General features: G+C 38.3%; 3 protein-coding genes and 1 pseudogene across 3 annotated transcripts; 3 read left to right on the forward strand and 1 right to left on the reverse strand.

The window, feature by feature from the left end:
* The first annotated feature begins 3,424 nt into the window (after positions 1-3,424).
* On the forward strand, positions 3,425-4,332 carry LOC140502216 (olfactory receptor 1f45-like; annotated as a pseudogene).
* Positions 4,333-14,376: 10,044 nt separating this feature from the next.
* On the forward strand, positions 14,377-15,318 carry LOC140498148 (olfactory receptor 1f45-like). Its single transcript, XM_072599435.1, has one exon. The coding sequence runs from the start codon at positions 14,377-14,379 to the stop codon at positions 15,316-15,318; it is 942 nt and encodes a 313-aa protein (XP_072455536.1).
* A 12,191-nt stretch (positions 15,319-27,509) lies between these two features.
* On the reverse strand, positions 27,510-28,489 carry LOC140498149 (olfactory receptor 1f45-like). The gene has a single exon (XM_072599436.1). The coding sequence runs from the start codon at positions 28,487-28,489 to the stop codon at positions 27,545-27,547; it is 945 nt and encodes a 314-aa protein (XP_072455537.1). The 3' UTR covers positions 27,510-27,544.
* Positions 28,490-55,881: 27,392 nt separating this feature from the next.
* On the forward strand, positions 55,882-59,814 carry LOC140499588 (olfactory receptor 1f45-like). Its single transcript, XM_072601211.1, has 2 exons — positions 55,882-56,059; positions 58,598-59,814. The coding sequence occupies exon 2, from the start codon at positions 58,602-58,604 to the stop codon at positions 59,541-59,543; it is 942 nt and encodes a 313-aa protein (XP_072457312.1). The 5' UTR covers positions 55,882-56,059; positions 58,598-58,601; the 3' UTR covers positions 59,544-59,814.
* The last annotated feature ends 12,275 nt before the right edge of the window (positions 59,815-72,089 follow it).

Consider the following 72,089-nt stretch of genomic DNA (forward strand, 5'->3'; position numbering starts at 1 on the left):
ACACTGTCTGGTATCAGATGCATTGACCCAATTCACACCTAAAGTACGGATTTTAGCTTTGAGATCTCATCAAATCAAAACTCAACTTTTCCCTGCAGCCTGCCTGAGGTTCATTTTCCCTTATCTTTCTTTTTCACATTCAAAAACTGTCCAGGTGTTAAGAATGAGGGATTCCTGTCCAAACAAAACAACAATATTTAGTAATTTTCTTCTTATATTTCCCTTTATATTTTGGTGTGTCATCACAATTGTTAAATCTATTCCTCAAGAGGCTATCTTCTACCTTTAAAAGTCCCCTTCCCATGGCTCAAGAGATCTTGTCTCCAAAAAAGCTCACCCGATCTTCATATGAGAAGTCCGGGGGGGGGGGGGTGGGGCTGGAATTTCCAGCTAAACCCTTCTCTGCCAGTCACCCAGGGGTGCTCACAAGATCTTGCTGACCTGACTTGTATGCACAACTCACGTGACCAATATTCTGGCTGGTCTTCCTGGCCCAATTAATCAGCCCTATCTTCCCTCCTGAGTCTCTTTATCTTCCTCTTTATTTAGTTTTTGCCTCCTCAGGAGTGTTCCTCTCCTTGAGCAGTTACTGATCAGAGTCAGATCTTGCAAATCAATTTCAAGGACCTCCGAGAAAACCTTGGTTGGGCCTGGTCCCCATTAATCATCTGGGAGACCCCTCATGAAGGGGAATAATCCTGTGACAAATCCCCAAACTGTCTGGGACACAGCAACCCTTACTCAAATTAAACTCAGAGGCTTCTCAAGGTAGGAAGAAAAAAGGAATTTATTACAATCTCATGAGAAGAGGCACTTCCCCCAAGACCATGGGTGGTGTCAGCAAGAGAGTGCACTTGAGCAGAGCATAGCACAACATTATATAGTCCTAATATGGAAGCCCACCAGCCTCTCTAAGTGCAGGAATCTACCCCAGAGACAAAGAACACAGAAAGGATCGTTGCTCACCAATGAGGGCTTTTGTTACCAAATATGGAATTTAATGGAAGAATGCTGATGTGGCATGACCAGAACTTGGGTGGTTCCCCCCAATCCTTGAGTGGGATGGCAAGACCCCTACTCAAATTGACTACTCAGAGACATTTCAAAGTATAAACAGAAAGTCCTTTATTAGGTTCTTGCAAGAAGGGAACTTCACCTTCTCCCAAACAGATTGGGGGAGGGGAAGTACTTTACAGAAGCAGATGCAAGGTTATATAGCAGAAAACCACAAAACCCCCCCTTACCCTTCTGGTCAAGAGCCTGAGCAAGCAGTCTTATTTTCAGAAATAAGGAAACGGGTTAAGTGAAATGGGGAGAGGGGTGATAGGCAGTATCACAACTTCAAGTTTCCCCATATTATATGAATTTTGATAAATTGAAACTCAGGCCTTATGTCTGCTTTACTTTAGACTTAGGTCCCTGAGAAGTCTTCATTGACTTATCACATTCAATCTTGAAGGATTTTATTTGCCTAAAGGGGATACTTAGTTATTTTAGCTTTGGCAGGAAGGGTGGATGTTTTGGGGAATTCATGCCTGAGGGATCTTCACTTAACCTGATTTCACTCAGCCAAGAAAATCACAAAAAATAGTCATAAAGAATCAAACATGGCTGAAAAATTACTAAATGGAACAAAAAACCTCATTGATGAGAAAGGTTTCTCTACCAAAGCAGCTCAGCACCTTCCCTGAAACCTAAATGTTAGACAATTGCTTAGAGGGCTGAAAGATTGAATGTTCTTCCTAGGATTGTGTGTTCATCCTTCCTTGCTGAAGAAGACCACACCATCAGAGAAATAAAACATGACTTGCATTTGACTTTGTTTGGAGTGAGGGAGGGCTGTGCATGTCACCAACCTCACTTCTCCTCCAGATCCATCTGAATGCGGTGACCAGGTATTCATCGGGATGACTGGAGATGACCCAGGATGAGGAAATTGGGGTTAAATGATTTGCCCAAGGTCACATAGCTAGTGAGTGTCAAGTGTCTGAGGTTAGATTTGAACTCAGGTCCTCCTGACTCCTGCACTGGTGTTCTATCCACTGCACCACCTAGCTGCCCTTCCTAGGATTGCATACCCAGTAAATAACAAGAATGAGTTTTGTGTACTCATCTTGCTGGCTCCTAGGACAGCTCTTTATTCCCTTTATCTCATAAAAGAGAAGCACAACAAGACAGTGCCCTGCTAATTGACATGTGATAATAGGACAAAATGAGACACTTGTAGGAAAATCAACAATTAAGAAAAGGAGATTTAATTAGTCATAGCATTTGAAAAATATTTAACATGAATAGGCATGGAAGACACCCCAAGTTCATTCATCAAAGCTAAACTCCCTGGACTGAGTAGACCCTAGCTGTCCACCAAACAAAAATTAGTGAGCACCTAGAGCTCCTCATGATGATTTTTATTTTCAGAGGACCAGAAAGCAATGTCAGTTGCTTGAGTCTTTAATGTTCTGAATCAATCAAGTTCAAAGGATGTTTTGTATACCTTTTAAGGAAAAAATCAGACTAACTTCCATGGAAGGAGTGGTTAGAATATTGCTCCCACCACACAAAGATGAAAAGAAGAAACTGGAAATGTGTAGACTGAAGAAGAAAAGACCAATGAAGAATATCATAAATGGCTTCTAGTTTTTGAAGGCTTGTCACAAGGAAAAGAGTTCAGGCTTATTCTACTTTGCATTACAAGTCAGAACTAAAAGCAATTGCTGTAATCTTCAAAGCAAAGGATTTTGTACTGAATAGTCTTGCTTCAGTTATCAGTCATTGGGATTGACTGTTTGCTTGAGGTGACAAAGCGAGATGGCAGAAGATCATAGGATAATAGACTTTGTGCTTAAAGAGACTGTAGAGGTGATTTGGTTCAAACTTTTTGTTTTACAGATCAACAAATTGAGGACAAGAAAGGATAAATGATTTGACCATGTCCACACAGAGAAGTACTGATGGAACCAGATTCAAAATTAGGTCATCTGTCTCCAAATCCAATACTGTTCCTGCCCATAAATTTTTTAAACTCAGATGAGGTAAACGTACATCCACTGTCAGGAATCAATCAGTCTAATAAAAAGCAATTATTAAATTCCGTTTTTATGTTCCAGGTACTGTACTAGACTCTGAGAATATAAAGCCAAAAATTTGATGTTACCTGCCTTCTGGGAACTTATACTCTGCTGGGAGAAAAGAGGTAAGGGTCAGCTACCCTTTTGTAGGTATTAAATAGATACAATATATAAAAATACAATATGTTAATTTAATACATGGTTTTAAAAAATGAATTAAAATTTCTCTCATCCTTGAGACCATTAATGTTTTGAATCTTTAGGTTCCTGTTTCATCTCTTACTCCATGAGAACCAGGGAAAGAAGAAATCAGTCTGGAGTCTATGAGTTCATTTCCCTGGGTCTTTCAGACCAGCATGAGCACCCAGACACTCCTGTTCTCCTTGTTTCTTCTTATGTGCCTGATTACAGGTCTAGGGAATATGCTCATCCTTCTGGCCATTAAGACCAGTTCATGCCTCCATACCCTCATGTACTTCTTCCTTAGCAACTTGTCCCTGGTCCACATCTGCTTCACCTCCACTACCATTCCCAAGATGCTGGCAAATAATGTATCTGGAAACAAAACCATTCCTTATGCTGGGTGCCTAACATAGGTATACTTCATTTGCTTTGTGGGGGTAGATAGTATCCTTCTCATTTCCGTAGCCTATGACCGCTATGTGGCTATCTATGCCCCACTACATTATTTCATGATCGTGGCCCCAAAGGTCTGTACCCTTCTGATAGTAGTGTCCTGGTTTGGGGCCTATGCTCTTACTCTGACACTTACTGTCCTACTGATCCATCTTTCATTCTGTGCCCAGAGTGAAATCCCCAATTGATTCTGTGACCTCAGTCTCCTGCTAAAGTTGATCTACTCAGACACCTTCATCAATGACCTGATGGTCAACACAGTGGGTTCACTAAAAATTATCATCCCCTTCATTGGCATCCTTATCCCCCACACCCAAATTTTTGTGACTGTCCTGAAGATCTCATCTACTGTGAGTATGAGGAAAGCTTTTCTCCACCTGTCTCCCACCTCACTGTGGTCTCTCTGTTCTATGGGACAATAACTGAAGTGTACTTCAGCCCGGCATCCATCCACACAGTCCAACAGGATACAGCAGCAGCTGTGATGTACTCTGTGGTCACTCCTATGCTGAACCCATTCATCTACATCCTAAGGAACAAAGACATGAAAGGAACCCTGAGAATGCTTCTCACCAGGAAAGCAGGCCTCTCTTTGTCACTAGGAAAAATCCTCCATAACCAGGTTTGATTTATACCAGGAATGTAGGGATGGTTCAATATTAGGAAACCTATCAAACCTATAAAAATGATATTAATGAAAAAAATAAAAATTATGAAATTAATAGATACAAGAAAGTACTAGAAAGTATAGGAATAAATGGAGCATTTGGTAAAATAAATCTGTATAAAACCAAGACCAACATAATCTGTAATAGGGATAAGCTAGACATTTATCAAGGATAAGACAGAAATGTCCATTATCCCCATTACTATTCAATATAGTGCTAGAAATGCTAGCTGTGGGAATAAGACCCACTTACAAAAACAATAAATTGAAGGGTAAATAAGAGAAATTGCTTGCTCAGGCTCATTGCTGCCATTGTGTTGAGAAAAACTTTCCCCCAGACTTTATCTTAAACTTCCTGATACTGTTGGCTTGAAGCATGTAAGTCACATATCCTGCTGAAGTTTGTAACATCAGGTTTGAAACATAAACTTTAGTTCTAATTTCCAGGAGGACTTTACCCATTATAAGAGGAGACCACAGAAACATAAGGAAGGTCCAAATAAGATGTCTGCAGGGGCAGATTGATAGAAATGTGCATGGTTGGTGTTTCTTTTATATTTCTTGGACTCTATTTTGTAACCTAGGATCCATCTTCTAATTTTGACCCTGTATTAACTTGCTAGCTACCTCAATGAATAACCATACCTCGGCCTCTCCTGACTTTTTAACCTGATATACTACTATCTCCTACCCTGTTCCTTAGCATAAGGCCATCTCTGTCAATAAGGTCCAAGGTTACCCCATTTCTTGACATAACATAATCACCATCATGATGGTCCAAGATGAAAATACTGGGCTATTCAATTACATTGCCCTTGAAGATACGCCCCACCAATATGCATGTGGGTGGTTGGTTTTGGGTTTGCTTATTTTTATTTTATAAAGTTCATTTTTTTTTAGTTCCAAGCTCTCTCTTTCTCCAGCCTCTCCCTCACCCATTTGAAGGGAGTCTCTTAAATTCTTGTTTCATTTTCTTTCCACATGTGATATTTAATAGATCCAGGGAAGGGGAAATCAGCCAGTAGTTTCCAAGTTTGTCCTCTTCAACCTTTCATAACAGCCACAGCAGAAGAGGTTCCTGTTCTTCTTTCTGCTTATGTACCTAGTGACAGGGTGCATCAGTAAGCACCTCAACCTACACAGCAGGGCCTGCTAAGACAAGTTCTTAGAACTGCCTTCATAAAAGGAAAGGCACCTTTTGAGGGTTAACAATCATTTTGATCAAGCACATGCGTCATTTCTTTGACCAAGTAAGTATATCATTCACCTAATTCAGGTGAGTTAACACCCCGAACTTCAAAGAAAATACAGAGAAATCAAAAGATCAACCAACATGACTTGGTCTTCCTGACAGTTATTCAACAGATAGTTACAGCTGTCTGACCATACTTACCAAAGAAGGAAGCACGACATCTGGCTATTCAAAGCAGGGTGGTTCCTTTAGCAGCTTCCCAGAGTCTTCATTTGGCACTCAAACCTTCTTGCAAAAACTAAACCCCAAAGTAATGAATCAACTCCAGAGTGTTTATACCTTTTTTTAGAGCCAGAGGGCATCACAACATTTTGACCCAGTGACTTAGTAGAAAAAAACAAAAGGAACTTGAGGCCTTCCAACAAAACAACTCCCTTAATCAAACTTCCCACTAATGGCAAGCCCATCAATGGATGAGAAATTCTTTAATCACATTATTCAATCAGAGGTACTTTTAGGAAAAGAAAAACAGCAAAAGACCCTAATTTGATTGCCATCAGACAGGGCTAGGGAAACTGTCCATCATACTGACAATCAAAATTAACTCCCACCTTCACACATTCATGCACTTCTCCCTCATAAGCTTGTCCCTGGTCAGTATCTGCTTCACATCCATAATCACTCTTAAGATGCAGTTTTATTATACATCTGGGAAAAAAACAATTCCTTATGCCACGTCTCTGACAGTAATGCTTATTAGTTATTTCAGAAGAATGGACAGTATCCTAAAATGAATTCATGCAAACTGAAATGAGAAAGTCTAGGGAAACACTTTGGATAATAATGGCGATATTGTAAAGCAAAACATCTTGGGATTCAAGAAGACAAATGATGAACCAGACTACTGATTCAGTTCCTCTTGAAAAAAAAAATATGATCTCAAAATGAGACATATTTTTTGGGACATGGGACTTTGTTTTACTTGATTATGTGTATTTGATTTTGTAAAAGAGGCAATGGTATTTTGTTGAAATTTTAGAGAGTATGACAGAAAACAAGTGCTTATTAATGAAAAATAATAAAATCAATGAGGAGGAAGGAGGAGGAAAACAAGAAGGAGAGGGGAAGAAAAAGAAAGCAAGAGAAAGAGAGAGAGAGAGTCCACTCAGAAATGGAACTCTGGCCACCTTCTGGGAAATTAGAAGTACTACATTAATCATAATAGAAATATGAGAAATCCATGCAGTGCAGAGAGAGAAAGAAGCCATGAAAGAGGGCATCAATATGAAAAAATAACCTATAAGTAAATGAGATTGGACAGGCCTCTGGGAGAAAGTTATTAATTGCTGAAAATTTTATACTTTAAAAATTCTGGTATGAGTTCTAAGTATGCAGGATTTAGACTCAGAGGAGCAGAATTTGAAACATAACTCTTATAGTTGTGAACTATGTGACCTGAGGCAATCCTACAACTTCTCTAGAGCTCAGCTTCCTCAATTATAAAATGATCACCCTAACATTCCTTTTAACACTAAATCTATGATCCTATCAGCCTACATTTTCAGCTTTGCGAATCTCTTCGCTGAGAAGGGAAGTTGGTCACTATACCTGAGTTGGATAGTTGTGAAACTAAAATTCCCAGTTTACCTGGGCAAGAAGAATGAACTGAACAAATAAAAATATTGAAGTGCAACTAGGCTCTTAGTGGTCCTTGCACATGACTTGAGGAGACAGTGAGACATAAGGAAAAGTTTACTGATCCTTAAATTAAGTAGCATGATTTAAAAGGCTCTTTCTAGGCTATGTCTGGTTAAACTTGGGCACATCAATTAACCTGAAATTCAGTTTCTTCAATTCTGAAATTAATAATTTGGACTAAATGAATGGTCTTTGAGATTCCTTCCAGAGATAGATTTGTGATCATGTGATGTTATGCCCCAAATGAGACTCTGACATGGAAGATATATACAATCTATGTCCGAAGACTTGCCCAGAACTGATATCTTAGAGTCTCTGTGCTAAGACCTGTATCAGTTCAAACTTTCTTGCTCTGAGATCTAAATCCTTTCCTGGAAGAGAACTAGAAACACAAGGCTATTCCAATGGTGCTAGGAGAGCAGTGTGGTGGAAATAAATTTAAAAACTTAGGTCAATTTCTTCCCCAATGGAAACAGAGCTGAGAGTGACATGAACAATTACTTAGGGTTTGTCTCTAACAAGGAGCTCAGGGAATTGGAGCCCTGAGTCCAGGAACTCCCAATAAAATATTTGCAATGATCCCCATGCATCATTCCTAAGAAACAGAATAGACTTGCTCTCCTGTACAGCACCCCTCAGTCAAAAGGCTCAAGGCTTCTTGCTCTTAGAAGAACAGCTTGGGCCAGTTACCAATTTGAAACTTATTCATTAGTAGGGGCACAGGGAAGGCAATAGTTTAGTCCTTGAAGAACGAAAGAGAAGATCCAAGCCAAACACCCAAGTAAGTGCATACACAGAGGGCACTTTCTGTTCATTTGGAGGTCATTTTCACATAAAGTGATGTTAGGAATGTGAATCAAAGAATTTCAGAAACTTATTGCTAAAAGGGATTTGAGAAGGTGGAATGTCAAAACTAGAAGAGCCATTAGGACATAGAACATTGGATTTTAAAGACAGACAGAAAGGACTTAAATTTTGAATAGGGCTAGAAGAGGTTTTAAAATACAAAGTGTTCTAGCTCAAAGAGAACTTAGAACCTAGAATGTCAGAGGACTGAAAATACAATGCTGCTTAGTCTCCCTGTCTGAAGTCTCTCCTCACTCTGGTACATCTTCACTCAGCTGTCAAACTGATCCTCCAAAGGTACAGGTCTGACCACATCACTCCTCTATTCGAGTGGATCTCAGTTGGCTCTGAGATCAAATATAAAATCTTCTGCTTGGCTTTTGAAACCCTTCATAATTTGATTCTTTTCTAACTTTCACAGCTTTCTTCATCTTGCACCTCTGCAGGTACTCTGACATCTAGTGACACTGACCTCCTTGTTTCTCCTCACATAGAACCCATTCTGAATATAAAATTTTCACTGGCTGGTTTCCATGCCTGGAACTCTCATCTCCACTGCCCAGTTTCCATGGCTCCCTTCAAGGCTCAACTAAAATCCTTTCTTCTAGAAGAAGCCTTTCTAGTCTTCCTTAATCTTAGTGCTTTTCCGCTAAGACCTCCCCAAACTGATCCTGTATATATGCAGTTTGCACATTGTTGTCTGCATATTGTCTCACCCATTAGAGTACAAGCTCCCTGTGAGCAGAGATTGTTCTTTGCCTTTGTATATCCAGTGCCTAGCACAGAGCCTGTCAGGTAGTACTAAATGCTCCCTGACTGACTGACTGAAAAGTTTCTTTGAGCATAAAATATTCAAACTGGGAGGGACTTTAGAATGTAGGAGATATAACAGCAGAGTACAAGAGGACAATCACATATTTCATAGGATATTAATGTTGAAAGGAACTTTAGAATATAGAAAAGAAAATGTTAGACCAAATAGGAAAGGAAAGATTTTTTTAGAAGCCAAATTTAGAAGTGGGAGGAAGCTCAGAGTCAATCTTGCAGGCAATGTTTATTAAGTAGCTCTTATGTGACTGGTAATGTGCAAATTACTGGGGACCCAACACAAAGGGGCAATAGTCCTTGCACTCGAGGAACTTTCACTGTAACTGTGGAGGTGACATGGACATATGTAAACATTTACAGAATAAATCAAAATAAGTGAAAAGTGGTTTGAGGGAGGAAAGAGATGACCAGATGAGCTGGTTGCTCAATACATCAGGAGAGGTTTCACATAAAAAGTTGTTAGGCTAAACTTGAAAAGAAACTGGGAATTCCAACAGGCAGAGGTGAGGAAGCAGAACATTCAAGGCATGGGCCACAGATAGTGCAAAGGCATAGGGATGGGACATGGAGAATTCTTCATTTCAGGAAGAACAGATAGGCTAGGTAATATGTAGATGGAATGGATTTTATTCTCACAATTACCTTTCCACAAGAAGGTATTATTTTGTATAAAGAATATTCAACCTACTCCCCTCTCCATCCACAAAGAGGAAAGAAGAATATCACAAAAAGAAAGAGAGAATGCTGTATTGTCATGAATATGAACATCTGTCTGAGAAACTAGCTATATGGATTCTAGACCAGATTTGCTTACCCACAGCTAAGAGCTGACACGTTGGGCTACTTAACCATTTGAAATTTATCTGAAAGGAGGATCCCAGGAAGGCAACAGCTTGGTGATTCAAGAACACAAGAGAAGATCCAGGCCAAACAAACAAGTAAGTGCGTAGACAGAGGGCGCTTTCCGTCCATTTGAAGGTCAGTCTCACACAAAGTAATGTGAATGTGCCTCAAAGAATCTTAGAAACTTACTGCTAAAATTTATTTGAGAATGAAGAATGTGAAAACTGGGTGGACAGCTGGCACATAAAATATAGATTTCAAAGGCAGAAAGGATTTAAAATATGAATAGGCTAGAGAAGACCTTTGGATATAAAATGTTCAGACTGAAAAGGAACTTAGGAGACAGAACTTAAGAAGCATAGGGCTCATAGCAGCATACTAGGTGTTCTCCAATGGGCATAGACATGGATGTGGAACGTAACCTATTGCTTTAACATAGTTGTATCATTTGTAAAGTGAGTCAGTGGGTTCTGAGACTAGATTATTTCAAAGATCAGGGAATTCAGAAATGGATGGGACCTAACACAATAGACTGCCAGGCATAGAAAAGACCTAAAGAACAATTTGTGAAAACTCAGCTACCAGGAGCAAAAACTGATCCAAGTCACTACTAGTGGAAGATCTGGGGCTAGAACTTAGATCTCTTCAATCCCATTCCAATGCTCTTTCTCCTATACAATGATGATGCTGTTTGTCAAATCATAAAACTTAGAGAGGAATCCGATTTCCAGACAGGAAAATGAAAGTTGTCACTTTCAGAATCTCCTCTCTTACCTAACTTCCCAAAAAATCCTTAGTCAGCAACATAGTTATCTTTCATATGTCTAGTAACTTACAGAGACAATGAAGGAATTTCTCCTCCCCAACTCAAAGTAATAGGTTACAGTGGCAGTAGTCTAGTGAACAGAGACCTGGGCTTGGAACTGGAAAGACGTGGGGTCAATTCCTGTGAAGAGCAACTGACTTAGTTCATCTTATTTAGGAAAGCATTTGCAGCCTTTCATACAATTACTGTGGACAGCAAGGAGAGATGTAGACTAGATATTAATACAATGAAATAGTCCTCTTTCAAATGTGTTGGGTTCCCTATCTCTGAAGGTTTTTAAGTGGAGGTGACATGATCATTTATGAGAATATTCTAGAGGGAATTTCTATTCAACTTTGGGTGAACTGAATGGTTGAGCCTATGATAATATTTTAACCAAGACTGGAAGGAATGCAGGAAAACTAGAAGGTGGAGTTGAGGAAGTAGAGAGTGGCATGTGGGACAACCAGTGAAAATGTCCAGAATCAGAGAATGAAGTATCTTCTGTAAGGAAGAGCAAAGAGGTCAAAGTCATTGAATCACAAAACGGAGAATATAAGGAAGTAAGTTGTGAGAAGACTGGAAAGGTAGGAGGGGAACTAGATTATGAAGAGCTTTGAAAATCAATTGGCAGATTTTATATTTGATCCTAAGTTATTGAAATTTGTTTTAATACAAAGGTGTCATGGTCATTCTGGCACTTCAAGAAGATCAATTTGATGACTAAATAGAGAATGAAGTGGAGTGAGGAGAGACTCACGGCATGAAGACAAATGATCAGTCTAATGCAATAATCCAGATGTGAGGAAAGGAGGACCTCCACCAGTATGAAGGCAGCATCACAGTGAAGAAGGAGGTATATAAGGGAGACATCACAAAGTTAAAATTGATAGGACTTAGCAAAAAGTTTTATACAGGATGAGGTGGGCTGAGATAGGCTGAGAGAAAGTGAGGAATGGTGACTGGGAGGATGGTGGTACCTGCCACAGCAATAAAGAAGCTTAGAAGAACAAGGGGTTTAGGCAGAGGGAAGAAGAAGATGAGTTCAGTATTGGACATGTTGGCTGTAAGATATCTGGTCTCAAACACTTACTAGTTGTTTAAGTTCCTTAATCCTCTTTCCCAAAGTTTCCTCAACTGTAAAATGAACTGGAGAAAGAAATGTCAAACCACACCAGTATCTCTGCCATGAAAATCCAAAATGGGATCAAGAAGAATCAGACAAAACTGAAACAACTAAACAAAAAAGGGGCATCCAGTTCAAGAAGTCCAGTTGATAGTTGTAGATAGGACACTAGAGATCAAGAGAAAGATTGGGGCTAATAAGAGGATTTGAGAATCATCCACATAGCAATAATAATTGAATGCACCTTGTTCCTCCCTTCTGTTTCCTAGATTTCCTTCCATAGGTATATTGTCTAAATACCTTGCACTGCTTGACCACCCATCTCTTTATGTCTTTTGTCCTTTTGTATGAGATACATCTTAAAGTCATTTTAGCCATTGGTATCTCCCCACCAAGTCTCAATGATACAATTTAAAAGGTACATCCTATTACAAGGATTCCTCTTGCTCCTCTCCTACACTTTATGAATTTTTATACACCTCTGAGGCCATGGTTTTGACTTGAATATGGGCTCCCTTTTAGGTTATTGTCTCCTGAATGTTATTGGTTCCCTACTGCTCTTATGCTTCGTAGCCTATCTTCCCTACTAGCTCTGGGAATATCTCATACTGTAACAACAAAAGGCAAAGCAATAAAAACAGTATTTGAAAGATCTTTTTGGAAAACAGAATATCGCTTCACGCCTATAATATACGTGCATGTACTTGTCCATGTGTGTTCAGGTCCTCTGCTTTCTCATTTGTATAATATTCTCTATACATATATCCCCAAAACACTTAAAATGCCCCAGGCTATTAACATTCTCTTAAGTTTGAAATACCTCAACCCAACTTTTAGTCTCAAAAACCATACTAGTTGCCTAAATCCCAGGATCCCAAAACTCCAACAGTGATATCATTGGTGTATATGCTAACGTATCCCTCAATCAGATGTTAGTACATTATTTGGTATTTCTATTATTTAGCAGCTCTGGTCATTTCCAGGGCAATATTTCTGATATCAAAGGAAAGAAGCATATGAGTGACTATTGCTACAAGAGTCTTATAATCTCAAATTGCGTGGGTATCTCTTAATACAGTAACAGTTGAGTACATATGAAATTTGGTGCTGTTTGGCATGCTTATCAATTTTATAATTCTATTTAAAATAGTATCATGTTATCAGATTTTCACAAAGGACATAGAGGAATCTTTCTTCCTGGCTTACTTTCAATAACTACCATTGTCTCCAGATCCAAATCTTCTCATCTAATACAAAGGATTACAGTGTAACTAACATGACATTATGTAAAAAAATACTGTCAACAAACCAAGTAAATGGCACTACCCTCATAAAAATAAAATGTTGAGGTCAAAATGATAGAGATGACTGAACGAAACTTAAACTCCACTGCTTACTACAGTAGATTAAGGATCCAACACCTCATATATATACCACCCCCTCCTCTAATGTACATTGTAATCCCTTGATCCCTTCATTTGAGTGGTGCCTTGATTAGAAAACATTATCCCATGCACAATCTGGTGAGGAAATTCTCTCAACTCAAATTGTCTGGTACTTAAACATTAGACACGCATTTCATGACCATTATAGACATTTTCCACCCCACCTTTCCAGACTGAACCCTGGATTTTGATAAATAAAAATAAGTAAAATCAATAAATTATAAACCTAAAGTGGTGGTTCATGCATTATTTTTATCTAAAATCTAAAGTAATTCTTCTGTAAAATATTGGTCTCATTATGACATATCTGTAGCCAATGACCTCCACTAGCATTCGATTTTTCCAATGATTGTTCCCTAGTTTGAAACTCATTCCTTTCACCTCTTGACCTACACATCAAGCAGTTTGATGTGATAGAGTGATAGATGTGATAGAACCAGTTTGTCAGCATGCCTGGTTTTAATCCTTCTTCTACTACTTCCTAGCAGTATGATTCCTGGTCCTTAATATTCTGGTCTATAAAATTAAGGGAAAATTATTAAGGAGGTACTTCATAGTGGAAGACAAAATAAGAACAAACTTCCAGGTTTAATACTCATTTATGTACTTCGGTTTCAGGTATTTGCCCCTACAAAGGATATTATTATGAATTTGGTGGGGAGGGGTTGTGTTTATTATCTTAATTGTTGCCTTTGCCTTCCCTAGGATATATGCCCAGTACTGGGATCTCTGAGATAAAGGACATGAAAAGTTTAGTCACATAGCTTGCACAATTCTTAAAATTCTTGAAAATGAATATATTTAGGTCACTTCACAGCTCTGACAAAAGGATATAACCATGACTATCTTCTCACAGAACCATCAGCACTGAGCATTCTTCTCTTTTGTCATCTTTGCAAATTTTCAGATGGTGAAGTGAAAACTAAGAATTTTTTCATTCCCATCTGTATTATTATCAGTGATTTGGAGCATTATTTCATGTGTTAATTTATAATTTGCCCTTCTAAAAATTGTTTATTCTTTTGTCACTTGTCAGTCATTATTCAGCGGAATCTTTTCTTGATTTCCTTGATATTTTCCACTCTAATCCATTAGCTTTGATAATTTCCTCAGTAAAAATATTTTTCCACTATTCTAAATGTTTTTTAAACTCAAATCACCTTTGAAAGAGCTGTTTTAAATTGTTACTTTATTCTGTCTACATGTTTTTCCCAACAGACCCATGAAAAAGGAAAATCATTCAAAAGTCTCTGAATTCATCCTCCTGGGCCTTTCAGAACAGCCAGAGCAAGAGACGCTCATGTTCTTTGCATTCCTGCTTATGTATCTTATCACAGGGCTTGGAAATTTGCTCATTATTTTGGCCATTAGGACAGACTCACGTCTCCACACCCCCATGTACTTCTTCCTTAGCAACTTGTCCTTGGTTGACATCTGCTTCACCTCCACCATCATCCCCAAGGTGCTAGTTAATTATATATCTGGGAACAAATCAATTCTTTACAGTAGCTGCTTGGCACAAGTATTTTTCTTCATTTGGTTTGGGGTGGTAGACAGTGTCCTCCTCACTGTCATGGCCTATGACCGCTATGTGGCTATCTGTGCCCCACTCCATTATTCCATGATCTTGACTCCAAAGGTTTGTGTCTTTCTGGTAGCAGTGTGCTGGTTTGGGGCTTCTGTTAATGCCCTGACACATACTGTTCTGCTGTCCCAACTCTCATTCTGTGGCCACATTGAAATCCATCATTTCTTCTGTGACCTCAACGTGGTGATAAGATTGGCCTGCTCAGATACCTTCATCAATGACTTGGTGATGCACACAATGGGAGGAACAACAGTTGTAATTCCATTCATTGGCATTCTAATCTCCTACATTCAAATTTTTGTGGCTGTGCTGAGGATCCCATCAGCTCATGGTAAAAGGAAAGTTTTCTCCACCTGTGGCTCTCACCTCACTGTAGTCTGTCTCTTCTATGGGACAATAATTGGGGTGTACTTTAAGCCAACAACTACCCACACAGCACAGCAGGACACAGCATCAGCCATAATGTACACTGTTGTCACCCCCATGCTGAACCCTTTCATCTACAGCCTAAGGAACAATGAAATGAAAGGAGCCCTGAGGATGCTCTTTAACAAGAAGTCAGGGCTCTCTTTGTGACTCTGAAACATTCTCTTGGACTTTCTCACATTGCAATGTCACTGCTGTGTCAAAAGGTCCTCAATAAATCTTCTCCAGTGTAAGATTCAAGCTGTTTACCCCTAACCTACCCAAGAAACAGTGCATTGTGATGGATAGAGCATGGACCCAGTTATCCGAAAGCATGGTTTTACTTCTTCTACTATTTCCTGAATGTGTATCCCTGAGTTAACCTGGTCTTCAGTTTAACCTTGTGTATAAAATAAAAGAACTAATAGTCAGATGGTATTTTATGTTGTTGTTCAGTTGTTTCAGTCCTGCCTGACCTTTTGTAACCTCATTTCAGCTTTTCTTGGCAAAGATTCTGGAGTGCTTTGCCATTTTCTTCTCCAACAGATTAAGGCAAAAAAGGTTAAGTGACTTGCCCAGGATAACACAATTAGTAAATGTCGAGGGGTCACATTTGAACTCAGGTCTTCCTGACTCCAGGATTGTGACTCTAACCACTGTACCCTCTAGGTTCTAAATCTAGACAAAATAATAATTAAGTAAATTTAGAGGTACAAAAAACCCAAAATCTCAAAAAAAAGTAATTTTTTAAACTTTCTCAAAATAACTGTGGAAGTAAAGGAACACTCATAGCTTACTAGTAAAATTATGAATTAGTTTAAGCACTCTGGAAAGAAATTTGAAATCATGTAAATAAAGAAGCTAAAGTGCTTTTGACCCAACGTTTCCAAAGCTGGAAAAATACCTCCAGGAAGTCATGGTATATGAAGAAAAGTTTCATATGCAACAAAATATCAATAACTGCCGTTCTGTGGTAGCAAAGATCTGAAAAGAAAGTAGTTTCCCATCAATAAGGGAATTTCTAAACAAACAGTACCTTAAACCAAAAAAAAAAAAGGTCTGCAAATTATAATCAACCATGTAAAATATTGCTTTTTGTTACAATCAGGAAATAAAATGACAATTATTACAAATCTAACGCTTCATCGAACGCCCATCAAATTGAAAATCATAACAAATATGTGAATAGTCAGTATGGGAGGTGCTATGGAAAGAAAGATATACAGATAGCCCTTTATTGGAATTCTAAATTGACTCAACCCTTCTAGAGAGTCCATTCCAAAACTAAGGAACAGTCCGTTCAAAGAGACAGAGATAGGAGATGGAAAATGAAATGTGAAGAATAACAAAAGGTCAGTTTAGATGTATTGAAGAGTGACTGAACAAGAATTATGTACAATAAGGCTAGAAAGGTGGATTGGAGTAAGACTGTGAAAGGCTTTAAAAGCCAGATATATTTTATCTTATAGGAAATAGGAAGCTACCGGAGATTATTGAACAAAAGAGCCATATGGTAAGATCTGGCTTTCGAGATGATCACTTTGGCAGACATATGGACAATAGATTGGAGAGGGAAGAAATTGGAGTCCAATTTGGAAGACCAAAATGATGGTGGTTATCATAATAGTCCAACACATTATTATGACTGGCCTACACTAGGTTGGTGATTTCCCCCATTAACTTTCAGCCATACATGAGTAGTGTGCGTGTTCATCCTTTGTTACCAAAGAAGACCATGACACAAGAGAAATAATGACATGACTTCCACTTGACTTTGTTTGGAGTGAGGGAGGGCTGTGCAACTCACCAATCTCACTTCTCCTCCAGAGTCATCTGAATGCAGCGACCAGATATTCATCAGGATGACTGGAGATGACCCAGGATAAGGCAATTGGGGTTAAGTGACTTGCCCAAGGTCACACAGCTAGTGAGTGTAAAGTGTCTGAGGTGAGATTTGAACTCAGGGTCTCCTGATTCCTGCACTGGTGCTCTATCCACTGTGACACCTAGCTGCCCCAAATGAGTAGTAGAGAAAAAAGAAAATGGTGAGAACAACTGAAGGTTAGGAAAGGGACTTTCCCCAGTCCACCATTTTCTACTCTATATGTAGTAGGAATGAGCCCACTGGAAGCCCATGCTTTGTGGAATTAGGCACCACTCACTGTGGAAGTGGATATACAGTATGTCTCCTTCCTAAACAACATGTACTTTGCTAGGATGACACAGGCAACTCCGCATTGGTTCCCAGTGGTTGGGTTGTCTCAAATGTAATTGATGATTGTGAGGCAGGGAATATAGAATCTTGACAAGGAACTTCTCTTATGTCTATGGGAAGATTTGGGAAAACAACTTTACCCCTTCTCTTTTGGCACTTTTTCCAAAGTTTTCTCTGCCTTGAACTTCTGACAAGCTATGGCAGGAATATCTCTCTTTTCCCAACCCCTGCCCATTGGCAGTGATACCTTGCAACAAGAACAAATAAAAGTCTGACAAGAGCCCCCTTAGGTCAACTACTTTCCCTTGTGGAGTGTGGTCATTATGCAACCTAGTAAAGTTCACAAAAGCTTCAGATGGATCTGTTTCCAGGTTCATGTAGTAGAAGGGCCCTTTCACACACATCAAGACACACACACACACTAACACACATTTCCAAGGAAAAGTGCCCTCTGAGTGTCATTGACAACTCAAGGGTTTATATTTTTTTTGATAAAAAATCTTTTTATGGGCTTCCAAGCTGTGACTCAGTGGTGAACATAAAAGGGTTATTCTTGTCACTCAGGCTTGTTCTTCTTGCCAGACACAGCACTCAATAATATGTCTCTGAGTTATCAGGAAGGATGTGAAGCAGGTGCATATCCCTGTTGGAGACACAAACTGAGAGCTTATATCCCCCAAAATGATCTTATGCTCATGATAGGGCTATTTCCTTTGGCACAAGAGCTGGTGAACTACTGAAAAGTAGGTGGCATTGTGCCCTTCCTGGGCAATTAAGTAGTAGCTTCGCTGCTGGCAGTGTGGTTGCAGAATGAGCAGCAGCAGAAGCAGACAGGTTGAAAAGAAAGAGTCACCAGGTAGACATAGGAGACAGGCATACAGAGAGAGAGAGACAGACAGAGACAGAGAGAGACGGAGACAGCGAGACAGAGACAGAGATAGGGAGACAGAGAAGGGAAGAAGGAGAGATGGAGGGACCCAGAGAAGATGGGGAAAGGAGGAAGATGGAAGGAGAGTTAGCTAATAATTAGAATAGTGCTTTGAACCTTACAAAGTCCTTTGCCCATGTTATTTCATTTGACCCTCAAAACAGCCTTGTAAGATAGATGCCATCAATATCTTCATTTTGTAGATGAGAAAAGAGAGGCAGAGAAAAGCAAAGTGACTTATTCAGGATCACATGGTTAGAAAGGGTCTGAAGTGAAATTCAAACTCATATCTTCTTGATTTTATATCTAACATGATGTCCTCTGTTCTATCTAGTTGACTATATGAATTGCAGGGTTTCCGAGCCAGGAGAAGAATGCTTCTTAAACAGTACACTTCTCAGAGGAAAAGATCACCAGTAGAATGATCATCCAATAACTGAAGGACTAAAACAAAAGTCATCCTCTATGCTGACCATAATATCTGGGCCTTATTTGGACAGTGCAGATATGAGGGGAATGCAAAGTAAGCATTCAAAAGTATCACAACGTTGACATTACTATTTATGGGGAGTATAATGAATGAATGAAATGAGTCATTTGCTATCTTTTATGTGCTTCCCATTTGTTCGTACAACGACCTCATGCTCAAGTCATTAGGTCCTTCAGAGTTTTTGTGATGAGTAGGGGAAAAGAACTATCCTGTACTAAGTATCAATAATGTATATTAAATAGCTTTAGAAAAGATGCTTTTTGTTCACATGTGGCAAAACACCAGACAGGAGTCTTTGCTGAGTTTGTTTTTGATATTGTCCAGGAATTTCTCTGAGGGAAAGAGCACAGAACCAGAGAGAAAGAAGCCTGGTCCTCTGTTTTGGCATCAGATCACCTAGGACTGAATGTAGTTATGTGTAGAGCAGAAGTCTCTTGTAAGCAGAAGCTGCCTGGGCTGCAAGGGGCCCTGAAACAAGGAGCTCAGTTCAAGTAATCTCTGGGGTTTTCTTCCAACATTTTATGGTATATACATATATATGTATATATATGTATACACACACACACATATATACACATATGTATATACATATATATGTATATATATTCTAACTTCATGTGTTCTTTGTTCTAAAGTTCCTTCCAGGTTAGACACTCTATATTCTCTCCCATTGGAGTAGCTCAGTGGCTCAGTGGACAGAGCACTTGACACGGAATTTGGAAGACTTATCTTTCCAATTTCAAATCTGACCTCAGACAATTACCACCTATTTGACCCTCGGCATTGTGTTTCACCCTGTTTGCCTGAGTTCCTCATCTGTAAAATGAACTGGAGAAGGAAATGGCAAAACATACCAGTATCTTTGCCAAGAAAACCACCAAGTAGGGCCAAGACAAACTGGACATGACTGAACAACAACAACAAAAATTATCTTTCAACTCTGAAATAATATGTATAAGGCTGTCTTCATATTCTAGTGTCATAAGCCTACAATCCCTTTCAGCTCCAAAAAGCTGTGTTCTTGGTAATCAAGTTCCCTCTAGCAATGAAATTCTAAACATTGCAGCAAATACAAATCTCTCACTTTTTTTTTTTTTAGGAATACTGCATGAGGTGAGGGGAGTTATTTTCCCAGAACTTTTGCAAGGCAGCACCAAGTTAAACAAAAACCCTTGTTACCTAATTATCACAGTGGAATTTCAGGAATCTGGAGAAGACATGAGAGAGAGAAATGATAGTGCTTTTATGCTGTAGACAGATGAACAACTCAGTGGAGAGAGCTGAGTCTGAAGTCAGAAAATCTTGAGTTCATATTGGCCCTTGCACACTTACTAACTGTATGTCCCTTGACAAGTTACTTACACCTCTGTTTACCTCAGTTTCCCCAACTGTAAAAAGCTGATAATAATAGCACCTACCTCCTAGGATTATTATGAGGATCAAAGATGACATATGTAAAGTGCTTTTCAGAGCTAATTGCACATAGTAGTCACGTTATAAATGTTTCTTGTTGTTTGTCGTGACACCTACGAGAGGTGTTACATTACATGAGTAGGACAGACATGATCTAGATTTTGGAATAAAAGGTACTTGACACTTTTAAATCACCATGAAGCAAAATGGAATTGGAAGGAGACTTCCTTCTAAAATGTAAGGAAATACTTCAATTTCGAAGACCAATGACATCACAGTTGATGTCTTGACTCCTTCAGGAACTGGATTTAAGTGAGGAAAAGTTGCACACTCATCAGCCTCACTCTCTCCTCCAGAGTCATTGAAGTCCAGTGAGAAGACAAAAATTGAGGCGCAATGAATGACTGACGTCTTCAATATATAAGCACTCCACAGTGCCTGCTTCAGCTGCCTTCATTGCCATTAGAACAAATTGTTCTCCCCCTCCCATTTCAGCAAGGGAAGTCTTCTCCAACAGGTGTGAGACTTGTTGGTTCCTGTCAAATTGGTTTAGCCCATCTGCCAAGATGCTTTACCAGAGTGTGGCTGCTGTGCCTCCTCCAGCTTCTTGGAACCTCAGCTGAGAGTTGGGTGCCAACTGGACACCAAAGGTGGATCAGTAGCCCTCTCATAGCAGGGAGGCATCACATGAGAGGTGCTAGTCCTCCTATATATGCCACACACCCAGATGGAGAAATAATTGTTCTGCTAGACCTCTCAGAGAATTGTTGTATATGTGGTTGCTAGAAGCATGAGCTGCAAGGAAATCAAAGCTGCAAAGGTCTTGAGGGGAGTCCAAAAGGGAGCAGCAATATGGAGAGCAACTCCCAAACATTCGTGTGAATGAAGTTGTGTGTCTGTGTGTGTCTGTGTGTGTGTGTGTGTGTGTGCAACACTATGAGGGAAGGATATTCACTGATAGTATCATCATTTTCTTTGGACTCTAATTGGAATCCTAGTAGTTCTGGATTTGGGGTCAAAGGACTTGTGTTTGAATATTTGCTCTATTACTTCCTAACTGTGTGATTTTGAGGAAATCTCTTAACCTGTCTGTTCTTGTTTCCTCATATATAAAATGAAAGGTTGGGACCAGATGACTAATAAAGGTTCATTGGGCTCCAGATCTGTCCAGTACTGTGATAATGTGTCATATGAGAACCTTGGACACAAGGAAAATATGTATTCTATGTCTGAAGGTCCCTCTCACTGCTCATATCTTCTGATCTATGTTCTAACACTCCTTCCAATTCTGGTGTTCTATGTTTCAACATCTAAGGTCTGTTCCTTGGAGGACAATTACAAGCATATAGTACTTCACGCATTACCAGAAGCACTGTTTTCTGAAAAATCAATTGAAAAGCTTAGGTCAAGTACTATCCAAAACTATGCTTAGTCCAAAGTGAAGAACTGAGAATTATTTGGTGTTTCTCTCTAACAATGGACTCAGGGAATTATCAGAGTCCAAAGAGTCCTTGTAAAAGTTCTGACAATAACCCCGTACACTCATTCTAGGGGACAGAGTGAATGCCTGCTATGACACACAGTATATCAGCTAAAGTCTCAAGCCCTCTCTATCCTGGAAGGGCTCATGGCTTGAACAAGTCTCCTGTGAAAAAGGAAATAGGAAAGGCAACAGGGCTGGGTTCCTCAGAAACTGAACAGAAAAGCTAGACCAAAGACCTAAATAAGTGCATCTGCAGACATCAGTTTCTCTTCATTTTAAGGGGAAAATCTCATTCAAAGTAAGGTTATGAAGGGGAGTCTCAGAAACTTGTGCCACTCCAGTCCATCTTTCACTCACCTCAATTTTTATATTGGCATTCAACATTCCTAACCTAATTCCTACCTTTCTAGTCTTCTTGCATCTTATTCTCCTGTTTTCCCTTCCATGTACACACATGCATTTTATGTTCCAATGATGGCTGTTTCTCCCACAACATACACCATTTACAGATGTAAAGCCTCTTCAGTGACTTTCTTCCATGCCTCTATTTCTCTGCCCCTTCATCTCTCCTTCCTGACTTCCTTCAAGTACTGGCTAAAATCAGACTTTCTGAAAGAATCCTTTAAAGATCCCCATCAATGCTACCACCTTCCCTCTTTTGATTAATACCAATTAATCCTGTACATAACTTGTTTGTGATTAGTTGTTTGCAAATTGTTTCCCCCACCAGACTGTGAGCTCCTTGAGGGCAAGAATTGTCTTTCCCTTTCTTTGTAATTCCAGAATTTAGCTCAATGCTTGGAACATAGTCAGTGCTTAACATATATGTGCTGATATTTTACTGACTTGATCTTTGGTCAAAAGCCATTGTTATATGTTATATAAGTGTACTTATATAATAGTCTTGGTCTTGAAATTAAAATTTCATTTAAGGAAACTCTCTTCTTAACCCACTGCTCACCACTTGATGCCTCCTTCTCCTCTACTGGCTCACGTTTAATAGATATGCAAAGAATTAGGGACATGAACTATTATTTGATGAAAATAAAAAATTCCTGGAAGGCAGCTATGCAATACAATGAATGGAGAGATTGTGAGGCCTGGAGTTAGAAAGACTCCTCTTCTTCAGTCCAAATTTCGTCTCATATATTTAATACCTGTGTAGGCAAGTCACTTAACCCTATTTGCCTCAGTTTCTTTATCTGTAAAATTAGCTGAAAAGCAAAATAACAAACCACTCCATTATCTTGGTAAAGCGAACCCCAAAAAAGGTCATGAAGATTCAGACATGACTAAAAAATAACCACAGAAATGTAAAACCTCCCTGATGAGAGAAGTTCCTCTACCAAAGCAGATCAGCCCCTTCTCTGAAACTGAGAGTTTTAGAGAATTTCCTAGAGGGTTGAAAGATTTAATTTTTTCCCTAGAATTGCATCCCCAGAGCAGAGGAGAGGGATTAGTATATAGCCCCTGCCAGGCCTAGAGGCCTGTATTGGGCTACCCGAGTCTTTCTTACCTGTCCCAGGTCTTCGGTTGGCCAAACCGGATAAACGTATGAGAGAAAGGACGTTCCAGAGTCGAACAGGGGTTGAGCTTTATTTCAGGGTTTCGGTTACAAGTGCAGGGGGGTCTTCCTTAGGAGGAAGAGGGGGAGATTTCCTAAGGAGGCTAAGCTTAAGGGATTGGAAGTAGAAGTACAAGCGGGGAGAGAGGGGGAGGGGAGAGAGAAGAGAAAAGAAGCGGAGCCTACTGTCCTCTTAGGCTCCACACGTGCTAAGAGAGAGCTTTCAGGCTTCCTCAATCCTACTTAACCTTCAGCCACACAGTTTGCATCTCAATACCGTGCTGTTAGGTAACTAGGTGTGCTCCAATCCGGGACGACCTCGAGGGCAGGGAGACTCCACCCATCACGTATCTCCTGGGGAGAGGCGGAAATACCCGAGCTAGCCGAGCTAGCTCAGTCTAACCTTCTCGAACCCCCGCTGTTCATGGAGGGCCTCGTAAGACTCTAAGATTTAGAAGTCCCACTTTTACCCGCCCGAGACCGTCCACACGGAATTGAGCTTCCAATCCCAACAGGCCCCTATCACATTTCACTCTTTGGTGGTAAGGTCCTTGACTATTACTAGAACGACTTTTCACCACTTACATGACTTTAGAAATGTTTCTAGTCAACTCTGATCTCTGGTATTAAAAAAAAGCAAACCCTGATATAAATAGCACTAAAGAAAGAGAAAACAAAAATAGAAACAGGGTAAAATAAAACCAAAACAATTTCATAGCTCTGTAAAAGAATAACAAAATGTGGGAGAAAAAAAGACTAGAAATCTCAGGCTTCACTCTTCTATCTCTCTGCACTCTCATTTGGAAGGATGAAGTCCTGGGTCTCCACAATCAGGTCCATGAGCTGGATGATACCATATTTTTGTAGTTCATAGTAGATATCTCAGAAATAAAGAATATTCTGAAAATGAAAGTGAACTATAAGTTCTCCCTTCTCTAACTTGTTCTGCTGATTTATATTTTTACTCTTACCAGAGTCAATTAGTTGTATTCATTAAAACTTTATGAAAGTAGAAGTGCTATTGCCCCTTCATGGATATTTTTTAATGGAATTTTACATTTTGTTTTTATACCTGCTCAATTTTCTAACATAACCAAAATTATTATAATAGCCTACTGGTTATTATCCCTACTTTAAGTCATTTGTCAATCCAGTTCATCTTCCACTCAGTTGTCAAAATGATATTCCTGAAGAACAGGTCTAACCATGTCACACCCTTATAATTCTGTGGTCCCTATTGCCTTTAGGATGAAATCTGAAATCCTGTCTGTTATTCAAAGCTTTTTCTAACCTGCCCCACTACATTACCAGTCTTGCTATACCCTACTTTTACCCACCTCTCTGTAATACAATAATACTGACCTCCTTGCTTTGGCTCACACAAGATGCTCCACCTACAGACTGAGCATTTTTACTGGCTATTCCCCTTGCCATTGTCTCCTTCCTCATCTCTCCCTTCTGGCTTCCTTTGAGTCCTGACTGAAATCTCACTTTCTACAAGATGCTTGTCATGGTCTCCCTTTATTCTAGTGCTTTCCTTCTTCTGATGATTTGCAATTTATCATAAACATATATATACATATGTATTTCTATATATATACATATATCTACATACACACATATTTTGCTTGTCATTAGTGGTTTTCATGTTGCCTCCCCCATTAGATTATGAGCTCCTTGGGAGTGGGTTCTTTTTCCCCCTTTCTTTGTAACCTTAGCACTAAGCATAGTGCCTGACACATAGGTGCTTAATAAATACATATTGACTTAACTTAACTTCCCCCTCAGAGAGTCATCACTTGCAATAAAGAAATTTTTTTAAAAAAGAAAAATATACAAAAACCAGCAAATCTATCAATACATCAAAATTATCAGATATTCTATGCCATGTTCACCACTTCAGTAAAGATGTAGAGGAAATTGTCTTCTGTTTCTTCCAGGGGTTAATCTTGGGTTTTTTTGGTAATTTCTCAGTACCCATTTCTGATCATTTTGAGTTTGTCATCCTTTCTATTTACACTGTTGTATCAATTTTAATAGTTTTCTTAATCCATTTAACATCATAAGTAGATTTAATTCTATTCAAGCATCTCTGTATTCACTGTTTCTTATAATACAGTAACATTTCCTTATAGTCATGTCCTACTATTTGTTTAAAAAGTAAATGGTACATACAGTGCATTCGGGAAGGTATTTAAGAGAGTCTTATTAATTGGTGCTATAGAGGGGATTCATAGTCTAGTAGAAATTGGAATCTATGATCCCTGGAATCCATTAAATTGAGGATATTGTGTAATTTTTCTGACTGGGGATCTAGAAAATTGAAATTACTCACAATCATGCAACTAAAGAATGAACAAGGAAACACTTGAACCTGGGTCACAGAATAATAAAATTACAGAGATGAAAGGGACCTTGAAAATAGCCTCATTTCCCTGGTGCATTTTATTTACTAAATTTTAATTTTTTTGTTGATCTCATGTTTTATGACTCCTTAATTTCTGGTTGTATCTCTATATCTTCTCATTGAACTTTCCCTTGAAACAAAGGGAAAAATCCCAAATATTTTGTTCTGTTCCTGGCTCTGTTTCTGATCCTTAGGGCTTGGCAATTATGGCTCAACTGTCCTCTCACCCTGGAACTTCCCCTCAATACCTGTTCTTCCCCTAGGAGATAACTGCTCCTGCCATTCTCCACCCATTGGTAAGTGCCTCCTGGGATCTTCATTTCTGAAACAGATTTTAGTGTTGGCTAGACATCATTCCCCTTCCAGTTATATTTCAGACTCTTGGAACTTTGCAACCATGTCCTTTAAGCAGGTATATTACCTTCCTCCCCATCACTCTTTTGGCTTCCTTTTGTGCTTTTTCTTCCCAAGTGAACACTGAATTTTTTCTTTTCTAGGTCCATCACCTGATCACAATCTCTTAGCATTCCTCTTCTCTTTCTGCCCTCTGATACCAAAGCCTGTTCTTCATCTACATTGTGACCTCTAATCTCTTGATCTCTCAGTTCTCTCTTGGGCCATCTCCCCTGGCCTACTTCCTGCAAAGTTCAGCTGTACATTGTCCTCTTCTCCTATGTCCCTTACCCACCTTATCAGATTGATGAACAAAGATAGAGAAGATCATGGAATCAGTCAGCAAGAGTGTCCTTGGCACACAAGTTTGTTACATAACTTTAATTTGGTCCTCACTGCTACAAGGCAATCCTTTCATTCATCCCTAATTAATTCACTATCCACTCACTTCTCAATCTTTTCATCCCTTCTCAGACCTCCCAAGACTCCTCTTCCTGCCACCCTATCAAATGAGAACCTTGTCTCATATTTTACTGATAAAACTGATGCCATTCATAAGGAGCTCTCTTTTCTCCCCTCCTCATTGCCTCATGTCACCCAGATGCCTTCTACCACTCTTTCTCCTTTCACTGCTGTCTCACACGATGAAGTGGCTCTTTGCTTTGACAAAGCCAACGTGCACAAGAAATCCCATTCCATCCCATCTCCATTAGCATATTTCCCCCTCTACTATTCCCACTCTTTTGCTTATCTTCAAGCTCTTCATGCTACTATATCATTCCTTTTTTAGTAAGTGCTTCTTTCCTGTTGCCTGGAAAACTTTTCTAAGAGTTTAATGAAAGCAACTAACACAATGAAGATTTAAGATGATGCATACACTATTCCACACCCAGAGTCTCCCATGTATGCAAATACGAGAGGGTAATACATTTTCCCAAATCTTTCCCATAATTATACTGAACTGAGTTTTTTTCTCCTCACTTAAATTGTTAGTTATTGTATATAAATATTATTCTCCTACTTCTGCTTGCTTTGCTCTGCATTAGTTCCTAAAAGCCCTCCTATGTTTGTCTAAATTCTTTATTGTCGGTTTTTCTTGAAGCAGCAGTGTGGCATAGAAAATAGAGATTGGTCTTCAAACCAGAAAGGCCTGAGACAACCTCTTACAATGGAGACTATTCAGAGCTCCAGGAAAGTAAGCCTGTAAATTGCAGAATTTCATTTTATTTAGTTCTATAAACTATTCCCTGTGAAGTTGCCCCTTCATCTCCCAGATGAAGAAACTGAAGCATAAGAGATTATGACAGTTCAGCTAAGAAGTGGGTAGAACCAGGAGAAGCAAAGATCCCATGATCTTCTTATGATGGTACATCACCCCTAGTGTAAGTAGAGAAGTGAGCAATTGACTTCACTTATGATACTTAAGAAGTTTTATTGAAAATTTTTTAAATCATTGGATTATTGTTTGAGACACAGACACTCAGGTCCAGGAGGATGTCTACAGTCAGAGGGAGGGGTTTCTTGGTTTCCTGGTGAAGAGCATTCTCATGGCTCCTTTCATGTCCTTGTTTCTTAGGCTGTAGATGAAGGGGTTCAGCATAGGAGTGACCACAGTGTACATCACAGCTGATGCTGTGTCCTTTTGGGCTGTATGGGTGGATGTAGGGTTGAAGTACACTCCAAAGACTGTTCCATAGAAGAGACAGACCACAGCGATGTGGGAGCCACAAGTGTTGAAAGCCTTCTGTTTCCCAGAGGCCAAGGGGATCTTTAGGACAGCCACAAAAATGCACATGTAGGAGATGAGGATGCCAATAAAAGGCATGACAGCTGTCAGTCCTCCTACTGTGTAGACCATCAAGTCATTGAGGAAGGTATCAGAGCAGGCCAATCTTATCACCGCACAGAGTTCACAGAAGAAATGAGGAATTTCATTGTGACCACAGAATGAAAGTCGAGTCAGGGAGACAGTGTGAACCAGGGCATCAGTGCAGGCCCAAAACCAGCACACTGCTACTAGACAGGAGCAGACTTTTTGGGTCATGATCATGGTGTAGTGTAGTGGGGCACAGATAGCCACATAGCGGTCATAGGCCATGGAGGCAAGGATGATACTATCTAATCCTGCAAACCAGTTGGAGAAGAACACTTGTGTCAGGCAACTGGTGTAAGAAATTGCTTTATTTCCAGATATATGATTAACCAACATCTTAGGGACAGTGCTGGATGTGAAGCAGATGTCAACAAGGGATAAATTGCTAAGGAAGAAGTACATGGGGGTGTGAACGTGGGAGTCAGTTCTAATGGCCAGAATGATGAGCAGGTTCCATAGCACTGTGATGAGGTACATAACCAGGAAGAGGAAAAACAGAAGCCTCTCTTGTTCAGGCTGGTTTGAAAGGCCCAGGAGGATGAACTCAGAGATCCTTGATTGATTTCTTCCTTCCATGGGTCTGTTGGGAAGCACATGGGAAAAGGAAATGAAACTAAAACAACCCATTTAAAGTTGGTCTGAACATTTTTGCATGAACAAAATCAGCAAAGATAAAATTGGAAGAGAAGTAGAATAGTGGGGAAATATTTGCCTTAAAGAAAACATCACTGCTAATAGTCTGAGATCCAAAACATATGGGGAATTAGAAGAGGTGTATAGTATAAGGGACATTCCCTGATAAACAACGAATCAAAGGAAGGAAACAAATTCTTTTTTAAATATGAATTGTTAACTATAAACTATAGCATGTTCCAAATCATGAATAATGATATTATGCAGTTTCACCTCATACTCTGAAAACTTGGAAATATGACAAAAGATATAATTTCTGACTATTGGAAGATTTTGGGAAGATAGGCATGGCACTTCCCTGTTGACAGAGCTGCAAAGAAATCCAGAGTGGTTTAGACTTAGGGAGAGAAAGGGAGAAGAGAATACGAATCTGTTAAGGACCTAGTATTGAGCCAAGCCCCACGCTACACACTTTACAAATATGTCATTAGACCTTTCTTGGAAAAGTGATCTTTTATTTAAAAGGACAAAATAAATAAAGACATGATGGATACCAAATAGTATATTTTTTGACAATATACTTATGGGAAGAAATCTAATAACCAGATAAAGGAAATATGGTGGATTCCATTATCATCTCTATGCAAATGATTCTCAAACTTATTTACCTACCTCTAACTTCTTAGTTCTAGGCTTATCTCTCCAATAGACTCTCAGAAATCTCATGTGTCCAAAACTGAATTTGCTTTCTATCTACAAAAGACTTCCTTTCTTCCTGACTTTCCTTTTACTGTTGAAGATGCCACCTTCACAAACTCCTAACCTAGCTGTCAACTTCTACTTTCTTTCACCCCCACCCTAATATCCAGTCTTTGCCTAGTTCTGTTGGTTTTACCTTCATAATATCTCTTATACACCTTCTTCTCTCCTCTGACCTTCCACTCCCTTGGTGAAGGCTTTAATCACCTCCTACCTTGACTAATGGAAACACTTGCTTTTTGGTTTCCCTAGCTTACATTTCTCTTCACTATAGTTCATCTTTCACTCAGATGTCAAATTAATCTTCCTAAATACCATGTCACTCCCTTATTCAATCAGTTCAAGTAGCTTCCTATCCCCTCTGAGATATCATCTATTTGGTATTCAAGGTCCTTCATAGATTGACCCTCTTCCATATTTGCAGTCTTCTTACATCACACTTCCTTCAAATACCCTGTGATCCAGTGACACCAGTAATCTTGCTGTTCCTCACTCAAGATGCTCTGTCTCCAACCTCGCGATACTTCTACTGGTTATCCTCCATTTCATTCTCTCTCTCCTTATTTCCACCTTCTGACTTCTTTGGTTCCTTCAAGTCTTAACTAAAATCCCATCTTCTGCATTAAGCTGTTCCCTGTCTGCCCTAATGCATTGCCTTCCTTCTATTGATTATCTACAATTCATCCTTTATTCATATCTTCTTTGGATATAGTTGTTTTCATGCTGTCTTCTGATTAGATTGTGAGTTTCTTGAGAGCAGAAAGTGTTTTGAAAAGAAGCTTCCTTTGTATCCCCAGTGCTTAGTGCAGCGTGTGATGAATAGTAAATACTTAATATATGCTTACTGGTTGACTAACACCATTTTGTTGAGGATCAATGGAAAGAGAAAGAGAAACAATACTCTGGTAGTAGTACACGATAGACTACTTATCAAGAAAAAATAAGTACATAAAGAGTTTGGGAAACTGAGTACAAGCCTGATGAAGAAACATGAAAAGACAATTATCTACATATGCACGTGGTCTTTTGCTGTCTGAATCATAAAAGACAATACATTTTTTTGGATTGCGATAATAGTAATTTTGGTTTCAAAAATGTGGGGAGAAAACCATAAGGCAAGAGGGTATATGAGTCTGAATCTGATTACAAGCAATGTGGAAAAATGATTTTTGAGGTAGAAATTAAAAGGATGGGACCTTGAAACAACCACCTTGAGAGGATGTGACCACCCTAACTTGAAATTTGTGATAAAGGGCAGTCAAGGTAAATATTATATGATGCTTACTATTGATTTCAGGAAAACAAGCTTGAAAGGGTTCAGAAAGAAGGTGGTTTGTATCCCACAGCTTAAAATGTTACAGGGTAAGGAGAAATGGGAAACTCTCAAGAATGAACATTCTTTACACACAGGTAGCTGTGATGAGAAAGAAAAGAAATAAATGTCTAAAGAAATTGAAAAAGTTACAGAGAGAGTGCCCTGACCATCATAGATTTCAGAAATATCTTTTCAGAAGATAAAAAGCAAGGGCAAGTAATGGAAGATGATATAGATGTGTGTCCCAGTCCTGTGAAAATTTTTATCAGCAGTGCTAGAGATTAGAATAATTTGAGTGTGTGGTGGCATCCAATAATAAATTATGTTGGCTTTAAAGAAGGTAGCAAGGACTGGGTTTTGCCCTGTAAGGATGTTAATCATCAAGAAGCCACAAGAGTAAGTATTTCCCATACCACATGAAGGAGTGCCACTTCTATATCCAATGAGTTATACTTGCTCTTCTGGTGGCCATTGAAGAGGAGGGCATTTTGGTTTTCTGTTGAAGAGTTCAGTTGTTTACAGTCATATCCAACTCTTGTTGGTCTAGATCTCTATTCACTGTGCCACCTACATGCCCTCTCCCCCCAAAAAACTGAAAAATGATTTTTAAATTCTTTTTGGAGAAAAAGGAAGATTAACAAAGAATAGGAAGGCCATTCAGGGTAGGTGGAATAATGAAAATGCCTAGTTGGTTGTTGTCCTCCATTCTTGAAAAGGATTAAAATGATATCACCATTTTGGAGTCAAGTTACATTATGTCAAACTGTGGCTGATCAGATCTATGAGGCTCAGAGGGCTCTATCACAATTTGAACAGAAATAGTTGATATGAATATTCAGGGTGGAAATGAAATGCACAAAAAAGAAAGACGTATGAAATCTTACTTTACATTTTTTTCTGCCAAAATGTATGAGTGGTTTTTAGACAAGGAGTGTGTTCAGAAGATGAGAACAAGAATGTTTATTATGGAGCTGAAAGTCAAGGTAAATGAGGGGATGGTGAGAGAGCACCTGACTGCCCTTAGTGAATTTTCCAGGACGGGCTTGGATGAACTATATCACAGGGTCCTGAAAGTCCTAGAGAATGTAACTGTTGAGACAATGATCTTTGAGAGATCGTGGAGGAAGGAAGTGATGCCACAGAATGGCATAAGGTGGAATAATGCTGCTGCATATGAACTCAGGTTTACCTGACTTCAGGCCTAGTAATCTATCCATGGCACCATTTTGTTTCCCAGTACTAGGCTAGTAGTTGTCTTTTATCGTCATCTTTTTTTTCCTGAGAAACTACTGTCTAGACACATCTGTGTTTGTGCAGCTGCTTTTTGGAACAAAGGAGTAGGATTTTACATGAATTACTAGTAAATTTCTAATTTACTAGTAATTTTTTTTTTACTACTGGTATTAGTAAATTAAAGTAAATCTTTTTTCATTATATTCTATCTTTTCAAGTGTTTTTTTTTTTTTTGAAACCCGATTCTGTCATCATCCCATATGCTATTTCTTTGAAATTTCTTGCCATGCCTAAACTTATAAGCATACCATTTGTGGCACTAGCCAGTGAAAATTCTGAGGTTGGAAGATGGAGGGTCTTGTGTGAAAAGTAACAAGGTAGCCACTGTCACTAGATCACAGAGTACTGATGGGTGATTGAGAAGACAGGAAAAGTAGGAATGCAGAAAATTTTACATATAAATCAAGAGGAAATAAGAAGCCACTGGAGTTTCTAAGATTGAGGATTGGGCTAACATGGTCAGAACTATGCTCAAGGAAGATTAGTTTCATAGTTGAGTGGAGGATGGATTGGGATGAGGAGAGACATGTAGCAGGGAGACTTAGTTGGATATTTTTAGCCTTTTGCAACTTGGGCATTCTAAGTTCCAGGTTACTTTTGAGCTTGAACATTTTATATTCTAAGATCCCCTCTAGCCTATTTATATGCTAATTCCTTTCTGTGTGTGAATTCTAAATTCTGTTAAGTGTTTCCTTCTCTTCCTCCTATAACCCTCTTTCTCCTCCTCCTCCACATCTTCTTCCTTTTCCTCTTCCTGTGGGAGTTGCCCTCTTTTCTCAGCCTTTCCATTTCCAGACTCCCTCTTTCACCCAACTGTCCTAGATCCATGATCGCTAAGTTGGTCCACAAAGAGCGTCACTTCCCTCCATGCTATATCAATGGCCAGTGGCTTTGGCCACCTCTGCCACCAGCCTCCTCTTTAGTGGGCACCTGAAGGAATATTTCATATCCCTTGAATAAAGTAAGTTCACTCTGTCCTTTTGGTGACCTCTCAAGGTACATAACATGTGCGAGTTGGCCATGCCTTAATGTTTTGGGAACTAACCACTCCCGGAACACATAGATAATACTTGGAGGATCTGGCTAGTCCTCCCAGTATATGATTAATTAGCTTATATCTTGTGGCCCCCCTATGATATGTCCTTGACGAACAAACACCTGCATTCCCATGGCCATGTGCCTGACCAGCTTAGAACAGTGTGTGGAGCCGTTGGCAAAAAACCTTCTTTGTCTAGGTCCCTATAAACTCCCCTCGCTTAGTGCAAGTCCTCGGAATCTCACCCATGGAGAGGACGCTCTGCCTGGGACCTCTTTGCTCCCAATTCGGACCCTGAACGCTGTATCCCGGGATTCCCCAGCTGATGTAATTCAGGTGTTGGTGCTCCTCGAATTGGTGATGTTTTTCTATTTCCTCTTATATCTATATTAATATTGCTATAATTATATTAGTACTAGGCTATATTAATTATTTCTGCTGTAGCTCTAAACTGTTCATGCATTTGCCTTTTCTGTAAATCAATAAAATATCCAGCTTCTTCTTCTCAAATGTGTCTTATTGTAGGTGCGAATCTGAACCATAAATTTCCTTAACCATACATAATTGGACGAGTCCAAACCCCTTTTGAAATCACAATACAGCACCATAAGGACAAGGGGAATTCTTCAGATGCAGAGATGGTATTACTTCACATGGGTGTGGGGAATTCTCACTCTTGTCGAGGCTTGACTATTAAAATCCTTAAAGACTAAAATCCAGTGTTTGCTACCTTCTTTAAAGGTAGAATAATCAGTAGAAAGTGCCCGTTCTTAAGTGGAATGTGGCTTTAGGGTGAGAATATAGGTCATAAACTCTGGAAGACTAGGATTTCTGGTGCAGTAAATATAGTATGGACTTAGAGATAGGAAGATTGAGTTCAAATTCTGCCTCAGACATTTACTAGCTGTGTATCTCTGAGAAAAATCACTTAACATTTCTGAGCCTCAGTTGTTTCCCTTGTAAAATGGGAAAATGGCTTCTATCTTACAAGTTTGCTGTGAGAATCAGATGAGCTGACATATGTAAAGTGTTTTGTAAAGTGCAAAGTGCAATAGAAATTCTTTATCATTTTTTAACTCAGAAAGTTTTGTTTAGGAAAAATGGAAGGATTGGGATTTATGTTATTTTGAAGTGGAAGGAATAGCTTTTACTACTAGAAGGAAAAATCAAAGCCATCCATGGTCATTCCTTTGTTAGGTTCTTTTACATCTGCTTCTACGAATCAGAAGCCTTTAGACAGGGCTATTATTATCATAGGAATACAGAGTACTCCCATATACTCCTAGAGTACCTAAGTCCTTAAATCTGACTCATATTCTTGAGAACAGCACCCCCATTTGCAAATTCCTGGTGGTGACTGACTATTCAGAAAAATAAATAAGTAAAACTCAACTTGAGAGAAAAGTCGTCTATCAATAGAATTTTCTAAATACCAGAAGTTGGAGAAAATGTGTTTCAGTCTCACAAGGACCAGATGCATTAGAAGCACTGATATTAACTCACACAACACAAGAAATGTGACTGACCATGGGTATAGGTGGAAAAGAAAAGAAAACTTTCTTTCTTCAGAGTGACAATTTAATTTTAATCTGTTTTAAGGGAACCTTTAAATGCACTTTTATTTATTGCACAGAAATACAATAACTCTTCTATTACTGGAATGCCCCCTTTCCCCATTCTAAATCCAAGCAGATTTAGTTTCAGGTTATGTTAGCACACTGACTTGAACTATTTATTGCCTTCCAATCACAGATCTTCGGTTTTGACAACCCCTACCCGGCTTTGGTTTAACACTCTGGTAGTGCAGATGACACCAGAGCCAAATACCTTTGTACCTCAACAAAGCTTCATACAGGGGATCAGTGAAATACCATGATTTCTAATGAAGCAAATGGCTTATCCTTGAATGGCATAATCAATCTTTAATTTTGATTGGTTAACCCAATTGGGGATCAACCCAAGCTGCAAAGTGCTAGAATATTAACAACTCAAAGCTAAGTAAGTAATTGCTAGTTTCTTTGGACCCACCATTTAGACTAAATTTAGACTTCCAAGTCCTCATTCTGGAATGGGTCAGAATCCTCCTTATTCAGTATATTTTCTCTGAACTAACAAACTTAAAGGCAAAACAAAACTCAATAAAATTCAATAACAAGAGATTTTTTTTAATTACAAAATTATTTTTATGGTTCCAATAAAGATTATCCTGAATGCACAATTCACTAGAATTACATTTTTTTGTTTTCACACTGAAAACTGTGAATATTAACATTAATCTTTATACCTCTACATGTGCATATTTAATCAAAAAGTAGTTTTTGAAACTAATTATCTGCGTACAAAAATTTGCCACCTTGCATAAATTAATGCTATTCAAGAGAACTTCTTGTTAGTCAGTTCCACATGTGTGCTCCCTTTGCTACACAAATATTTGGCAAAACTTTCATCGAGGCAGAAAAGGGAAGTTGTTGTATAACAATGACTTTGAAATATTGGGGAATGAGGAAAAGCATTTAATTATGTTGAAACTATAACATCAGCATTGTGGGCCAAATTGTGCTTATGATTTTTTTTGAAATTTGAAGTTCTGCCATTTTGGAAGCTTCATCAGTTGCATATTGGATGTACATCAACTACGTATAGTGCACAATAACATAAATTGTTTAATTATTTTAGCAAGTGCTGTTTAATTTCAATCATTCCTCGTGTTGCATTTTTCATCACTCAGTACAATGCTAGTGAATAGCCTATAGTATATTTGAAAACATTTCAAAAATCTAAACTTTATGAACTTCCACAGAATTGAAGTGGTGTAAAAGTGAAAAGAGACTGACCTCCTGAGTTTGTTGAGTGTGAGAAGTTCTGTTTGGCAGAACTACTATTTGATGGTTAGTCAAATGAAATTAATGATGAATTTTCAGTTATTATCATAAGAAGCTCTAGATCTTTTGTACACCTTTATTGAATATTTGGTGATCTATATATCTATCTGGTGTGGACTGAGACAAGAAGTAGGTGTTTAACCTCCATTTAGTAAACATCTCTAATTATCTATCTTGACTCATCTCTCACACACAAGGAATTTGCATCTTTCCAGTGTGTTCCCTAAAAGAATTTTGGAAAACATCTCTGTTTGAAGTTATTTCTATTTTTGGTCTGTCAATAGTTTACATGACTTTGTTACTATATGTAGTGGTTTTAGTTGATACTTGTCCCCATAATTAAGAAATTATTTCTTATTTAAAGTTTTCTATCATCTGCTTTCATGCAAATCTAGCCAAACAAAAATGTTATTAGAGATACTTTGAGAAATTTGAACATTTTGTCCTAGCACTGTGGTCATTAAGCCTTAATACTGTTAATATTTTGGAAGCAATTCCTTTTTCTCTCAAGCATCACATAGCATTTCAACTAAACTCCAAAATACTAAAGCAATGCTTAAAGCTAGGTTATCTATACGCTGAATATTTCATTCTTATCAAAACCATATACTCTTGAAGGGTGGCAAAAGGGTTCTTAGGATTTTGTTTCCCTAATGGAAGCAAAAATTTTTCTTTACACATCTTTGATTAGATTTTGCTGATGTCATAAAATGAATTCTCAAAACATTATTTACAAAAGAAATATCAAAAGGTATGTTGCATTATGATTAAAAATAACTAACATGTACTTGAGAAAAATTAATTTTAGAATTTAAATTTTTTATTTATATTTTAATAGATAAAATGTTTTGTTTCTCTTTGGATGAATTATAGAAAGAGATTGCATGGGGAAAGTATTTTCTACAGCTATCAACAAAGATAAAAGAAAAGATAAAAAAATATGATAAAGGTAAAAGAAAAAAAGAAACTCTGCACTGCATTTCTGACATACTATATTCTCAAGTCCCTTTTTTAAAGAAGTTTCTCAGATTCTATGACATTCATCACATTACTTTGTGTGCATTTTCTCCCTTGAAATGAATGAAATGTGCCCTCTACAGATTCACCTACTTGGGTGTTTGGTCAGAATATTCTGTTCTGTTCCTGAAAGACTCAGCTCTGATGTGTTTCCAGGTCTCCTTCCCATAGATCGATCAGAAAACTAGTGAAATTCATGAGGTCTTCCAGGAGAAAGGGGGCTTGAGGCTCTGGCTGAGGGGTCATGGGTCTGTCCACCAAGAAGGATGAGTGAGTATCATTGTAGGTGTTTTTACACAGATTCCTTGGACCCAAGGCTCCATTTCCCTGAGGTCCTCGTTAGAGACTAACCCCAAGTAATTGTCTCATCTTTCACTCTAAACTCTTTGGACTCAGCCTCCTGTGGGGAAGAAATTGAGTGAAGTTGTCTAATTTACTTTCACAATGCTATTGTGTTAAGAATGTTAAGAACTCCCTGTGTTTCTAGTTCTCCTCTAGGGAAGGGAACTTAGATCTTGAACTAGTGAGCAACAGAGCTCCAATGGATTTTAGCATGCAGACCACAGGATATCAGAGCAGAGAGGGAACTTAAGACACAAAATATAAGTAACCTTCATATCAGAGGCTCCTTTGGGGCACAGCACTACATGATCATGGGTTTAGAGGTGGAAGGGAACTGAGAGACCATATATCTAGTCTGGATCATACATGTCAGAATTGAAGAAACTGAATTTTGAAGCAGGTATGTGACTTTTCTAAGGTCAAACAAGTAAGCATTTCATGCTTACAGTACTCATTTGGAACCATGGAGTAGTAAAACGACTTCCCCAGTGACTACCTAGTTCTATGCGCTCTTTGTACAGTTGAGGAAACAGAGTCCTAGGAAGTTAGTGGACTTGCCCAAGGTCACATAGCTTGGAGTATCAGAGCTAAGTTTCAAACTCAGGTCCTCTGACTCTAAATCCAGTGCTCTTTGGACAGCTTACGTAGCAGTGGGTAGTCAGTCAATAAATCAGGCAAGTAGGCAGTGTGCTAAGTGCTAGGGACACAAAGAAAGGCAAAAGGTACTTTCTGGTCTCAAGAAACTCACAATCTAATGGGATCAAGTACTAGGTCTAGAGTCAGGAAGGCATGAATTCAAACCTGATCTCAAATACTCAGCTGCGTGACTGTGGGAAAATAACTTAAAATCAATCTCCCTCAGCCTCCTCAACTGTAAAATGGGGGTAATAATAGTATCTACCTCACAGGGTTGTTTTGAGGATCAAATTGCATAGTAACATAGCTGTGTATGTTTCCTGAGGAAAGGCTGTAAAGGGGGTTTGGTGATCTTTTCATCTGTGCCAATGCAAGGCAACTTCCCCCTTCTGTTGCACCTACCAGTCTGTTCTCCCATCACCTGCAATGAGGACAGCCACTGTGATGCAGATTCCTTGGACCCAAGACTTCAATTTCCTGAGGTCTTCTTAGAGACTAACCCCAAGTAATCCCTCAGAATGTGGAATATCAATCTCCTGTTGTGCTTGTCTTCTAAGGGAAGAGGAAGAAGAAAGTTGATGAGGAGTCAGATTTTCATTTCATGGTCAAGCCCAGGGATTCTGAACTCCTGTAGGTCATCATCCAAACCCCATTCCTCCACCACTTGATTTCTTATTCCAATCTCCCTCAACCCTCCCACCCCAAAGAATCAACCAATTCCCTCCTTCCACTATGCCCTCCAGAATGTGGGCTCCATAAGCAAGCAAATTTGCATTCATCTTAATATTTTGATTTCTCACTCTTTCTATCTTCTAGCAATAACCAAGACCTGGTTCCCCACTAATGATGCAATTTCCCTGGCTACATCTACTGTCTGCACTTTCACCCATACTCCTGGGTGGTGAAGGTCAGGGAGTTGTAATACTCCTTATTCTCCATTGACACTTCCAAATTTTCACCCTACCTCTATGTAAACTTTCCTCCTCTGAGGCTCACACAATCCACATCTTTCACCAATCAAAATCCTAGTAGCTGTTGTCTATGGACATCCAGACCACTCTCCTTCCTTCCTTAGTGTGTTCAGTACTGCTTGATAATTTTTCTCTCCTCTAACTTCTGCCTTAATATAACATACATATTAGCTTTCTCTAACACACTCAACTACTCACTTCCCATGACCTACTCCTCTACCTCACCTCCATAATCTACAAATGTACCATCTTCAGGTTCCAGAAATCTGAAATCCACTTACCTGACCATAATCTATTGGCTTTCCACCTCTTCCTCAGCCATCCCTTACCAAACCCTACTCCCTGTCCATACTGTGACCTCCAATCCCTCAGACTCTCAGTTGTCTCCTAGGTCATCATTCTTGTACCAGCCATCATCTCTTCTTTTCTCTATCTTAATTCCTTGGTGAACTAGTGTAACGGTCTTTTTTCTCTTGAGTCTTGGCCCACTTATAATATTGTAAACTGTGACTTGCCAACCCTAAGCCTAAGATCCCTCTTATCTACTACTACCTTCAAGAGAAGAGGGCAGTATAGAATTGAAATATTTAAGTGGAAATAGTCTGATCATTAATGAGAATACAGTAAAGAGGACTTGTGGTTCAAAGCAGGGTGATGTTATGTGGTTTCTGACAGCCTTTCAAACTCTGAGATTCTCTGGTGATGATTCAGTAAAATGTGGCAGCTGGAAGTGAACACAATACTCCAGATGTGATTTAACCATGATAGAAGACTTTCTTCCCACCACCCCATTTCTTCCCTTGCTTAAGTTCCATTGCCTAGGTTTTTCACTTTCTCTCATACTAAGACCTTTGATTTTATATGCACCCTACAGTACATGCCCCAGCTTTCAAGGGATTTCTGGTTCTCATGAAGCCAAATTCAGTCCTGAGTGACCTGACCCCAAAGAGCAGAATCAGGCTTCTTTCTCTCTAAATCTACTGTCCCTTCCCCAGAATATTTCTAAAACAAACTTAGCTATGACTCCTCTCTAATGTTTTGCCACATATGAGCAACAGGTTACCTTTTGCAAAGCCATTTAACTTGCAATATTAGTATCTAGTACAGGACAATGATTTTTTCTCTTCCCCACAGAAACTGAAAAGACACAATGAACTAAATGCATGAATAAATGTGAAACATAGAACATATCAAGTGCCCTATTACATTCATTCTATTCCCCGTAGAGAGTCATGTGAACTTTATGGGACTGGGAAGCTCATCTTGTGTCTGTACTGCTCAAGCAATTCAGTGTCTAGCTCTTATGACCACCCCAGAGTGTGACTTTCTTTAGTCATTCAGTTGCAGGATGATACAGCTGCTGATCATTTTCTCTGAGAAGTACACTGTTAAAGAAGTCTTCCTCTTCTGGGAAGCTAACACATGGCTCAGAAACTCTGTAATTCAAAAAGATAGTTGGAGAACACAATGCATAATGTTGGAGTTGAAATAAAAGAGATCTGAGTTTGAATCATACCTCAGACTCTTACTAACTGTGTGACCCTGGGCAAATCACTTTACCTCTCTCATTTTCATTTCCCTTTTCTCTAAACTTAGGAGAATGATTACATCTGCCAGCAAAGTTGTTGTGAAGTTTTCAAATGAAATAGTATATGTAAAATACTTTTCAAGTCTTGAATCACTAAAGAAGTACTAGCTGTTATGAGATAATAGCCAAGGATGGGCATGTCCATTTCTCAGGGTTAGTAACTGATCTGTGCTCAGAGAGGGAGATATGAAGATAGAATATGATATGGAATATGATTGGAAATCCAATCACTCCTTGGTTGGTATGACAGGGGGTAGAGACCTATTTCAATTCTGTACTCCACCTTCCCTCTTGCCTTGCCCTTGATTCATTGAGCTGGGGTTGCTCATCTTCTCAACAAGAAAATTCATCTCATTGCTTCATTTCCCATCCTCCCCCATTACCTCCTCCCAGCCAACTCTCACCTCAGATTTCCAAGAAACAAACCCACCTTTGACTCCATTCTAAGTTTTTCTGCCTCAAAGGGGAAGTTAAAAGATATACTGAATATATAACATAAACCAAATATTAATCACATAGTTTTACTCCACATGGGATATATTCAGCATTACAGAATGAATGATTCTAATAGAATTCAGTAACATTTTAATATTAGAACAATCCCTTGAGACAATAATATTCAAGGTCCACTAGAATACTTGCAAAGAGTTTCTTTGTTTTATATTTCTTCTTCATTGAGCACAGTGCAATTAACACTAAGTTGGCTTTTTCCTTTTGGTAACTTTCTCTCTGTCTCTGTCCTTCTTTCTCTTTCTCTCTCAGTGACTCCCTTTCAACCTGTTTGCATCTACTACTGGTGAATCTTCCATTGCTTAGTTGCCCAAGAATCAATTCAATAAATAGTTATTGAGTGTCTAAAATGTGTCATGCACTGTGCAAAGTGCTGGGAGCACAAATATGAAAAAGATAGGCAGTCCCTCTCTTCAAGAAACCTATAACAATGTAAGAAGAAAGCATGGTACCCAGATTGGAACATTGAGGAAGTCATAGGAATCCCCAAATAGTGCATCCTGGTGGGAATTGAAAGGGCAACTTGCCACTTGTCTTTCTGTATTCCACCAGATCTTTTGACAAAGGAAACCTCAGCATAGACATAGGATTCTTGGGGAGAATATGAGTTCCCAGCTTCTGTACAGCTAGGGAAAAATACACTCCCTCCTAAGAGCTCAGAGAATCTTCCTTGAATTTCAAATTGGTCAGAAAGAACAGGCTGGTAGGGCAGAGATAATCCATCTTAGTATATTAACTGATTTCCTGCTCCATAGCTCATTAAAAGGCTTTTCATCACCATGAATTCCATACTTCTGAGTTATCATGGACATTACAACACAGTGTGCAAGTGTGTGTGAACTCTTTTTTCACATATTCCTGGTGGGAACCTACTTAAAATTTCCATAAACTTTACCAGATTACCATCTGAAAATGCTCAGTGAGGAGGGAATAGCCTAAAAGGGCTACAGTACACTTCCATTTTCCTCTGCTGCAAGCTGTAATTGCTTCTGGCCAGGGAAAAGACTGAAAAGTTCCTGCTACAAAGGAAGAGGAAACTTTGGAAAATGTGCAAAACAAGAAGAAGCAAAACTATTTTCATTTTTTTTCCATTTTAAAAAATGCTTTTATTTAAAGTTTTGAGTTCCAAATTCTATCTCTTCTTCCTTCCCTCCCAGACCTCTCCTCTTCCTGAGAGGGTAATCAATCAGATATAGGTTACACATATGCAATTAGGTAAAACATTTCCATATTTGTCGTTTCATACAAGAACACCAGAACCAAAGAAAAAGGGAAAGTGAAAAATAGAATTCTTCGGGCAGTATTCAATCAATATTAGTTCCTTCTCTGAACATGGATAGTATGTTTCATCATTAGTTCTTCAGGATTATCTTGGGTCATTGTATGACTGAGAATAGCTAAGTCATTCCCAGTTGTTCATCAAACAATATTGCTATTACTACGTATGACATTCTCTTGTTTTGGTTCACTTCACTATGCATCAGTTCATGTAAATCTTTCTAGAGTTTTCCTGAAATCATCTTGTTTGTCATGTCTTATAGCATAATAATATTCCATTAAAATCATAAACCATGGCTTATTTCACCATATCCCAATTGATGGGTATCCTTTCAATATCCAATTCTTAACCACCACAAAAAGAGCTGCTATAAATATTTTTGTGCAAATAGAACCTTTTTTGTTGGATGTTGTTGGAACATAGACCTAGCAGTGGTATTGCTGGATTAGAAGGTATGCACAGTTTTTTATAGCCTTTTCTGCATAGTTCCAAATTGCTTCCCAGAATGGCTGGATCAGTTCACAATTCTATCAACAATGCATTAGTGTCCCAGTTTTCCCACATTCCCTCCAACATCGATCATTTTCCCTTGCAAAGCTATTTTCAAAGCTCTTCCTGTATAGACCAGGCTTCTTAAAATTTTTTCACTCACAACTCTTTTTCACCTGAGAAATTTTTATGTGATTCTGAATATTTAGATATGTAAAATAGGTATACAAATCAAACATTTACTGATAATAAATCAGAAAGAAATTTTATTTTAAAACAATTCTTTGGTATGCATTTAATTTTGCCATTTATTAGAGAGAAAAGCAAATTTGTATAATAATGAGATAAATGTGCCTATGTATTTTACATAAAGAATTAAATCTTGGCAGAATATTTGATACTGAAGGATGTAAGATGTCTTCAATATTTTTAGAGTTGATCGATATTTTGATTTTATAATCATCAATGCCATGTTCAGAATCAAGACTGCAGTGAAGTTGCCCAATGCAACATGTGCAAGTGCAGCCAAAACACCTTGGTTTAATTATGCAATTCATTTTGAATTAATTTTTGATTGTTATGCATTCAGAAAGCTCTTACTGTTGCCAAATTTTTGCAACCCCCACACTTGATTACCACAGTTTAAGAAACACTGCAGAAGATGAACTTCTTTGAAATGATTCTATCCCCTCTGACTCACAATGAGCAATCATGTTTGAGAGTTCCAAGTCACTGAGTATCTCAAAGTGGTTTTAATTTGCATTTCTCTAGTCAATAATGATTAGAGCATTTTTTTATATGACTGTATATAGTTTTCATTTCTTCACTGAAAAACCATCCTTTGACTTTGTCAATTGGGGAATGACTCGTTCTTACAAATTTGACAAAGTTCTCTCTATATGTGAGGTATGACACCTTAATCTGAGAAATTATCTATAAAAATTTTCCCACAATTTTCTGCTTTCCTTCTAATCTTGGCTACACTAGTTTTATTTGTACAATCCAGTTTTAATTTAATGCAATCAAAATTATCCATGTTATATGTTACAATGCTCTCTATCTTATGCTTATGCATAAATTGTTCTCCTACCCATAAGTCTGGTAATATATTGCATATTCTTTTAATTTACTTATGATACCCCCCCTTTAAATCTAAGTTATGTGTTCATTTTGACCTTATCTTGGTAAATGATGTAAGATATTGTTCTATGCCTAATTTCTGCAAGACTACTCTCCAGTTTTTCCAACATTTTTTTTACCAAATAATGAATGCTTTTTAAAACTTAATTAATTGGTTAATTAATTTTTAGCTTTCAGCATTCACTTCTACAAAATTTAAATCTTGAATTTTCAAAAACGTTTTTAACTTTTAAAATTTAAAATTTTTAATAAATTTTGATACATTTATTTATTCTAAATTTATTATTTATTTTAAAAAATTTAAATAAATTTATTTTTTATTTTATTTAGTTATTTTTATTGCTATTTATTATTATATAATAATACAATATATTAATTTTATATTGTTTTATTATTTATTTTACAATCTTTAATAAATTTGTTTATTCTCACTTTTCAACATTCACTTCCACAAAATTTTGAATTTCAGATTTTCTCACTATCTCTCCCCTAACCTCACCTCAGGACAGTGGGTATTCTGATTGCCCTTTTCTCCAATCTGCCTCCCTTCTATTAAACCCACTGTCCCTTATCTCTTTTCCTATTATTTTCCTGTAGGGTAAGATAGATTTCTATACTCCATTTCCTATATATCTTATTTCCTAGTTGCATGCATAACAACTTATAACATTTTCTTCTATTTTTTCGCTCTTTTGGTTTTCTTTCATAAGTTCTTGATTTCTCATAAAGACATTAGTTTCCATTTGCTACATTCGAATTTTTTTTAAATCTTTTTTTTTTTACTTCCGGGTGCCAAGATGGTAGAGTAAAATGTAAGTGGTCTCAACCTTCACTTGCTGACCTTGAAAAGCCAGAGAATATTTCCCCAGGAAAAATCCTGGAATAGTGGAATCAACAGAAGTGGAACAGCACTCTCAGATCTGGAGGCTAGGGAAATCAACAAGAAGAGTATCTCTTGCTGTGTCTGAAGGGAATGAGCACAAGACCACAGGTATCTGAGCAAGCCTCATCTCAGTGCAGGAGGAGGAGATACTGAGCCCCAGGGAGGTGGAGCCCATAAGCAACAACACCAGAACCCCAGATGTACCTCAGTACAACCAGAAGAATTGGGTAAACACCAATGCAGAGAGGGTTTATTAGCTGCTGATCCTGCCTATCCTATAGCTCAGCACTGAGGGAGGAGGAAAACTTCTGCAGCTAGACCACTCCTCTCCCACAACTCACACAGTGAACTTCACTGTAACCCCAGGGAAACTCAAAAAGACTTCAACTGGCATTGGTCTTGGCATACATCAGACAGCTCAGCACCAAGTAAGTTAAAGTACTGTGTAGCTTCCAGCTGAAAAAAAAACAGAGGCCATAAAACACAAAGCCAGTAACCAGGCCTCAAGTTCTCAGCACAAGAAACGTGGGATACAGTCATCTGTGCCTCAGAAGCAGAGGTCCACTTTAAAAGCCAGCTAAAAGGTGATCACCAAGAGCAAAAAGGTAATCAGAAAAGTAAAGACCATAGAATCTTACAATGGCGACCAAGAAGACAAAAATAGGAGGTCAGAAGAGGAAAGCACTGACAATATGTCCACATCTGAAACCTGAAAAGGGAATATGACTGATCTCAAGCCCAGAAAGCATCCTTGGAAGAGCTAAAGAAGAATTTCAAAAGCCAAATTAGAGAAATAGAAAAACTGGCCAATGATTTTTAAAATACAATTGGCAAAAAAAAAAAAAAAGAAGAATTCATTGAAGAGAAGAGTTCCATAAAAAGTAAAATGAACCAAATGGATAAGAAAGCACCAAAACATAACTGGGAGAATTGGACAAAAGGAAAAGGAAGTACAAAAACTAACTGAAGTAAACAATTTATTAAAAATTAGAATTTGGCAAGTAGAAGCTAATGATTCTATGAGACATCAAGAATCAGTCAAATAAAATCGAAAGAATAAAAAAATAAAATAAAATGGAAAATATCTAACTGGAAACACAACTGATCAGGAAAACAGATCCAGGAGAGAAAATCTAAGAATTATTGGGCCACTGAAAAGCCACAATGAAAAAAAGAGCAGGGACAATATCTTCCAAGAAATCACAAAAGAAAACTGTCCTGACACCCTAGATTCAGAGGGCAAAATAGTCGTTGAAGAATCCACTGATCACCTTCTCAAACAGATCCCAAATTGAAAATGCCAAGGAATATTGTTGCCAAATTCCAGAACTGTCAAGTGAAAGAGAAAATATTGCAGGTAGCCAGAAAGAAATAATTCAAATATCAAGGAACTACAGTCAGGATGGCAAAGAACCTTGTAGTTTCTGCATTTAAACATCAAAGAGAATAGAATTTCATATTTTGTAAGATAAAGAAGCTTGGACTACAAACAAGGATGAATTACCCAGCAAAACTGAGCAAAATCTTTCAGGCAAGGAAATAGGCATTCAATGAAATAAAGGTTTTCCAGACTTTAAAGATGTAAAAGGCAGAGCTTAATAGAAAACTTCATCTTCAAATACAGGCACAAGAGAGGCATAAAAAGGTAAATGGGGAGGGGGAGAAAAAAAACTTGTTATTCAATAAGGGCAAACTGTTTACATTCTTATTCGAAAGTATGACACTTGTTAATCTTGAGAATTGGATATCTGTCATGACTTTTAAAGGGATATCCATAGATAGAGTGAGTGGGTATAAATTAAGTGATGTGATGACAAAAAAACTTATTAAAGGGTACGAAGGGATTGTAATAGGAGAGAAGAAAAGGAGGAGGTAGAGAAAGGTAAATTACTTCACAGGAAGAGGCACTAAAACATAGTACACAGAAAGAGGGGAGGGAGGGGAGTGTTGTTTGAGCTTTATTCTCATCAAATTTGGTTCAAGTAGGGAACAACATACTCATTTAAGTATAGAAAACTAATTTGTCCTACAGGAAGGGAAAGGGGAAAGAAAAGAGAGGGGAGAGTTAAAATGGAGGGAAGAAATAGTAAGGGAAAAGGGAAAGATAAATGAGGGGGGCTGATAGAAGGGAGAGAAGATTCAGGGAGGTGGTGGTCTAAAGTAAAACTCTTTTGAGGAGGGGAAAGGAGAAGGGAGAAATAAAAGCATAAACAGAGGAAGGAATAGGATGGAGAGAAAGACACAGATAATGATTATAACTGTAAACATGAATGGGATGACCTCAAACATAAAACAGAGGTGGATAGGAGAATAAATTTAAAAAAACATAATCCTACAATATGTTGTTTACAAGAAACACATTTGAAACAGGAGGATACACACAGGGTAGAGGTAAAAGGTTGGAGCAGAATATATTATGCTTCAGCTGATGTAAAAAAGAAAATAGGGGTAGCAATTCTAATCTCAGACAAAGCAAAAGCACAACAAAACCTAATCAAAAGAGATGAGGATGGAAACTATACCCTGATAAAAGGCATCATAGACAATGAAGCAATGGCATTGCTATACATCAAGTGGTATACTATCAAAGTTCTTAGAGGAGAAGTTAAGGGAGTTACAGGAAGAAACAGAAAGCAAAACTGAACTAGTGAGGGACTGCAACCTCCCCCTCTATAACCTGATAATTCTAACCTCAAAGTAAACAAGAAAGAAGTTAAGGAGGTGAGTAGAATTCTGGATAAGGTAGATATGATAGATCAGTAGAGAAAACTGAATGGGGATGGAAAGGAATATGCCTTTTTCTCAGTGGCACATGGAACATACATGGAAAATTGACCATGTACTAGGGCATAAAAACTTCACAATCCAGTGCAGAAAGGTAGATACTCAATGCATCCTTTTCAGATCATGATACAATAAAAACTACATGTAATGAAGGACCATGGACAGATAGACCAAAAATTCATTGAAAACTAAATAATCTAAAACTAAAGAATGAGTGGGTCACATTCAGAGAAAAATCTATGGAATCAGTACACAGAATGAAGCTGACTATTTTCTAGAGTTATGTTTTCTTTTGCTTTTCTCATGATTTCTCCAATTCATTTTAATTCTTCTATGCAACGTGACTAATATTAAAATGTGTATAATAAGAATGCATGTGTAGAACTCATATAAGATGGCAGGTTGTCTCAAGGAAGGAGTGGGGGAAAAGGAGGAACAAATTTAAAACTTATGGAAATGACTGTTGAAAACTGAAAACAATTAAATTTTTTTTAAAAATAGAATGTTTGAATTAGACAACAAATCATATAAACAATCAATAATTTTATCCAAGAGAGTGAAAATATTGAGACAACCTCCAAAAACTTATGAAATTCAGGTAAAGCATTTCTTAGGGGAAGTTTTGCATCATTGAAAGTTTACATGAATAAAACAGAGAAAAAAGAGATCAATGAATTGGGCATGCAGCTGAAAAAGCTAGAAAAGAACAAATTGAAAATCCTCAACTAAATGCCAAATTAGAAATACTGAAAGTCACAGGAGAGATTAGTAAAACTGAAATTAAGAAAACTATTGGACCAATTAATAAAACTAAGAGTTCGTTTTGGGGGGAAAAAAATGAAATTGATAAAGCTTTGTTCATTTTGATTAAAAAAAAGAAGAAAGCCCAGTTACCTGCATCAAAAATGAAAAGGGTGAACTCACCTCCAGTGAAGAGGAAATTAAAACAATAATTAGAAATTACTTTGCCCAACTCTATGCCCATAAATTTGACAATCTATGTGAAATGGATGAACATTTTTAAAAAATATAAATTGCCCAAATTAACAGAAGAGGAAGTTGAGTATTTAAATAACTCCATCTCAGAAAAAGTAATTGAACAAGCCATCAATGAACTCCCTAGGAAAAAATCTCCAGGGCCGGATGGATTCGCAAGTGAATGCTATCAATGGAATTTCAATAACAGTTAATTCCAATACTATATAGACTATTTGGGGAAATTGGTGAAGGAAGAACCCTGCAAAATTTTTTTATGATGCAAATATAGCTCTGATACCTCAACAGAGAAGCACCAAAACAGAGAAAGAAAATTATAGACCAATTTTCCTAATGAATATAGACACAAAAATGTTAAATAAGATATTACCAAAAAGATTGCAGCAGCTTATTATGAGAATAATACCTTGTGATCAGGTGACATTTATAACAGGAATGCAGAACTAGCTCAGTATTAGGAAAACTATCAGCATTTATTGATCATATCAACAACAAAACTAACAGAAACCATGTGATTATCTCAATAGATGCAGTTAAACCATTTGACAAAATACAACACCCGTTCTTATTGAAAACACAGGAGAACATAGGAATAAATGGAGCCTTCTTTAAAATAATAAGTAGTATCTAACTAAAACTATCAGCAAGCATTACATGTAGGGGGGATAAGTTAGATATACTTTCAACAAGATCAGTGGTGAAACAAGAATGTCCATTATCGCCACTATTATTCAATATGGTAGTAGAAATGTTAGCTTTAGCAATAAGAGAAGAAAAAGAAATTGAAGGAATCAGAAAAGGCAAAGAAGAAACTAAGTTATCACTCTTTGCCAAGGACATTAAAATATACTTAGAGAATCCTAGAGCACCAAATAAAAAACTATTTGAAATAATAAACAACTTTGGCAAAGTTGCCGGTTACAAAATAAACCCACATAAATCATCTGCATTTCTATATATTATTAACAAAGTCCAACAGCAAGAGATATAAAAAAGAAATTCCACTTAAAGTTAGGGTAGACATTATAAAATATTTGGGAATCTACCTGCCAAAATAAACACAGGGACTATATAAACACAATTACAAAATGCTCTTCGCACAAATAGAATCAGATCTAAGTAACTGGAAAAAGCATCAGATGCTTGTGGGTAGACTGAGCTAATATAATAAGAAATGACAATTCTACCTAAATTAATTTGCTTATTCAGTGCCACACCAATCAAACTACCAGAAAGTTCTAGAGCTAGAAAAAATAATATCAAAATTCATTTGGAAGAACAAAAGGTCCAGAATATCAAGGGAATTAATGAAAAGAAATACTAGAGAAGGTTACCTAGTGACACCAGATCTCAAATTGTATTATAAAGCAGCAGTCAACAAAATCACTAGATACTGGCTAAGAAATAGAGGGATAGATCAATGGAATACTTTAGGCAGTCAAAACACAGTAGTCAATGAATATAGCAATCTACAATTTGAAAAACCCAATGACCCCAGCTTCAAGGTTAAGAACTCACTGTTCAACAAAAATTGCTGGGAAAACTGGATAACAGTGTGGCAGAAACTAGGCATAGACCAATGCCTGACACCATACATGAGAAAAACCTTCAAATGGGTACATGATCTAGGTATAAAGATTGATACTATAAACAATTAAGTGGAGCAAGGAATAGTGTATTTATCAGATTTATGGAGAAGGGAAGAATTTTTGACTAACTAAGACATAGAACAAATTATCAAATACAAAATGGATAATTTTGATTACATAAAATTGAAAAGGTTTTGCACAAACAAACCCAATGCAACCAAGAATTGGAGGGAAGCAGAAAACTGGGAAAGAATTTTTGCAACTAGTGTCTGTGAAAAGAGCTTCATTTCTAAAATATATAGAGAACTGAGTCAAATGTACAAGAATTCAAGTCATTACCCAATTGATAAATGGTCAAAGGATATGGACAGGCAATTTTCAGAGGAAGAAGTTAAAGCTATTTATAGTCATATAAAAAAATGGTCTAAATCACCATTGATTAGAGAGATGCAAATCAAAACAACTCTGAGATACCACATCACACCTATCATATTTGCTAACATGACAAAACAGAATGATGATAAATGTTGGAAAAGATGTGGGAGAATTGGAATACTAACTCATTGTTGGTGGATGTGTGAGCTGATCTAACCACTCTGGAGAGCAATTTGGAACTAAGCCCAAAGGGCTACAAAAATGTGCATACCCTTTGACCCAGCAATACCATTTATAGGACTGTATCTCCAAGAGATAATAAAAATGGGAAAGGGTCCCATATGTACAAAAATCTTTATAGTAGCTCTCTTTGTGGTGGTCAAAAACTGGAAATCAAGGGGATGCCCATCAAGGGGGGAGTGGCTGAATAAATTGTGGTATATGAATGTAATGGAATACTGTTGTGCTATAAGAAATGATGAAGAAGAAGACTTCAGAGAGGCCGGAAAAGACTTATATGAACTGATGCTGAGTGAAAGGAGCAGAACCAGGAGAACTTTGTACACATCACCGACCACAGTGTGAGAAGAATTTTTCTGGTAGACTTAGTGCTTCATTGCAATGTAAGTACTTAAATAATTCCTTAAGGCAAAATGCCTTTCACACCCAGAGAAAGAACTATGGAATTTGATCACAGAATAAAGCAGATCATTTCCTTTTGTGTTACATTTTGGTTTGTTTTATGATCTCTCCCATTCATTTTGATTCTTCTATGTGACAGGATTAAAGTGAAAATGTATTTAATGGGAATGTATGTGTAAAACCTATGTAGAACTATATGCCACCTTAGGGAGGGAGTAGAGAGTTGAGGGGCAACAGGGAGAGGGAGGAGAAAAATGTCTAAGATATAGGAAAGTGATTTTAGAATACTGAAAACAAATACCATAATAATAAAAAAACAATATTAGAAATTCACGTGGTTCAGAGACAGAAAGAAGCCATGAAACAGAACACCAATAAGAAAAAATAACCTATATGTAAATAAGATTGGAAAGGTCTCTGGGAGAAAGTTAATAATTACTGATAATTATATATTTTACAAACTCTGATATGCGTTCTAAATATGCAGGATTTAGACTCAGAAGACCAGGATTTGAAACAAAAATCTTATAGTTGTCAACTATGTGACCTTAGACAATCCTACAACTTCTCTACAGCTTAACTTCCTCAGTTATAAAATGATCACTCTAACATTCCTTTCAACCCTAAATCTATGATCCCATCAGCCCACATTATCAGCTCTTGTGAATCTGTTCCCTGAGAAGGGAAGTTCATCACTATACCAGAGTTGGATGGTTGTGAAAGAGAGAAATTCTCAGTTTATGTGGCTGAGAAGAATGAACTGAAAAAGTAAAAAGATGAAAGTGCAACCAGGCTCCTAGTGTTCCTTGCACATGACTTCAGGAGAGTGAGATTCAAGGAAAAGTTTACTGATTTTGACATTAAGTAGCATGATATAAAAGGCTCTTTCTGGGCTATGTCTGGTTAAACTTGGGCACATCACTAAACCTAAAATTCAGTTTCATCAATTATGAAATGGATAATTTGGACTAAATGAATGGTCTCTGAGGTTCCTTCCAGGGATAGATCTGTGATCATCTGATGTGCCCCAAATGAGACTCTGTCATGGAAGTTACATAAATTCTATGTCTGAAGACTTGCCCACCACTGATATTTCTGTGCTAAGACATGTATCAGTTCAAACTTTCTGTGCTCTGAGATCTAAATCCCTTTCCTGGAAGAGAACTAGAAACACAAGGAAATCCTAATGTTGCTAGGAGAGCAGTGTGGTGGAAATAAAGTTTAAAACTTAGGTCAACTCCTTCCCCAAAGGAAGCAGAGTCCAGAGTGGTGTGGACAATTACATAGAGTTTGCCTCTAACAAGGGGCTCAGGGAATTGGAGACCTGGGTCCAGGAACGCCCTGTAAACTACATATGATGATACTCATGCATCATTCCTAGAAAACAGAACAGATTCCTACTCTCTTGTACATCACCCCTCAGTCAGCCTCAAGCCTTCTTCCTCCTAGAAGAACATACACCTTGGGCTAGTCATCTGCTTGAAACTTCTCTGTCAGTAGGGACCCAGGAAAGGTAATAACTTGTTCCTTCAAGAACAGAAGAGAAGATCCAGGCCAAAGAAGCAAGCAAGTGCATAGGCACAGGGTAGTTTCTGTTCATTTGAAGGTCAGTCTCACTCAAAGTAATGTTGCAGATGTGGATCAAAGAATCTCAGGAACTTACTGCTAAACAAACTTGAGAAAGTGGAATGTGAGAACTAGAAGAGTCATTAGGACATAGAACATTGGATTTCAAAGACAAAATGGACTTAAATTTTGAATAGGGATACAGGAGATGTTAAAATATTAAGTATTCTAACCCAAAGAGAACTTAGAACATAGCACGTCAGAGCTCCAATGGACTGAAAACAAACTGCTGGTTAGTCTCCCTGTCTTAAGTCTTTCGTCACTCTGGTTCATCTTCCGCTCAGCTGTCAAACTGCTCTTCCTAAGGTAAACGTTGGACAACATCATAACTTTTTCAAGTGGATCTCAGTTGGTTTTGAGATCAAACATAAAATCTCCTTGGCTTTTGAAGCCATTCATAATTTCAAACTTTTCTAGCTTTCACAGCTTCATACATCCTCCACCTCTGCAGATACTCTGATATCTAGTGACACTGACCTTCCTGCTTCTCTTCACATAGAACTCTCTCTGAATATAATCATTTTACATGGCTGGTCCCCATGCCTGGAACTCTCTCCGATCTCATCTCCACCTCCCAGTTTCTGTAGCTGGCTTCAAGGCTCAGCAAAAGTCCTTTCTTCTAGAAGAAATCTTTTCCAGTCCTCCTTAATCTTGCTGCCTGTCCACTGAAACTCCCCAAATTGATCCTGTATATATCCGGTTTGCACAGTGTTGTCTGGATGTTGTCTGCCCCATTAGAGTACAAGGACCCTGCAATCAGAGATAGTTCTTTGCCTTTGTATCCCCAGTGCTTAGCACAGAGCCTGTCAGGTAGTCATAAACACTCACTGACTGACTGACTGACTGAAAAGTTTGAGCATAAAATGTTAAAACTGTGACTGACTTTAGAATGTAGGAGATATAATAGCAGAGTCCAAGATGACATTCACATAGTTCATAGAATATTAATGTTGAAAGGAACTTTAGAACTTAGAAAAAATGGTGGATGGAGTAGGACAGGAAAATATTTTTTTAGAAACCAAATTTAGAAGTGAGAAGGACCTCAGAGTCAATCTCTCTGGCAATGTTTATTAAGCAGCTTTTATGTGACAGGTAATGTGCAAATTGCTGGGAACCCAATGCAAAAGGGCAATATACCCTGCCCTCAAGGAATTTTCATTATAATTGAGTAGGTGACATGGACATTTGTAAGCATTTACAGACTGAATCAAAATAAGTGAAAAGTGGTGTGAGGGAGGAAGGAGAAAACCAACTGAGCTAGCTGCTCAACACATCAGGAGAGGTTGCACATAAAAAGTTGTCAGGCTGAACTTGCAAAGAAATAGGGAATTCCCACAGGCAGAGGTGAGAAAGGAGAACATTTATGGCATGGGGTACAGGCAGTGCAAAGGCACATTGGTGGGACATGGACACTCATGTATGTCAGGAAGAACAGATAGACTAGGAAATATGTCAGTGGCATGACTTTTACTCTCACAAATACCTTCCTGCAAGAAGGTGTTATTTTCTAAAAGGCAAAATTCAACCTACTTTTCTCTTCATCCACAAAAGAGGAAAGAAGAATAACACAAAAGGAAAGAGAGAATGCTATATTGTCATGAATATGAACATCTTTCTGGGTATCAAGTCAAATGCATTCTAGACCTAGTTTCCTTGCCCACACTTAAGAGTCCATAGCTTCAGCTACTTAACTATTTGAAACTTATCTTAAAGTAGGGACCCAGGAAGGCAACAGCTTGGTGATTCAAGAACAGAGGAGAACAACCAGGCCAAACAAACAAGTATATGCATAGACAAATGTCACTTTGTATTCATTTGAAGTTCAATCTCACACAAAGTAATATGAATGTGCCTCAAAAAATTTCAGAAATGTATTGCTAAAGTTTATTTGAGAATGAAGAATGTGAAACTGGGTAAGTGGTTGGCACATAGACCAGAGATTTCAAAGGCAGAAAGGATTTAAAATATGAATAGGGCTAGAGAAGACCTAAGAATATAAAATGTTCAGATTGAAAAGGAACTTAGTCCATAGAATGTCAGAGATGCATAGGACTAAATGTACCATGCTAATTGGTCTCCAAAGAGCAAAGACATGGATGTGAAATTTAACCTGTTGTTTAACTTAGTTGTACCATTTGTAAGGTGAGTCAGTGAGTTCTGAGTCTATATTTTTCCAAAGATCAGGGGATTTAGAAATGAATGAGACCTAGCACAATGGACCGTCAGGCACAGAAAGGACCTAAAGAATAATTTGCGAAAACTCAGCTACTGGAAGCAAAAGCTGATTCGAGCCACAGAAGCTATTAGTGGAAGATCTGTGGTTAGAATCTAGAACTCTTCAGTTCCATTCCAATACTCTTTCTCCTATAAAAGAGGACTCAGTTTCTTAAATCTTGAAACTTAGACAGGAATCTGATTTCCAAACAGGGAAACAAAAATTGTCACTTTCAGAATCTCCTCTTACCTCACTCCCCAAAACACCCTTAGGCCACAATATAATTATCTTTCATATGTCTAGTTGCTTACAGGAACAGTGAAAGACTTTCTCCTTCCCAACTCAAATTAGCAAGTTATAGTTGGTGTAGTCTAATGAACTGATCCCTGGGCTTGGAACTGGAAAGACCTGGAGTCAATTCCTGTGAAAAACAACTGACTTAGTTCATTTATATTTTAGGAAAGCATTTGCAGTCTTTCAAACAATTAATGTGGACAGCAAGGAGAGATGTGGACAAGATTTTAATACAATGGCATAATCCCCTTTCAGATATGGTGGGTTCCCTATCTCCGAAGGTTTTTAAGTGGAGGTGACATGATCATTTATGAGAATATTCTAGAGGGAATTTCTATTCAAGTGTGAGTGAACTGTATGGTTGAACCTGTGATATTATTTAAACCAAGACTTGAAAGAATGTAGGAAAACTAGAAGATGGAATTGAGGACATAGAAAATGGCATGAGGGACGACCAGTGAAAATGCCCAAAATCAGAGCAAGAAGTATCTTTGTAAAGAATAGCAAAGAGGTCAAAGTCATCGGATCACAAAATGGAGAATATAAGGAAATAAGGTGTAAGAAGACTGAAAAAGTAGGAGGGGACTAGTTTATAAAGAACTTTGAAAATGAAATAGAGGATTTTACATTTGATTCCAGAAATAACAGGAAGTCATTGGATTTCTCTAATACAGGGGTGTCATGGTTATTCTGACACTTAAGGAAGATCAATTTGATGGCTGAGTGGAGAATGAAGTGGAGTGAGAAGAGACTCATGTCATGAAGACCAATGATGAGTCTAATGCAATAATCCAGATGTGAGGAGAGGAGAGCTTCCAACATCATGAGAGCAACATCACAGTGAAGAAGGAGGTATATAAGGGAGACATCACAAAGTTAAAATTGATAGGATTTGGCAAAAAGATTTAAGTGGGTTGGAGTGGGCTGAGAGTGAGGAATGGTGACTGGGAGGATGGTGGTACTTGCCACAGTAATAAAGAAGCTTAGAAGAAAAGGGGGTTAGAGAGAGAGAAGATAATGAGTTCAGTATTGGACATGCTGAGTGTAAGATATCTGGTCTCAAACACTTACTAGCTGTGTAAGTCCCTTAACCCTGTTTGCTAAATCTTCTTCATCTGTAAAATGAACTGGAGAAAGAAATAGCAAACCATATCAGTATCTATGCAAAGAAACTCCAAAATGGGATCAAGAAGAGTCAGACACAACTGAAACAACTAAACAAAAAAGGGGGCATCCAGTTCAAGAATGTTGGCAGATGTAGATGGGACACTGGAGATTCAGAGAAAGGTTAGGGATGATAAGACGATTTGATAACCATCCAGATAGGATTAATAATTGAATCCACCTTGCTCCTCCCATCTGTTTCCTAGATTTCCTTCCATAAGTATATTGTCCAAATACCTTGCACTACCTGACCATCAATTTCTTTATTTTTTTGTCCTTTTGTATGAGATATACCTTAACAAAGTAATTTTAGCCTTGAGTCTCTCCCCACCAAGTCTCAGTGATACAATTTAAAAGGTACATTCTATTAAAAGGATTTATCTTGCTCCTCTTCTAGACTTTGTGCGTTTTTATAGACCTCTGAGGCCATGGTCTTAACTTGGCTATGGGCTCACTTTTAGGTTAATGTCTCCTGTGGATTATTGTTTCTGTACTGTTCTTATGCTTCCTGGCCTATTTTTCCTACTAGTTCTGGGAGTATCTCATACTGTAACAACAAAATGCAAAACAATAAAAACAGTATTTGCAAGATCTTTTTGGAAAGCAGAAAATCAATTCTCACCTACAATATACGTATGTATCCTTGTCCATATGTGTTCAGGTCCTCTGCTTTCTCACTTCTATGATATTCTCTATGCATATATTCCTAAACCACTTAGTAATGTCCCAGACTATTAACATTCTCATAAGTTTGAAATACCTCAACCCAATTTTTACTCTCAAAAACCATATTTGTTGGTTTTACCAAGGATTACAGTGTAACTAACATGAATCTGTGGAAAAATACTGTTAAGAAAGCAGGTAAATGGCACTACCCTAAGAAAAATAAAATGCTGAGGTCAAAATTATAGAGATGATTGAATAAGCCTTAAACTCCTGTGCTTACTACAGCACTTTAAGGATCTATCACCTCATGTATTTAACACTCCCTCCTCTAATGTAGATTATATTTCCTTGATTGCTTCATTTGAGTGGTGCTCTGATTAAAAAACATCATCCTGTGCACAATCTGGTGAGGAAATTCTCTCAACTCAAATTGTCTTGTACTTAAACATTAGACACACATTCTGTGACCAATACAGGTATTTTCACTCCACCTTTCCAGACTGAACACGGGCTTTCGATGAATAAAAATAAGATAAATCAATAAATTATAACCCTAGACTGATGGTTCATGCATTATTTTTATCTAGAATCTAAAGTTATACTTTTATAAAAAAATTGGTCTCATGACATCTCTGTTTCTAATGAGCTTCATTAGCTCCCCATTTTTCCAATGACTGTTTCCTAGCGTGAAATTCATTGTTTTCACCTCTTGACCTGTACACAAAGCAGTCTGACATGATAGAGCATAGAATCAGTTGTCTGCCTGTCTGGTTTTAATTCTTCTTCTCTTACTTTCTAGCAGTATGATTGTTGTTCCTTGATGTTCTGATCTATAAAATTAAGGGAAAATTATTAAGGAGGTACTCCATAGAGGAAGACAAAATAAGAACAAACTTGCAGGATCAGTCGTCATTTATCTACTTTGGTTTCAGGCATTTGCACTATAGAAGATGTTGTTGTGATTTTGAGGGGTGTGTTTATTATCTTTATTGTAGCCTTTGCCTTCCCTAGGATACATGCCCAGTACTGGGATCTCTGAGATAAAGGAAATGAACAGTTTAGTCAAATAGCTTGTACAGTTCTGAAATCAAAATTAACACATTTGGGTCACTTCAGAGCTCTGCAAAAAGCACATAACCATGCCTATCTTCCCACAGAACCACCAGCACTGAACATTCTTATCTTTTGTCATCTTTACCATTTTCAGTGTGAAGTGAGAACTAATAACTCTTCTCATTCACATTTCTATTATTGTCAGAGACTTGGAGCATTATTTCATGTGCTTATTTAAAATTTGCCTTTCTAGAAAAATGTTTGTTTATTCTTTTGCCACTTGTCAATCATTATTCATGGGAATCTTTTCTTGATTTCGTTGATATTTTCCAGTATAGTCCATTAGCTTGGATAATTTCTTCAGTGCAAATATTTTTCCACGATTTTTCCACTATTTCTAACTCTAATTCTAGCATCACTAATTTTAATCGAAAAAAATCTCAAATCACCTTTGAAAGAGCTGTTTTAAATTGTTATTTCATTCTGTCCACATGTGTTTCCCAACAGATCCATGGAAAAGGAAAATCATTCAAAAGTCTCTGAATTCATCCTTCTGGGCCTTTCAGACCAGCCAGAGCACGAGAAGCTCGTGTTCCTTCTTTTCCTGCTTATGTATCTTATCACAGGACTGGGGAATTTGCTCATCATTCTGGCCATAAGGACAGACTCACGTCTCCACACCCCCATGTATTTCTTCCTTAGTAACTTGTCCCTGGTTGACATCTGCTTCACCTCCACCATCATCCCCAAGGTGTTAGTTAATTATATATCTGGGAACAAAGCAATTCTTTACATCAGTTGCTTGGCACAAGTATTCTTCTTCATTTGGTTTGGGGTGGTAGACAGTGTCCTTCTCACTGTCATGGCCTATGACCGCTATGTGGCTATCTGTGCCCCACTCCATTATTCCATGATCTTGACCCCAAAGGTCTGTGTTCTTCTGGTAGCAGTGTGCTGGTTTTGGGCTTCTGTTAATGCTGTGACACATACTATTCTTCTGACCCAACTCTCATTCTGGGACCACACTGAAATCCATCATTTCTTCTGTGACCTCAACGTGGTGATAAGATTGGCCTGCTCAGATACCTTCATCAATGACTTGGTGTTGCACATAATGGGAGGAGCAACAGCTGTAATTCCATTCATTGGCATTCTAATCTCCTACATTCAAATTTTTGTGGCTGTGCTGAGGATCTCATCAGCTCATGGTAAATATAAAGTGTTCTCTACCTGTGGCTCTCATCTCACTGTAGTTTGTCTCTTCTATGGGACAATCATTGGAGTGTACTTTAACCCAACATCTACCCACACAGCACAGCAGGACACAGCATCAGCCATAATGTACACTGCTGTCACCCCCATGCTGAACCCTTTCATCTATAGCCTAAGGAACAATGATATGAAAGGAGCGCTGAGGATGCTCTTTACCAAGAAGTTAGGCCTCTCTTTGTGACTCTGAGACAATCTCCTGGGCTTTCTCACATTGCAATTTCACTGCTGTGACAAAAGGTTCTCAATGAATCTTCTCTAGTGTAAGATTCAAACTGTTTACCCATAACCTACCCAATAAACAGTGCAATGTGATGAATAGAGCATGGAACCAGTTGTGTGAATGCATGGTTACACTTCTTCTACCATTTCCTGACTGTGTATCCCTGAGTTAACCTGTTCTTCAGTTTAACCTTTAAATAAAATAAAAGACCTAATACTTAGGTGATACTTTATGTTGTTGCCCAGTTGTTTCAGTCATGCCTGACCCTTTGTGGCCTCATTTGGGTTTTCCTTGGTAAAGATACTGGAGCAGTTTGCCATTTCCTTCTCCAACAGATTGAGGCAAAAAAAAGCTTAAGTGATCTGCCCAGGATCACACAATGAGTAAATGACTAGGGTCACATTTGAACTCAGGTCTTCTGACTCCATGCTTATGACTCTAACCGCTGTAGCACCCATCTGCTAGAGCTAGACAAAATAATTACAAAGAAAATTTAGAAGTATGAAAGATCCAAAAATCTCAAAAAAAAGCAATTTTTAAACTTTTTAAAATAACTGTGGAAATAAAGGAACACTTTCAGCTTACTAGTAAAATTTTTAATTAATTTAAGCACCCCAAAAAGCAATTTGCAATCATGTAAATAAAGTAAGTAAGTGTCTTTGACCCATGATTTCCAAAGTTGGGAAAAGACCTTAAGGAGGTCATTGTATATGAAGAAAAACTTCAAATAAAACAAAAAATCAATAACTGCCCTTCTGTGGTAGCAAAGACCTGAAGAGAAAGTAGTTTCCCATCAGTAAGGAAATCTCTAAACAAACAGTTCCTTAAACAAACAAAAAAAGACTCCTAATTATGTAATCAATCACGTAAAATATTACTTTTTGTCACAAACAGGAAATGAAAATCAGTACAGATCTGAAGCTTTGTCTCACACCCATCAAATTGAACCAGATAACAAACACATGAATAGTCAGTGTTGGAGGTGCTATGGAAAGAAAGGTACACAAATAGCCCATTGGCACAGCTGTGAATTGACTCAACCATGCTGGAGAGTCCTTTGGTTCATTCAAAGATTGAGGCACAATCCATGAAAAGAAATAGAGATAGGAGGTGGAGGTGACACATGCAAAACAGCAGAAAGGTCAGTTTGGGTGTATTGATGAGTGAGTGAAAGGAAATCATGTACAATAAAGTTAGAAAGGGAGATTGGAGTCAGATTGTGAAGGACTATAAAAGTCAAATGCATTTTATCCTATTGGGAATAGGAAGTCACTAGAAATTATTGAACAAAAGAGGCATATGGTAAGATCTGGGTTTTGAGATGATCACTTTGGTAGGCCTGTGGAAAATAGATTGGAGATGGAAGAAATTAGAGACAGAAGACTAAAATGGTGGTGATTATCAGAACAGTCCTACATATTGTTATTACTGGCCTGCACTAGGGTGGTGATTATCTCCAGTAACATTTGGCAGCACATGATTAATAGAGGAAGAAGCAAATGTTGAGTGCTGTTGAGGTTTGGATAAGGGACTTGCCCCAGTCCACAATTTCCTATTGTATAAGTAATAGGAATGAGTCCATTATGAGCCCATGCTTAGTGGGATCAGGCGCCAGTCACTATGAAAATGGATATACACTATTTTTCCTTCCTTAACATGTACTTTGCTAGGATTATGCAAGCAACTCCTCACTGGTACCCAGTGGTTGTGTTGTCCCAAATGTGATTGATGATTGTGAGTCAGGAGAACATAGAATCTTGACAAGGAACTCCTCAGTAGTCTATAGGAAGATTTGAGGAAACAGCTCGAGCCCTTCTCTTTTGGCACTTTTTCCAAAGTTTCCTCTGCTTTGAACTTCTGACAAGTTATGGCAGGAATTTCTCACTTTCCCCCCTGCCCAGTGGCAATGATGCCTTGCAACAAGAACAAATGAAAGTCTGAGAAGAGACCCCTTATGCCAACCACTCCTCCTTCTGAAGTGTGACCAGTATGCAACCTAGTAAAGTTCACAAAAGCTTCAGGTGGGTCTGCTTCCAGGTTCATGTGATAGAAGGGTCCTTTCACACACATGAAAACATGAACACACACACACACACACACACACATACACACACACTTCCAAGAAAAAGTGCCCTCTGGGTGCTTCCTTTTATCTTTGATAACTCAAGGGTGTATATTTTATACTGAAAAACTCTTTTATGGCCTTCTAAGGTGGGACTCAGTGGTGATCATAACAGGGTGATTCTTGCCACTCAGGCTTGTTCTCCCTGCCAGACATAATACTCAATAGTATGTCTCTCAGTTATCAGGAACATTGGGAAGCAGGTGCACATCCCCTTGCCAACATGAACTAAAAGCTCATATCTCCCCAAATAATCTTATGCTCATAGTAGTACTGTTTCCTTTGGCACAAGAACTGGTGAACTACTGAAAAGCAGGTGGCATTGTGCCCTTCCTAGGCAATTAAGTAGCAGCTTATCTGCTGACAGTGTGGTTGCAGAGTCGCCAGCAGGATAAGCAGAATGATTGAAAAGGAAGAGTCACCAGGTAGACATAGGAGACAGGCAGAGAGAGAGAGAGAGAGAGAGAGAGAGAGAGAGACAGAGACAGAGACAGAGGCAGAGACAGAGACAGAGAGACAGAGAGACAGACAGAGACAGAGACAGAGAGACAGAGAGAGACAGAGAAGGGAAAAAGGAGAGATGGAGGGTCCCAGAGAGGATGAGGGAGGGAAGAAGATGGAAGGAGAGTTAGCTTATACTTCTAATAATGCTTTGATGCTTGCAAAGTCCTTAACCTGTGTAATTTCATGTGACCCTCAAAACAACCCTGTGAGATAGATGCCATCATTATCTTAATTTTATAGATGAGGAAAGTGAGGCAGATTAAAGCAAAATGACTTATCCAGGATCACACAGTTGGAAAAGGTATAAAGAGAAATTCAAACTCAGATCTTCTTGATTTCATATCCACCGTGATGTCCTCTCTTCTATCTAGTTGGATTTTTGAATTACAGAGTTTCTGAGTCAGGGACCAGCTACCCAGGGGAAGGATGCTTCTTAAACAGTACACTTCTCAGAGGAAAAGATCACCAGTAGAATGATCATCCGATAACTGAAGAACTAAAAAAGTCATCCCCATAGGACCTGGACCTTATGTGTATAGTATAAATCTGAGGCGAATGCAAAGTAAGCATTGAGAAGGGCCACAAAATTCACATTACTGTTTACGGGGAGTATAATGAATGAAATGAACCATTTGATAGGTTTTATGTTTTCCATTTGTTCATACAATGATCTCATGCTGTAGTCATTAGTTCTTATAGATTTGTGGTGAAGGGGGAAAAAGCATTATCCTGTACTAAATATCAGTATACATTGAAAAACTTTTCCAAAGGTGCTTTTTGTTCAAGTGGCAAAACACTTACAGGAGCTTTTGCTGTTTTTGAGATTGTCCAGGAATTTTTCTGGGGGAAAGATCACAGAACTAGATAGAAAGAAACTGGGCTTCCTGTTTTAGCATCAGGTCACCTAGGATTGAATACAGCTCCTTGTCAATTAGGAGGCTCTTGTAAGCAGAAGCTGCCTCGACTGCAGGGGAAATTGAACCAAGGAGCCTAGTTTAATCTCTGGGGATTTTCCTTCTGATATTTTATGATATATGCTCTAACTTCACGTAGTCTTTGTTCTAAAGCTCTTTCTAGGCTGGACATTCTATATACTCTTCCACTGGAGTAGTTAGGTGCCTCAGTGGAGGGATCACTGCGCATGAAATCTGGAAGACTCATCTTTCCAAGTTCAAATCTGACCTCAAACACTTACCAGCTGTGTGACCCTAGGCAAGCTGCTTTACCCTGTTTGCCTCAGTTCCTCAACTGTACAATGAACTGGAGAAGAAGATGGTAAACCCCTCCATTATTTTTCCCAAGAAAACTCTCAAATAGGGTCATGACAAACTGGACGTGACTGAACAACCACAACAAAATTATCTTTCAACTCTGAAATTACATGTATAAGGCTCTCTTCATACTCTAGTATCACAAGGACTACAGTACCTTCCAGCTCCAAAAATCTATGCTCTTGGTAATCAAGTCCGCTCCAGCAATGAAATGCTATGCATTGCAGGAAATATAAATTTTTCTTTTAGGAGCAACACATGAGGTGAGGGGAGTGTTGATAGGCTTTCCCCATATTTTCGCAGAACATTTTCAAGACAGCTCCAAGTTAAAAGAATACCATTTGTTACCCAATTACCACACAGGAATTTGAGGAACATTGAGAAACCATGAGAGAGAGAAGTGATAGTGCTCCTCTGCAATACACAGATAGGTAGCTCAGTGGGGAGAGTTCTGAGTCTGAACTCAGAAAAACAAGTTCATATTGGTCCTCAGATATTTCCAAACTGTATGTCTCTTGGCAAGTCACTTAAACCACTGTTTACCTCCGTTGCCCCAACTGTAAACAGAGGATAATAATGGTACCTACCTCCTATGACTATTGTGGGGTTCAAATGTGACATTTTACAGAGTGTGTTGTATATAGTAGCAACTATATAAATTGTCGTTGTTTTTTGTCATAACTATGTGAGATGCTGCTTGCATGGGTAGGACAGACATGATCTATATTTTGGAGAAAAAGGTACTTGACTCTTTTAAGTCACCATGAAGCAAAATGGAATTGGAGGGAGACGTCCTTGTAAAATGTAAGGGAATATTGTTATTGTTTGTCCTTCAATTTTGAAGAAAACCAATGACATCATAGGTGATGTCTTGACTTCATGAATTGGATTGAAGTGAGAAAAAGTTGCACACTCCTCAGCCCCACTCTCTCCTCCAGAGTCATTGAAGTCCAGTGACAAGACAACAATCAAGATGACTGCTGATGGCACAGGATGCAGTGAATGATTTTGGTGTCTTCAATATCTAAGCACTCCTCAGTGCCTGCTTCAGCTGCCTGCATTGCCATTGGAGCAAAGTGTTCTCATGCTCCATTTCACCAAGGAAAGTCTTCACATGCTTGGAGCAGACACATTGCTAACTCACCAACAGACTTGAGGCTTGTTGGTTCCCCTCAAATTGGTTTAGCCCATCTGCCATGATGGTTTACTAGAGTGTGGCTATTGTGCATGCTACAGTTTCTTGGAACCACAGCTGAGAGATTGGTGCCAGGTGGACACCAAAGGTCAATGAGTAGCCCTGAAAAGGGCTTGGAGAGCCTTCATACAAGAGGGGTTAGTATTCCTACATGTACTACAAACGCCTATAAGGGAATAATTTTTCTGCTACACCCTTGAGAGAACTCTTTTATATGATGCCAGAGACCAGAGGAACTCCAAAACAAGAAAAGAGGCATTCAGTGGTAAGGGATTCATTTTAAGCTGTGATTCAGCCTGTTAGAAATTCTAGAAATAAAAAGATTTTAATCCCTTGGAAAGGGGAAATATTGCCAATTTCTGGGAGACTAGGGGGACAAGAATCATGGACCACAGGAGTATCAGTGGAGGACAGTGAAAAACGTCCATAGCAGAGCACACAAATTCTGAGGGCTAATAGAGGCATGAGCTGCAAGGAAATCAAAACTTCAAAGGTCATGAAAGGAGCCCATGAGGGAGCAGCAATGTGATGGAGCAAGTCCCAAACATCCATGTGCCTCAAGTTGTATAGCACTATGTGGAAAGGACATTCACTGGTGGTATCATCATTTTCCTTGGACTCTAATAGGAATTCTAAGAGCACTGGATTTGGGGTCAAAGGACTTAGGCTTGAATATTAGCTATTACTCCCTAACTGTGTGAAATTAGGGAAATCCCTTAACTTGTCTGTTTCTGTTTCCTCATGTATAAAATGAGGAGTTGGGAGCAGATTGATAAAGCTCATTCCAACTCCAGATCTGTAGCACTTATAATGTGTCATATGAGAACAGTGGACACCAGGAAATATGCATTACATGTCTAAAGGTCTCTTCCAGTGCTAATATCTTTGGTTCTGTGTTTTAAGACCCTTTCCAACTCTGGTGTTCTATGCTTCACCATCTAAGGTCTGTTTCTTGGAGAATGGTGAGAAACACATAGTGCTCTTCACATTCCTAGAAGCACTGTTTTCTGAAAAACTTAGGCCAAGTATTGTCCAAAAGTGCACTTTGCCCAAAGACGTTAGAGAGAAGAATGGGCAATTATTTTGAGTTTCCCTCTAACAAGGGGCTCAGGGAATTATGGTTTAGAGTGCAGGGAGGCCTTGTTAAAGTTCTGACAATAACCCCCTACACTCGCCCTAGGGGACAGAACACATGCCTGCTCTCACACACACTACATCAGCTAAAGGCTCAAGTCATCTTTCTCCTGGAAGAACCCACAACTTGGACTAGTCTCCTGTGAAAGGGGGAATAGGAAAAGCAACAGGGCTCAATTCCTCAGGAACTAAACAGAAAACTCAGACCAAACACCCAAGTAAGTGCATCTGCAGACATCACTTTCTCTTCATTTCAAGGGGAAAATCTCATACAAAATAATGTTGTAACGGAGTCTCATAGAAACTTATGCCAAAAAGAACTTGGGAATGTAGAAATTCAAAGCTAGCAGGAGTCATGGAATATAGGACATATCAGAGCTTAAAAGGACAAAGATTATAAACAGTACCAGAGATGTTAGACTACATAATATAAGACGTTCAAGATCAAAAAGAATTTAAAATAAAATATCAGAGATGCATAAGGATAGAAAGGATGCTAGAACACAAAATGTTCAAATTAGGAGGAACCTTGATTATAAGAGATAAAATGTCGGAGTCCAACAGACTCCAGCATAATTCTAGAATGTTTATTTTGGAAAGTTTGTCAGAACATAAAACACAGAATGTTAGGCCTAGCAGGTTAGGAACCCTAGAACATCGATCACAGAACATTATTTGAGGGATCTTAGAATCAATTATTATTTATTAAGTAATAACTATGTATTTGAGATGCAAAAATAAACATCAAAGAGTTTGCATTCTAACTGGAGAAACAACGTATATATGTATATATATATGTCTACAGATTAATTGCAAAATGAATACTTATATTTAGGAGAAGGAGAATAGAATTCATATTCTAGAGGAATCAGGAAAGACTTCATGTAAAAAGATATGCCAACTGACTTTTGAAGGACACCCGTGATTCTAACTAGCCTGAGTGAGGGGGCAGGGGATTCTAGATACAGGGCACAGTCAGTGAAAAAACATGGAGAAAGGAGATTGAGAGTTATGTATAAGGAAGAAGTATGCCATGGACTATATCCTTGAAATGGGGAACGAATCATTTGTCTCTTGCTATTACAGTTTCCTTGGTATAAGAATGCCTTGTTGTGTTTGTCCTTCATTCTCGAAGAGGACCATGACATCAGGGAGATGATGACATGACTTGCAGCTGACTTGGATTTGAGTGAGGGAGGGCTGTGCAAGGTCACCAGGCTCACTTTCTCCTCCAGAGGCATCTGGGTCCAGGGGTGAGGTATAGATCAGGACAACTGGAAATGGCCTAGGATACAATTGGAGATCCTGGCCCTTTAAGCCAAGGCCGTTTCAGGTTCTCACTTTGAGTGAGATGCACCCATTCAGTGAAGAGGCCTCTTTAAGAAGTCAAGCAAGGGATGGTCCCTTTAATCATAAAAGAGAAAAATACCAAACTGGGAGGAGAAGACCCTCAAGGTTGCTGGTCAAAAGAGAAACAGTTACCATTGATATTCACTCTGAGGCAGGAGGGCCCAAAATACAGCATTAAGTAGAGCTTGAGCAGGGACCTATTGTGATCCAGTCCATGAGCTCGAGAGTGAAACGAGTGAGAAGGAAGAGAGAGAGGGAGAGAGAGGGAGAGGGAGAGAGAGAGAGAGAGAGAGAGAGAGAGAGAGAGAGAGAGAGAGAGAGAGAGAGAGAGAGAGAGAGAGAGAGAGAGAGAGAGAGATGAAAGGAAGAAAGAAAGAAGGTAGGAAGGCAGGAATCTAGCCAGTAAACCCCAAATTAGCTGAGAGCTTCAGGTCATCAAAATTACCTTCCTTCGAAAAGGAGAAGGAGAGAGAGGATGAGCTGACTTACCCAACTGACTGGATCCCTATTCAAGTAGCTCAGACTACTCACAGGTTGGCTGAAGGAGAGAAGGCTCAAGGCAGGAGCAGGAAAGCCATCTTCAGGGATATGAATGGCTGTGATGTGGAGGAAAAATTACGTTTGTTCTGTTTGAGGTTAAAGGGTAGAATTAAGTAGAAGTTGCAGAATGATTTCTCAAATGCAATGTCATCTTATCCCTTTTCCCACCCAGGAGAAAGGAACCAAAAGTAGCAGAGAAGGAAAGGAATAATGCTACATTGTCATAAAAACCAATGTCAGTCTGGAAATCTGAATATATGAATTCTAGATCTGGCTTAGCCAGCATATGACCAGTGACCTAGAACTTAAGTTGTCAAGCCCTTAGTTACTTCATTTTAAAATGAGGGGACAGGTAATGTAACTGGATTATTTCATGGTCAGAATATTTTGAGCTGGGGAAGATCTTAAAGAAAACAAAAGGGATGCAAGGGATCTAATAATATGGAATGTATGGTCCAGTACTTAGAACACAGAAAACCATGCATTAGAGTTGGGAAGGACTGGAGAGAACAAAATAGAATATTAGACCTCAACATGGGAAATATACACTGAAATATCAAATATGGGGGGACACTGGAGACCAACCTATTCAACTTTTTTACATATTAGCTACAAATGTCCTGAATCTCATTCCAACAATCTTCTGTCTACATATTTCTTTTTCCATTTCCCTAAACTTAAAGATTTAGAAGGGAATCCAATTTCCTGGCAGAGTTAAGAAAATTGTCATTCTCTGCCCAATAGCTTTACCCCACCTCAATATCCCCACAAGTGATAATGTAGTCTAAGGCAATCAGTTTCTTCCCTTTGATTTAATCTCAGAGGTGGAGGAAACTTCCTTGACCATCTAATCTAATCCATTTTTAGGAGGAATCCTTTCTAGAGTATCCTTGACAATGTTCTTTTCCTTGATACTATTCATTTTAATGTTTTCTTTTGCTAATTGCTTGAATGAAGTCATAAATTGCATGTTTTTCAAATTTATGAATGGCAAGGTTTTAAAAGTTCTATCATTGATGCTGATAACAGAATCCATATCCTTTAACAACATAGAATCTAAGTGGAAGTTAATACAGATAAATATAAAACCCTGTAATTGGTTTCAAAAAAGCAATTGCTATGAAATATCCTAACAACTGTTTATCTTAAAAATAAATCAGATTTTTAATATATTCCTTCATTAGTGTGAATCACCCATGAATCACAATCATGAAAAGCTTAGGCATTAATGCCAGAGCAACAGAAGACAAAGCACTGCATTCTCTTATAGTTAAACTATGTTTGGAAGTTTGGAAGAATGGAAATATATAAGAATGCAATGTTTTTGTCAAATGCAACATCATATTACCCCCTTCCTCATCCAGGAGAGAGGAACCAAAAGTAGCAGAGAAAGAAAGGAGAGAGGGAGAGAGAGAAAGAAGGAGGGAGGGAAGAAGGAAGGAAGGAAGGAAGGAAGGAAGGAAGGAAGGAAGGAAGGAAGGAAGGAAGGAAGGAAGGAAGGAAGGAAGAAAAGAAGGATTTGTTAAACACCTACTATACATTAGGCATTGTGCTAAGTACTTTAAAAATATTATTACATTTGAACTCACAGCAACCCTGAGAAGTAGGTGATATTATTTTCCTCATTTTTACAGTTGAGGAAACTGAGGCAGAGAGAGGATAAGTGACTTTTCCAGAACTGCACAGCTAGTAAGTGTCTGAGGCTGGATTTGAGCCCAGATCTTTCTGACATCTCTCCTGGATGCCACATTCTTTTGAATCAACATAACAAAATGTCAGAGTTGAAAGGACTCCTAGGAATGATGTAACATCAGTCGTAGCTAATTATTGCCCTATGTCTCTCCTTTTTGTGTTAAACTCCTTGAGAAGTTCAACTACAGTCGATGCTTCCTCTTCCTCTTCTTTCATTCTCTTCTTAACTCCCTGAAATCTGACTTCTGTCCTTATCATTCAACTGAAACTGCTCTCTCCAAGGATATCAATTATCTCTTAATTACCAACTCCAATGACGTTTTCCCAATCACTGTCTTCTCAATCATTCTGTACCTATGACAGTTACCTTCTTCTTCTTTAAGTTTTTGTGACACTGATCTCTCCTGGTTATCTTCATGCCTGTCTGACTATTCCTTCTCAGTCTCTTTTGCTATATTTTCATCCAGGTTAAATTTGAATCCTAGCATAAGGATCTCTAGTTCAACTTCTTTATTAATTAGATTTTATGTAATTTCATCATCACTTGAGGCCATAGGTTTAATTACTGGATTCCTTTATGCCTATTCTCTCCTATGAATTATTGGTCCTTTCTGTTGCTCTTATGCCTCCTGTCTCCCATATACTACTCTCTCTAGGGTGTGGCTTGGTAGATACTTTATTCAAGTAAAATTTTAAATATATTAGAGTTCCTATCATAATCATTCTACTCATAAATTCACATTCTGTTTAAATAAATTTAAAAAGTGAACAAAATATTAAAATATACATTAATATGCCATTAGTCAATGTCAGTTTTAGAATAATAATAACATATAAAACAATAACTACAATATCCATGAGGTAAACAGGTACTACCTTCTCTATTTAAAGAAGAAATCAAAATGACTATTCCCTGCCACTATAAATAGTAAAGAATTTTTTTGTCATTCACATACTTTCAGCCCATGTACTGTTTTATTCCTATGATGTGTTAGTTGTATGTTTCCCTGGTCTAGCCAATTGTGTCCTACCCCATTAATTTTCTCCTCCAAACCTTGGCCTGTTAGTCTGGACAACATAGATTCATTACCTGGGTCCCAACCTCCCAAAGCTTCCACAGTCATGGTGTCACTCTGTACTCTGTCCCTTAAGGGACAAATGCTGGCACACTATTTGGTATTTTGCTGTTTTGCCAATTCTGATAGCAAAGTGGAGGATTTGTTTTAAAAAGAAAGTTTTATCAATGGCAATCAGTGGCACATAAGTTCTTATAGCTGAAAATTACAAGGCCCAGTTGAAGCGACTCCTCTAATCCAAAGACACTTTGGTTAACCCACACGTTGATGGCATCTGGCATTTTCATCACCACTGATCTACTTAAAATAGTGTCATACCTTCTGATAATAATTTAACTCAGATGACAGTTACAGTGACAAAAAACATATTGAAATATTTTTCTCGGTGACTCTGAGAATAAAACTCCAGGATGCACATGGGATAAAGAATTCCTGGGTGAAGTTCAAAGTCAATGCCATAGACATGATAAAATGCACCTTACCCGGAATCTGTAATTTCAGACACTCTGTCCACTTACATTATAATCCCTCTATAACTTTATAGACAGTCTTTCAGAGTTCCTATGATTAAAAAAATTTTTCAGCATCCTGTGTCAAATGGGTGAAGAGTCTCTGTCAACTCAAATAGTCTGATCCTTAGAGATTAGACACATATTTACTACTTAATTTATACCACCACCCCTGTTCTCCCTCAAGGAGACCCAGTAGCTCTTCATTACCTTCTGGATCAAATCTAAGCTCCTCTGTTTGGCACATAAAGCTTTTCACAGCTTTGCCACCAGTAGTGACAGGGAACTAGGAACAGGGGCACATGTTTCTAGGGAGAATGCAGTCTCTTACTCCATAACTTTTCCTTGCCTGTCCCTGGGCTGTCCCTGCTCTACATGCTAACCTCTGACTCCTCAGTTCTCTTACTTTCTTCAGATCTTACCTAAATCTCATTCAGTCTGTCCTGATCCCCCTTAATCCTAGTCCTCTCCCTATGAGATGTCCTCTAATTTATACTGTATTTATCTTGCTTCTACATAATTGTGCGCATGTGAATTCCTTTCACATGAATTTCAAACATGCCGTGCTTTGGATTGTTCTTTTATATTCGTTCTTGTCTTTCGCTCTGTCCCCAAAACTTAGCACAGTATCTATAACTTGACAAACACTTAACATATGCACGTTGGCAGATTTGTTGTCTCTGGGATGACATTATTCTACTTCATTATTTCTTCTCTTGTACCTTCTTTTATTCCCATTACTCAAGCTGAATTTCTTTTTGACAGTCTTTTAATTTACATGGTAGTCACTGTAGATATTGTTTGCTTGGTTCTGTTTATTTCTCTCCATATTAATTCACACAAACCATTCCATTTTTCAGAATTCTATATATTTGTCATTTGATTACATAATAATATTCCATGACATGATTAGAGAGTGTCTGTTTCAACCTCATTGGGCACTACCTTTTATTTCAGGTATTTGCTACCACAAAACGTATTATTACTCTCACTAAAGATACTTCATATCTATCGGACTTTTATTGGTGCCTTTGACTTACTTGAATTATCAACATAATGTATATGTGTATGTATGTATATGTACACACACACATGCACGCACACACATAGTATT

This window comes from Notamacropus eugenii, chromosome 4 (genome assembly GCF_028372415.1).
Source record: "Notamacropus eugenii isolate mMacEug1 chromosome 4, mMacEug1.pri_v2, whole genome shotgun sequence".
NCBI classification, from domain to species: Eukaryota; Metazoa; Chordata; class Mammalia; order Diprotodontia; family Macropodidae; genus Notamacropus; species Notamacropus eugenii.

Coding starts and splice junctions, on each gene's coding strand:
- LOC140498149 (XM_072599436.1), bottom strand. CDS start 28,489: ATGGAAGGAAGAAATCAATCAAGGATCTCTGAGTTCATCCTCCTGGGC.
- LOC140499588 (XM_072601211.1), top strand. CDS start 58,602: ATGGAAAAGGAAAATCATTCAAAAGTCTCTGAATTCATCCTTCTGGGC.
- LOC140498148 (XM_072599435.1), top strand. CDS start 14,377: ATGAAAAAGGAAAATCATTCAAAAGTCTCTGAATTCATCCTCCTGGGC.